The sequence below is a fragment of the Heteronotia binoei genome, chromosome 8 (genome assembly GCF_032191835.1).
Source record: "Heteronotia binoei isolate CCM8104 ecotype False Entrance Well chromosome 8, APGP_CSIRO_Hbin_v1, whole genome shotgun sequence".
NCBI classification, from domain to species: domain Eukaryota; kingdom Metazoa; phylum Chordata; class Lepidosauria; order Squamata; family Gekkonidae; genus Heteronotia; species Heteronotia binoei.
The window spans coordinates 98,557,816-98,618,763 of NC_083230.1; the positions used below are offsets into that span (position 1 = coordinate 98,557,816).

General features: G+C 43.4%; 1 protein-coding gene across 1 annotated transcript; it reads left to right on the forward strand.

Annotated features, from left to right (window-relative positions):
• The first annotated feature begins 26,586 nt into the window (after positions 1-26,586).
• Positions 26,587-50,540, forward strand: FAM180A (family with sequence similarity 180 member A). Its single transcript, XM_060244597.1, has 3 exons — positions 26,587-26,886; positions 45,098-45,198; positions 49,685-50,540. Exons 1-3 carry the CDS (start codon positions 26,811-26,813, stop codon positions 50,036-50,038), a joined length of 531 nt encoding a protein of 176 aa, XP_060100580.1. The 5' UTR covers positions 26,587-26,810; the 3' UTR covers positions 50,039-50,540.
• Positions 50,541-60,948: the final 10,408 nt, after the last annotated feature.

Consider the following 60,948-nt stretch of genomic DNA (forward strand, 5'->3'; position numbering starts at 1 on the left):
CAGGCAATGGCAAACCACTTCTAAACGTCTCTTGCCTTGAAAAGCCCAACAGGGTCGCACCAAGCTGTGACTTGATGGCACTTTCAATCACACTGCAATGGGGTCATTACAGCACTACATTGTAGCTCTCCTAACTCTCAAGATCCCTTGCCATTTTTTAATGCTTTACCATCTTGCATTTCTGTACTTAAGCACCTGCTACACTGTTGGGAAAATGAAAGTACTTAGACCCTCTAACACTGTCCTTCAAGGTCAGCCCTATCTGTTTGAGTGTTTTGCTAACGAATACTGTCACGTGAGAATGTCTGCCTTGTAATAATTTACTGCTTTGAACTTATCTTGCACCAGAAAGTTAGGCGCTCATGTAATGGCTAACTGCATCTCTATATATTCACTCACTTGCATCCCACCTTAATTTTGTCACTGGCCTTGCCAGTGGTACTATCCTGTCTTAAAATAAACACTAATCCTGATGAAATGGGGAGTTGTTATTATTGAAAATGGTCATAGACCTGACACTAACATAATAATGAGGGTTACCAGCTTCATGGTGGGAAATACCTGGAGATTTGGGGGATGGAGCTTAAAGAGGGCAGAGTCTGAGGAGGGGAGGGACCTCAGCATAGTGCCAGAGATTCCTCCTTTCTAAGCAGATATTCCACCCCTGCCCCCCCCCCCAGGGAACTGATCTCTGCCATCTGGAGATAATAATAATAACTTTTTATTTCTATCCCGCCCTCCCCGCCGGGGCAGGCTTAGGGCGGCTCACAACAGATGAAGAGTAAGAGCAGGAGATCTCCAAGCCCCATCTGTAAGTTCTACAGAAAAAAAGGGGACTCCCTGCATTAAAGCAAAGCTATGACAGAAGAAATATCAGGGTTGAACTATTAACACTTACTATTCCAACAAAGCATTTGTTACAAGAAAATTATAGTAAGGTAATGTGAAAAACACTGTATGTTTAATAGTTTCACCCTGACAGTTCTTCTATCATAGCTCTCCCCCCCCCTCCGGGAGTTGGCAACCCTAATTAATTCATAATAGTTCACAACCCTCGTGATCTAAATATTACTATGAAATCCTTTAGTCCTTCATGAGCAATGCACAAATATATTAACAACCTCCCCCCCCCACACACACACACATCATATGCACTTGTAACACACCACAGAAAAAGAATGTAGATGGAACCATGTATGTCAAGATAGGGTTGTTGTTGTTTAAGCAAACAAAAAAATTAAATGAACATGCTTTGTTTTCACTTTGTTAACATATAGGAAAAATACAATCAAATGGTCTTAACTGAAACTGAGCCACCCTGCATGTTCACATCTATGTACCCCATTCAGAAGCTATGGATTGTTCATGCTTTAGTTCCATTTCTGAGACAACAGCAGGCAACCTGGAATTTCAGAATCTGAGGAGAAATTTGGATAGGAAGAATTACAGGAACATCTCTAACAGATAGGCCTCAGGCATCAATCTTTTGAGTGACAATAGGGATGTTAGACATACATGACAATGTCCTACATTGATCTACAAAATGTTGGAGGAAAGGTGAATAGCCTCATCAGCAATCATCTCTTTAAGCATGGACATTAGCTGGCTTATTTGGCCAGTTTATGAAGTGAAGTTCATGGCACTTTCCAATTGTTCATGAACAGATACATTTCCAGACAGTCTCAGCTCAATCTAAATGTTTGCAAAACTTCAAAGAAATGGGGGGGGGCAGTAGTTGGAGGGCATGTAGAGGAGCATCCAGGGGAGGTCCTCTGTGACTTTGATATCTCTAGCTTGCGCAGGATCCCTTCTATACACTCTGGAGCCTGCACCTGTCAAAATGAACTCCTGTCATTGTTTCTGCAGGATTGTTACCTAGTTAAGAAATGTTAGTTTATTAACAATAGTTTTAAAGAAAAATGCATTTTCCCATTGTTTTCATAGGATGTATGCAAACAGTTTTCAGTAGATGTATGTGTCCCAGGAGGATTCACTCTTATGGTCAGAATAAAGAGGTGAAGGTCTCTTGCCCTTGCCCCCATCACCCTCCAAAGCAAGCAAATTAGTTCTACTGGGATTTCTTTTTTTTTTAATTAGCAGATCCTTTTTTTCCAGAAGAGAGGGCAGGCAAAGGGAGTTCCCAAGGCACAAAAGGCAGGAGTTGTACTTCTAAAGCTACCTGCTCTCTAAAGATTTTATAATTCTTACATATATAATTCTAATTATAAAACATATAGATTTTATAATATTACGAAGAAGAAGAAGAAGATATTGGATTTATATCCCGCCCTCCACTCCGAAGAGTCTCAGAGTGGCTCACAATCTCCTGGATTAAAATATGTTGCCTGATGGGGTGTGTTTGTGTGTTACGTGCCATCAAATCGCTTCTGACTTAAATCCAAAGCCAGGAATTAATGACCTCCAAAACGTCCTCTCATTAACAGCCTTGCTCTGGTCTTGCAAACTGATTCAATCCATCTCTTGCTGGGTCTTCCTCTTTTGCTACCTTCAACTTAGCCTAGCTTTGTTGTCTTTTCCTGGGGCTTTTGTCTTCTCATAATGTGACCAATGTACCAGTCTCAGTTTAGTCATTTAGTTTCTAGGGAGAGTTCTTTCTTGATTTGATCTGGAACCCACTGATTTGTCATTTTCATGGTCCATGCCACGGAATCCATGAAACTCTCCTTCAACACGACATTTCAAACAAATCAACTTTCTTCCTGACTTCCTTGATTGTCCAACTTTCAAACCCATACAAACTAATGGGGAATACTGTGGCATGAATTAACTTTACATTGGAAGCCAGCAACATATCCTTAAGGATCTTTCCTAGCTCCTTTATGGCTACCCTTCCCAGTCTCCTTCTGATTTCTTTGTTGGGGATAGGAAGGAACAGAGCAAGAGACCACCCTCCAAACTAACCATTGTCTCCAGGAGAACTGATCTCTATAGTCTGGAGATCAGTTATAATTCCTGGAGATCCTGGAATTATAATTCTAGGAGATCCTGGAGGCTGTACCTTAGGTTTGCCAGGGCACCCAGAAGTGACATCAGAGTTTTTTTGTAGCAGGAACTCCTTTGCATATTAGACCACACCCCCTGATGTAGCCAATCCTCCTGGAGCTTACAGTGGGCCCTGTACTAAGAGCCTTGTAAACTCTTGGAGGATTGGCTACATCAGGGGTGTGTAGCCTGATATGCAAAGGAGTTCCTGCTGCAAAAAAAGCCCTAGATATCATTATGCTGGGCACGTTGTGCAGGGACATGCTGGCAATTTGGGTAAAAAAAAATCTATGGTGACGTAGAGTTTTAACCCAAATTGCTTGAGTGCTCCTGCAGAACATGCCCAACATGATGACATCACTTCTGGGTGATGTCATCACGCCAGGCATGTCGGGCTGATGGAGCTCTTTGTGGGCAGGGGATCCCCCTATTGGCCAGCTCATGCTAGTGGGTTAGGGCCTCAAAACCTGGGGAACCCCTATCCCCAGTGGGAGGCTGGGTACCCTACCATGCCTGGTCACTGGCAGCCATGTTGCATATCCAAGCCATACACAGCATGCACAGCAAACCATCCAAACTGAGAATGAGGGGGTTTTTTTATGTTAAGGAATAACAATAGTTTTGTGGTTTCTGGGAGACTGGCCATTTCCCCATCATACAGGCAAAGAACATTTACTAAAGTCCTGCCTTTATTTCAGGAACATGGCGACAGAAGCCAAATCAGTCCAGACTCTGCTCCTGCTTAGTATGCATGGTAGTGAATATTTTTATAGCTGTTTAAGCAACAACCAGGCAGTGTGGGTGGGGAATATGTTTCATAGCTGTTATATCACAACCACCCAGTTCAGGAGCACCATACAGAGGAGCAAAAAAACCCCCCAAAAACATAAATGAGCCAAGCCTCCCTTAGACTGGCTTCTTAATTAGCTTTTAAGCAAGTACATTGTTTTCCTTCATTATTTCAAAGAACACTGAGGATGTTTAATAATGCCCAGACAACAGACAAATAATTAATTCTCTTCACCATGGGCTTATATGACCTCTTTGCACTTTTAAGGTGACTTCTGGTCTCTCTGTACCGTTTGTCAAAGGGATAAGATACATTTTGCTACAGTAATTTGTTTCTGAGCATCCTGAATGATAAAGGGCAGATAGTGTTTTCAGACTAAAAAAAATGTTGCTGTTCAGGAAATGCTGAGGTGTTTATTATAACTTAGGAGAGGGGAGAGAAAAAAGCAGGTGGAACTGCTTTCTTTCTTTCTTTCTTTCTTTCTTTCTTTCTTTCTTTCTTTCTTTCTTTCTTTCTTTCTTTCTTTCTTTCTTTCTTTCCTTGCCTACTGATGCAGCTATTTATTTCTCCAACATTATTATAAGAACAGGTCCTGAGAATCTGTAAATTATTAATCATGTTCTTTGTGGCCTCAGCAGTAATCTACAGGATTCCTCACCCCAGGAAACTTTCTCAAGATGAGTTCAGGCCACCAGTTTTAAAGAGCATTAGAATTCTGCAGACATTGGGATCATGAATTTGATTGATTGATTGCACTAGTGCATGAGGACAACTGTGCATAACTCTCAGCCATGGTAATGCTTCCATGTCTTTCTTTAAAATTACAATTTTTACTTTTCAGAAGTCATAGGCTGCAGTCCTCCATGGATGACTGGGAGAGGTGGAGAGACTCCATGGAAGACTGGTGATTCAGACTGCCATTTACATGGTTTGTTCCAAAGAGCCCTGGAGCACAGGTAGTCCACCACAGCCACAGAACCTGGATTTCAGCCAGTTTAGTTCCATTTGAGATCTTTTGCTTGAGAGTTTTGACTGTGGCTCAGCCTGAATGTCAGGTTTTCATTCTCAAAGTGGTCCTTGAAACACAGTATGTGTTAATTGTACAACATGAACAATTGTTGTGCGCAACACCTCCCCAGAATATAAGGAAGCAATCTATCAGGGGTAGCCAATTTGCAGCTCAGGAGCCACATTTGGATCTTTCACATATATTGTGTGACTCTCAAAGACCCCCAACCCTGTTGACTGAATTGGAGAATGCATTTAAAGTTAAAGTTTCTTTCTTTCCACCTTTCCCTGCCCTCTCCCCATCTATTTGCCTGCCTGCCTGCCTGCCTTCCTCATACACCTGACATTTATTCTACGTGGCTCTTACATTAAACAAGTTTGGCCACCCCAGCTCTTCTCATGCTGAGCTCCTGCCAGTTCACTCTTGTTGTTGATGATGATATTGGATTTATATTCCACCCTATACTCTGAATCTCAGAGTCTCAGAACAGTCACAAACTCCTTTACCTTCTCCCCCTCACAACAGACACCCTGTGAGGTGGGTGGGGCTGAGAGAGCTCTCACAGAAGCTCCCCTTTCAAGGACAACTCCTACGAGAGCTATGGCTGACCCAAGGCCATTCCAGCAGGTGCAAGTGGAGGAGTGGGGAATCAAACCCAGTTCTTCCAGATAAGAGTCCATACACTTAACCACTACACCAAACTGGCTCTTTGTGCTTGACAAGCTGTAATACTCTCAACTGTTCTTGATAAAACAAGACCCTCCTATACTCAATGTGCATTCATTTATTAGTCCCTAGTATGGTCATAGCCCATCTCCCTTTGGAAGAGCTTGCCTGCTGGAAAACTGGATTGTTGTTTTTAAATGATAACCTCTTTGATTATTTCAGATTTTATATCAGTAGAATCAAACTTGTAAAACTACCTCATTAAAAATAGGGTTGGTTTTGTAAAACAAAAACTATATCATATTCATTATCTCTTTTCAGACATTTTTCTGGCACTACTATCTTTTGTAATCACAGTGTGCTATTCTGGCCCTAGGGTCGCATGTTTTATCACCCCTGCCATGGATCCTTTTCACACACACTTCACGAAAGTCTCCCTAATCCTATAATGTTGCATTTGATTTGTCCTACCTAAATGCAGAATTTTATATCTGACCCCATTAAAATTCATTTTGTTTTAGCCCAGTTTTCCAGCTGTCAAGATCATCCTGTATCCTGACTCTGTCTTCTACTGTATTTGCAACTCCTCTCAATTTAGTATCATCTGCAAATTTAATAACCATTCCATCCATTCCTTCATTCAAATAATTTATTAAGATATTGAACAAAGGCCCCAGGACAGATCCTTGAAGCACTCCACCTGTCACTCCAAGAGGATGAGGAACCATTCACAAGTAGTCTTTGGGTGCAATTTGTCAACCTGTTGTAGATCTATCAAACAGTAATAGGATCCAACCCGTAAAAAATCTACAAAGAAAATGTCATTATGTGATTCGGTGATTGCACAGGGGACTACTTTTACCTATTTAATGGGATCCAAACCACATTTTACCAATTTATCAACAAGAATATTATATGGAACCTTATCAAAAGCCTTACTGAAATCAAGATAAACTATGTCTATAGCATACAATATTCAGTTTTGTATAGTAGATCCTTTCCATCAGGAAGTGCTCTTTGGGAAATATAACCTCGAAGAACAATCTGTTTTCCCCCTTCTAGGATAATAGCAGAACTTCAGAAGTATTATCTTGCCAAAACATGTGTTTGTACCTACTTTATCTCTCATGTTGCATTCTGTTTCTATGAAAACATAGGCATTGATACACTCTCCGTTGTGGCAAAGACAGACAAAAGAATGGATTGTTACAGATGCTGCAATGACTGTTAATGTCCTTCTCTTAGCTTCTCTGCCCTCTGCTTGGAAGAAATGGTGCAGCTCTTGAGTATTTTCTATTGTCAACGTTAAAATAAGGCAAGATAGCAGATGAAACAGAAAGCAAGGGAGCAAAGAAAGGATCATCCATTTTTAATTTGTAATTTCACAAAAGGATTACAGTTAAATTCCTTTTCCATTTTCTTTTGTTAATGTTTACAGTTAATTTTACTTTCAGATTGGCCAACATCTGCTTTGGCATAATATCTCCCTCTCCACCCCCCCCCCCTCCTTTAAAATAAAATACAGACAGACATTCCTGAAAGGTAGAATTCACCCAGTTAATTCTTCCTCCAGGAATGGTGTTAGGCTTGCCAACCTTCAGGTGGTAGAATCACAACCATGAAATAATAACAAAGATGTCAATATACAATAACCATAAATATATTTGTAGAACTTTGATTAATTCATTTAGAAAATTGATTTCATTCAGAATTCAAGATGCTTTCAACAAAGTCCACAAGAGATAATCAGCATCCAAAAATTTCTTAAATTGCAAGTGTCTCGGGGAACAAGAAGGCACTTGCAAGTTGAGAAATTTTTGTACATTGATTCTGTCTTGTGGGCTTCATTGAAAGGATCTTGAATTCTGAATGAAATTGATTTTCTAAACCAATGAATCAAAATTCTACAAGTATATTTATGATTATTGTATATTGGCATCTTTGTTATTCTTTCACAGTTGTGTCCATCTGATTTCCGTGTATCTCTTCTGATTGTAACCTCCAGATGGTGGCTGGAAATCTCCTGGGACTATAATTAATCTCCAGGCAGCAGAGGAAATGGACACTTTGGAAGGTGGACTCTACAGCATTATACCCCATTGAAGTCCTTCCCCTTCCCAAATTCCACCCTCCTCAGGCTCCACCCCCACAAAATTTTCAGATATTTTCCAATCCAGAAATGGCAACCCTTCCTATGAATGACCCCCACCCCACCCCAAAATGTCCTTTTGTTAACAACTTTGTTCAGGTCTTGCAAACTGAGGGCTATGGCTTCCTTGGATGAGTCAATCGATCTTGTGTTGAGTCGTCCTGTTTTTCTGCTGCCTTGAATTTTTCTTAGCATTGTTGTCTTTTCTAGTGACTCTTGTCTTCTCACAGCCTTGCCACTGGCAATTGAATAGTGCTGATATAACTGTATAGCAATGTGTTATCAAAGTCTCTGAACTCCTGGCTTTCATTTTTTAAAAGAATGTTTCTAGCCTTTTTAGTTGTAAAGATACACCTTTTCCTTTGTATTGCCACAAGCAAAGGGGAATGAGACTTACTTTTCAAAAAAATGAAAGCTGCGGATTCAGGGAACCTGATACACAAATTGCTTTGCTATTGTATTGATTGAAGTAGGGGGTTTGCAAAGAGTCACTGTTAGGGTTGCCAAGTCCAATTCAAGAAATATCTGGGGACTTTGGGGGTGGAGCCAGGAGACATTGGGGGTGGAACCAGGAGCAAAGTTGTGACAAGCACAATTGAACTCCAAAGGGACCACACACCCTTTAAATGCCTTCCCTACATTAGAAATAATGGATAGGGTCACCTTCTTTTGGGGCTCATAGAATTGGACCCCCTGGACCAATCATTTTGAAACTTGGAGAGCATTTTGAGGACAGTCATCAGATGCTATGCTGAAAATTCAGTGCCTCTACCTCAAAAATCAGCCCCTCCAGAGCCCCAGATACCCCCAGATCAATTCTCCATTATACCCTATGGGAATCGATCTCCATAGGGAATACTGAAGTGCCCAGCAGACATTTCCCACCCACCCCATCCCTGTTTCTGACAACTCTGAAGTGGGGGAGGGCCTGCTCCCACCTGGGGATTGGCATCTCTGCTCACGAGTTGCTGAACTTCCAACTTCTTCACAGAGCAACCAAAGGTTCAAGTTACCTTTCCTATGCAAACGACCTCTGAAAAGATTGTGCAAGCAACCAATGGAGGGTTTGGGAGCAGCCATGTTGCTCTGCCTGCTCCCCACCCCGCTCTCATTCAGCCTTAAAGACACAGACACACCATCCCAAGAGGAAGCCTTTCCAAGTGGAGTCTGAAGTCCCCGGAGGCGGAAAGGCACTTGGTGGCTGTGGGGGCGGGGCTTCCCCCTGCTGGCCAGCTGATTGGGAGTGAGAAGGAGCCTGGGAAAGTGGGAGAACCCCTGCTGGGTCCTGGGGATTGGCAAACCTGTGGTGGATGCTGAAATTATCCATTATCTTGGAATTAGGACATAGTATTGCTTAGTATTGTTTTTGATGAATTGTTTTAGCGTATTTTAATATTGTACTTTAGCAGACTTATGTAAGCTGCCCTGAGCTCTGTGTGCAAGGAATGGGTGGTCTAGTAAAATAATTAATAATAATAATAATATCCAGACTTTAAACATGTTTCCTGTATCTCCTTCCAGGTTGTGCTTGTTTCCCATGTTATAATTGGAACTAAACATAAAAGATAAATCAACAAACTACTAAAATTCAAGGAAAAAACGCCAAAAACTATATGTAACAATGAATGGATAGCCTTGTGATTATTAGATTTAAATTGGGACTGCAAGGACTTTATTTCTAAGAACATTTGTTTGTGTTATGGCTTCACTGGGAGAATTGCTGGTGGTCAGTGATGTTTTGGGTTTGTATAACTTTATGATATAAATGACTGAAATACGGTAATTACCATAAGAGACAATAGAGTTTCATTAACCTTTATTGGAATTCTACAATATACAGTGCTATTATTTGTATTCCATTGGTTAGACACTGTATTTTCCTGTTTTTGTAAGATAATATGTATGGCAGGAGAAAATTACAAGACCTTGGATTTATTGGCTTCCAAAATTGGAACTATTTACCACTGGGATTAATCCCCACCCCCACTTAACAGTGCCTTTAAAACAGTGATCTATAAACTGCCTCACCCTGCACATCAGAGTAAACTGAGGTCTTGTGGTGAATGATGGTATCTATCTGTTGTTATTGAACTTTACATTCACAGTGGGCACCTCATTTCCCTCCTCCTCCACTGTTTCTTCTTTCCACTTCCTGAAAGCCCCCATAACATCTCTCCTTTTCCTGCTTTCTTCTGTTCTTCCCACTCACCAGCCAACTTACCTTTATCTGTGTCCCTGTCTTCAGCTTTTCCTCCTTTCTGGCAGCCTCTCACCAGAAAACCTCTGGCTGAATTGCAAGACTAAATTGATCTTGTCTGTTCCAGAACCCAGACTCAAGATTTATGTATTTTACCCAGGGCTTTTCTTTTGTAGCAGGAACTCTTTGCATATTAGGCCATACACCCCTGATTCAGCCAATCCTCCTGGAGCTTACAGTAGGCCCTGCACTAAGAGCCTTGTAAGCTCTTGGAGGATTGGCTACATCAGGGGTGTGTGGCCTAATATGCAAAGGAATTCCTGCTACAAAAAAAGCCCTGGTCCCTATTGTGGGAATAATCAGTTAAAAAGATGGTTGGATCCAACATTTTCTGTGGATTCCTCTGGCCTATGTTAACTGTGGGAAAACTATGTTCATCATCAAAGAAGGCCTCATCACGAGAGTCATGCTGCCAGTTCCCTTCATCAGATACAAACAGGAACAGAGATTTCTGAGTCTTTATATCCCAGTCAGAAGGCAGGAGGGATATTGTAAAGATGGAAGTCAGGATGCAAAAGTACAATGCACATTGTTATCAGCTTGATTAGAACAGAGGGGAAATGCCTGGGGGCAGAAACTACTAGAGCACCAAGTTGTATGCCTATATGGTGCAGTCATGAATAATGCTGCCACTAAGCTGTGGAGTCTTGTGAGCAAAAATTCTGCTTTGTGAGCTACTGGCATTAAAGCTGAAAGCTGTTGCATAAATTAGTTGCATAAATTGCTCTGGGGCCATTTTTCCTGCGCTAAGACAAACATGTGTGAGACAGAGGCTAAAAAACTGTGAGCTGGCTCACACTAACTGGGCTTAGAGGGAACACTGGTCATGATGTATATGGATTGCATACAGCTCTGCATATATTCTAGAATGCAGCCTAGAAATGCTTTTATAGAAGTTCTGGTATGAGCTAAAAGTTGAAAGAATTCAAAGAGAAGATGAGAAATTCATAGAAGCAATAGAGAAGATATCCCATCTCATACTTGACATATACAAAGATGCCTTTTACTCTTCCTGAGGGTGTAGCTATTAGCAGTGTTCTATATATATCCAGCTACACACACACACACACATATATATATATATAAAATGAAGGAAAAATAGGTGAGCATTTGCCATGTTTCCATTACATTTGCTCTCAGACTTGAAGGTCAGGCACAAGGAGACTGGGGAAATGAAGACGGCATAGGCATGAAGGAAAATCTCAGCCCACACCCACCCCAGCAATGTGAAAGGATTTTTCAGTGTTCTGCCATAAGTACATAGCAACACCACACTGTCCAACAGAACCACAAACAGACTTTCATTGAAAGCTAGTTAAAATGAGCAGTCCCTGAAAGTACACAGTAGTTACCTTTGAGCATGCACAGTCAGTCACGTAATTCATGCCCTACAAAAAAGGTATTGCTTAGGAGGGCTTCATGCTTGTGTTCAAGTCTGCAAACTTTGTACTTATGCATGCAGAAATAACACTGGAATGCACAAGAGGTGTGAACATTCTGGGACTCTTTTTCACCTTTCCACATTTCTAGTTTCAGCGCTGGTCTGCGATCAATTTCAGTTTCCCCGGAGATTGAAATTGTCATTGTGAATGCACGTCTGTAATCTCATGCTGATTGAAAAAGTAGTACCTAGATGCTGAAGCACTTCTGGGAGAACAAGATAGGTTAACAGTCATTTCCACTTGAGCCACATTTCTCTCTGTGGGCCACACAAACTTACTCATTGAGAGTAAAAACATTAGATATATCAATACTCAGCTGAGTTACTGAGACTGAGTACAACCTTCTGTATTTTAAAAATAATATTCTATAGTGTAGTGAATACTGTCCTGCTTTGATGCTTTTGTATCTTTTCTGCACATTTTTATTTTTGACTAAGAATCTTTTTTGTTAAACTCCTTAATTGTGCATGACTGTTATGATTTGGGTTAAAGGAGCATCATGTACTCAACTGAGAATCGTAATATTAAGTGGAATAAGAAACACTGGGGCATATGGATGTATCTTATGTTACAAAAATAATTTAAACCTGCATCAGAATCATGATTTTTATCATCATTTTTTATTTTTGTTAACAGTTTCAGTACTTCATTTTTCACTGTTTGTTACATTGATTCATTGGCATAATGTGCACGTGTGCAGTTTTAATGAACAATTGATATACTATCTATAGGAACAGTATACGTAATGAAAACAATCATCATGCCCTTTCTGCAATTTTGGTACAGAATTCAAATGACTATTTTTTCAAGTGCATACCCCTAATGTTTAATGCTCATTTAGTGATGCACCAACACTACTGACAAATATATTCAGCCAAAGGGGAAAGTGTGGTGCTAAGAAACAGGAAATGGAGCAAAAATGAAAATGTACAACTTCTGTTCACACAAGAAAGAAGAAAAGTGGAAGGAGGGGGGAGTTGGATCGAAAAGCTGAGATGGAAGTTTTGAAATCATTAGAACATAAGAACATAAGAGAAGCCATGTTGGATCAGGCCAATGGCCCATCCAGTCCAACACTGTGTCACACAGTGGCAAAAAAACCCCACCAGGTGCCATCAGGAGGACACTAGAAGCCCTCCCACTGTTGCCCCCAAGCACCAAGAATACAGAGCATCACTGCCCCAGACAGAGGGTTTCATCAATACCCAACAGTCATTCCAACAGTCACTCCAAAAACAAGCAAAACTCCTTCTCCACTTTCAAAAAAGAACTTATGGCCAGAACAGTGTCTCACAGAGAGGAACAGTAACAGCTGCTCTAGGATTTCCATTTACTCACCCATGGAGAAGAATTAGGAGTCCCCATCTTCAGTTTCTCCAAGGAAAGGTGCAGGAGAAAAAATGGTGGACAGTCTAGGGATTTCCCCTGGTCTTTATGGTAAAGGTCATGGAGATTAGGGAAGGCAGCCTCAAGTATCATCTGGAAGTGACATCACATCCCACCCAAACTCCATCCTTCTCAGGCACCCCCACCAGAATTCCTCCCAGCATCTGCTGAGACAGTGTTGGGAACCCTAAGCTCCATGTGTGGGTGGGTATTTAGGGACTGGCAGGAACCTTTCAGTATGCATTTAATTTCTTAGGACACCCCAGCAATTATCTCACAGCATGCTAACACACCCCAGCAAGCACTTCAGGGAATTGCTGCTCAACCTTGACAGCTTAACTTTTTTAATGCTTTGGCTTGTTGTAGAACATCTGGGTCTCATTTTGACTGTAAAGACCTCAGGGTGGGGATTGTGTTGCTTCTGGTTTCTGTACAGTACCTCGTGTGCTGTTGGCGCTACTTAAATGTTTAACTCATGACTGCAGTAGCAATGCAGTGCAGCCGTGATGCTGTGTCTCCAGTTTTCACATCAGCATCTCCAGCTCTTTCAGCGAACCACGTTGGGCCAGGAAAACTGAGCTCACAGCCCCAGTGGTTACTAATCCAGCTGCAGGCTGTCTGCAGGCAACCTTTTTCTATGCTCCACAAGTGACACAGCTTAGACTGGTCTTGCATTGTCAGACCCCATTTCCCGTCACCTTCTTTTCTTTCAGTCACAAAACTAAAACACCCTGCATGATTGTATTTATTGAAGAGAAACTTGGATGCCATTCTGAAGTATTAACAATCCATCTTCTCTTCTGAGAAAATTTCAGCATGGCCTTCGTTGACTTCGCAGACGGGAAGGGAGGAAATTCTTTGCATTGTTGACCTTCCTTTCTGGTTTTAGCTGCCACTGGAGACCTGGAGCAGCTGTCTGCTTCATTTGGAAACACGTTCCCTCCATAATGACACTAGATAGCAGCATTTTTACTCTTTTTCAGTTGCAGCCTTGATGTTTAGATTGGCTTTCTGCCACTGCATTCTTGCTACAGGGCTCCTGAGGATTTACGCTAACAAATCTGAGCTTCAAACCTCAGGAACTTTCCTTTTCCAGACAAGAGTACTGTAAGTCTCACCCTGACCTGAATAGCCCAGGCAAGCCTGATCTCATCAGATCTAGGGAGCTAAGCAGTGTTGCGTCTGGCAAGTATTTGAATGAGAAACCTCCTTGGCAGGCCTGGCGCTAGAGGTTCCTGTGCTCTAGGCCGGATCCTGCTCATCCACCCCAAGGTGACATCACTGTTATATACCCCCGACTTTGCCAAGGCTGCCAAGCCTCAGCAAAGTCCAGAAGGCACCGGGCATGCGCAGAGCATGCTCGCTGCCATGCCCCCTGACCATGCTGAGGCCGCCCAAGCCTCGGGAGGCCTTGGCAAAGTCCTGAAGGAAGCAGGTACGCTTAGAGCACACTCACTGCCACACACCCTCGACCTTGCTGAGGCCGCTTGATTCTCTGGAAACCTCAGCAAAGTCATGACGGCAGCAGGCCTTGTGGCACCCCTAGGCCAAGTGGTGCCCCAGACAGCCACCTACTTGGCCTACTCTCACGCTGCTTGGAATACCAGGTCAGGAGGTGGGGGCAGGCTTTATTCAGCCACCTCCCTGAATACCCTCCAGGTCCCCAGTAGGGGTCAGTCACCAGACATCGTCATGACTTCCAGGTGCACAGACACATGCACACATAAATACAAAAATAACAAAAAAAATTAAAATTAAGAGTACTGTAAGTTTCCTTGGCTGAAGAAAATGTGTGGCACACCTAGGGATGTAACTGAATTTTCCTGGTTCAGCTCAAGGATCTCCATTTTGATTTCTGTTCTCTCTCGTGCAAAATGAACCCCATCAGATTTCATTTTCTCACCCTTTTCTGTTTCCTCACATCAAATGTCTCTTATGCAAGTTAATGTATTTTTTTCCATTTTTATTTCTGTATGAGCCATATATAAATTGCACATAAATGGAATACAATATTTCCAAAGGTCTTGAAGTACTCTTTAATCTTCCATTACAGTTCAAACTGTAGCAAAGAGCGCCTTTTCCAGTTCCATCTGAGTAAGATTGTCTTCCTTTCTACACTCAGTGTATAGGATCGTACTGATTAATGCAACTGTGACCTTGAGGCTAGATCCCTGCAATACGCTTTACGCTAGCCTGCCCCAAAGACAAGTCAGAGCAGAAACTTCAACTGAAACAAAATACAGAAGAGCATTTACTGATGAGATCTAGCCACTATGTACACATAACTCCTATATTTAAACAATTACGTGATTTGCCTTTTGATTCTGGGCTCAATTCATAGTGTAAATTTCCATTAAAACCTTTCACAACCTAGGACTCATATATCTGCAGGAACACCCCTCCCAGTATGGGAGCTGTGGCTTCATTGTAGAGTAATTGTTTTGTATGTGAGTCAGGGGCATGCACTGGGGAAATTATTACTTTAATTCCAGATCATAATTTAAGAAAGGGAAGATGTATTGGTTTTAAGAATCCTTAGAGATGTTGTTATCTTGTGAAGACTCATCAGATCCCATTCCTGTTTTTATTAAGTCTTTGCTTCAGGAGTCAGGATGGATCAGTGTGGCAGTGGGCTATGAGGTTCTTACCTTTCTGAATGCGAGCCATCTCCTCACTAATGGGAGCTTGACCCAGTTTGTCAATGGCCAAAGAGCACACCCATTTAAAAGGGTCTCTGTGTTGGCCCACCTGAGGGTCTGGAAGGATCTTGACTGTCAGGGTCACAGCAGCACTTCAGGCCTGGTTGAGCTGGGATGTGAAAGACTAGGAACTTGCAAAAAGGTCAAGGGTGGGCCAAGTGACTTCAGAGGTGAGAAGAAACAGTGAAGAAACATCAGAATGCATGGCCAGATGGCAAAAGGGTAACTTTCTTAGAATTTATTCCATTGGGAGCTGAGGGGATAGCCAACCTCAGCCTCAAAACAGAGAGAAAAAGGAGATTACTTCAGAGAGAAGAGGACAGATAAGCCTTAGGAATTCCATTCCCCTGTCAGCAAAGAGAAAGACATGGCATTGAGTTGCTGCTTTCTGACACCCCCTCCTTTGTCCTCCACTCTCAGTGTTTGACAATCCCCTCCAGCTTCTGCTCACAGCCAGTGTTTTCTCAAACTTACTGACAGACAGACTATAGGGACACAGAAGGGTATTTCATGCCCGTAGGCTTCTTCGTGGTTCTGGTGTGTGGTGACTTGAGAGCCTGCCTAAAATACAAACCTTTATTGCAAGCAGCTGTATGCTGGTACAAAAGGCTAAGCAAGAGCTATTCCTGATAATGAGATTCAACAGCCAATAATCTGTTTTTCAAATGTCTATTCCCTGGCTGGCTGTGAGTCATTTTTCTAAAGGGTGAACAGTTGCCTTTTGGTTAAGACCTCTGAGTGAAAGTATCCAAAAACGAGTGAAATTATTTTCCTAATCCCCTGCTCTCTGCTGATGGGACAAAGCTGTTAGTATTGGAAGTGATATGGGAAGTATGGCTGATAGGTTAGGAGTGAGGAGTCAGTTATCCTGAGTTAGGTTTTGTTTTGACTGGCTAAAGAATAAACTCTCAAAATGTGTCAGATTAAATTATACAGAATCATAGAATCATAGTGCTGGAAGGGACCTCCAGGATCATCTAGTCCAATCCCCTGCACAATGCAGGAAATTCACAAATACCTCCCCCTAAATTCACAGGATCTGTCTGATGGCCATCTAGTCTCTGTTTAAAAACCTCCAAAGAAGGAGAGCCCACCACCTCCTGAGGAAGCCTGTTCCACTGAGGAACCACTCTGACTGTCGGGAAGTTCTTCCTAATGTTGAGCCGGAAACTCTTTTGAGTTGATATAAAACATTTCTGTCCTGTCTTATTGCCTCAGATTCCAGGTGGCTGAGGGCTGTCGACTGCCAGGTGGGGCATTGAGATCTTCTGCTATTGCAACTGATCTCCGGACAACAGAGATCAGTTCCCCTAGAGAAAACGGCTGCTTTGGAGGGTGGACTTTATGTCGTCGTACCCTAATGAGGTTCCTTCCCAAACCCTATCTTTCTCATACTCCCCCCCTCAATATCTAGGTATTTCCAAGCTAGAGCTGACAACTTTATCAAGGCTACAAAGTACATCCTCTTCAATGATATCAGCTCATCTGGTACAATCATAGAATCACAGAGTTGGAAGGGGCCATCTAGGCCATCTAATCCAACCCCCTGCTCAGTGCAGGATCAGCCAAGAGCATCCCTGATAAATGTTTGTCCAACCACTGTTTAAAGACTGCCAGTGAGGGGGACCTCACCGCCACCCTAGGTAGCTGATTCCAGTGTTGAGCAAGTCTTACTATAAAAAAGTTTTTCCTAATATCAAGCCAGTACCTTCCCACCCTTAATTGAAACCTATTATTGCAAATCCTATCCTTTGCTGCCAACAAGAACAGCTCCCTGACTTCCTCTAAGTGACAGCCCTTTAACTACTTCAAGAGAGCAATCATGCCCCCCCCCTCAGTCTCCTCTTCTCCAGAATGAACATTCCCAGGTCCCTCAGCCTTTTCTGATAGGGCTTAGTCTCCAAGCCCATGATCACCCTTGTCGCCCTCCTCTGCACTTGCTCTATTCTGTCCTCATCCTTTTTGAAGCGAGGTCTCTAGGACTGCACACAATACTCCAGGTGTGAACTGAACAATGCAGGGTACAATGGGACTAGGACATCTTGCAATTTGGATGTTATGCCTCCGATGATACACTCCAAGATAGCTTTAGCCTTTTTTGTCATTGCATCACACTGGCTGCTCATATTTAACATATGGTCCACCTATACCCCCGAGATCTCATTCACACACACTTCTGCCTGGAAGCGTATTTGCCATCCAGTATGCATGTTCCTCATTTTTGTTACCCAGATATAGAATTTGGCACTTATTCTTGTTAAATTGCATCTTGTTCACATTTGCCCACTTTTCCATTGTGATCAGATCTCAACTTGTTGGATTCTGTCTCTATCTTCTGGTGTGTTTGCTGCTCCTCCCAATTTGGTAAGTAATACTTGTCCCCTATAATGGTTTTCAGGGACCACTGGTTGCATTTCTGCTGCACTGTGCATGCTTGAGGGCCATCTGCTTCGCAAGGGACAGTGTTGTGAAACTCTCAGCTTGCATCTTATTCTGGCAATATTGCATAGGACCACATATAAGCCTAGAAATCTGCAGGGGTGACTTGGCTTTTCCCTCATTCCTGTTTCTCCTCTCATAATGAAAGAAAAGCCACGATGGTCAAGGAAGATAGTTCAGCTAAGGATACTTGCAAAATTATCTTTGGTTAAATTGAGAGTGCTTTCACACAGCAACGGTTGCAAGTGGATTTTGCTTTCCTTTCGCAGTAAAAATGCAGCTGCAAAGAGTATTATTTCGTGTTTGTGAATATTTGCGAGTATTATTTAGTGTTTGTATCTGAAAAGGAAGAGTGCTGCAGGGGTCACTTCATAGAAAAAGAGGTGCTGGAGCTCATTAGCACTACTCATTTGCATATGCCACACACCCCTGATGTCACCAGAAGGTGTACTAAATTATATCAGTTCAGTATCTACCTTAAAATGTTTCTTGAATTATAATTGTCATAAGAAAACCTTACTGCCATCATACTTTTTAAATTACTTTCTCCTATGTGGCCACAGTGGCATGAGGAAGATTTGCAGTCGTCTGCTTTATATGTTTTGGTTATTTTCCCATTTTTTGTGCGGGGGAATATTAGAAAGTCTATTAGATCTTAGAGTTCAGCAAAATTCTCCAAGGAGGTTTGTACAATGGAGCCCAGAAGCAATTTTTTGGGGGGGTGGGGGAGGCTGAGAAAGAAAGAGCACAATAAAATGTAGAGGTTCCAGAGCTCCATTCCTGTGAGTTTCTGCCAAAAAATGAGCCTGTAGGAATCCTCCAGTGTTTCATAGTTGTTGAACAAACATCTGTAAGAAAACCATACTTAAGATTATTTATTTGTGTTTGAGTGGCATCAAGTCACTTCTGATTTATGGCAACCCTATGAATTAATGAGATCTAAAATGTCCACTTTGAGGACCTTCTGGTGAAAAGGTGGTCCAGAAGTACAGTAAAATGAATAATTTGGACTTGACTTAGCTGCAAAGGAGTTGAGATCTTCTAAGACAGAAGAGGACCAATTCTACACTAGCCTGTGATCAATTAGCTTCAGCTGTGGTGTTGTGTCCGTCATTCGACAAGAAACTAGCACATGGTGAGTGGGAAGATGTAACATGGCTGGGTTAACTTGGGAAATCTCTTTCTTTCTTCTTCTTGCTGATCTGTATCCCATTGGTTCCAGTATGGGTGGCTTGTTTTTTTGGGAATTTGATCAAAGCAACTTTCTTTGTAAAGTTTCAGCCCACAATGAGAACAGAAGCAAATATGATACAATATACAAATACATCAAAGTGCATCTGATATGAGAAGAAGATAACCCACGGGGCTGCTTCTAAAATGTTTGTTATTCAAATTCTCCCCCTGGATCTCAGAGTTCCAGATCATCTGGTCTTGTTGTAGAACTGGTGTACTTTGTCCCATTCTTTAAAAGAAAAAAAAAAGTCTGAATTTTATACAGAATGTTGTATGTGGGCATTATGCTGTTGCTTTAAATTCCCCTGAGCCTTCTTCTGCCTCCTCAGGGTCAATGCATATGAGTGCTGATAAAATACTGCAAAACAGCAGTCTCAGTCTGGAACATACTTCTGGATCAAGATAAAATTAGTGTGTGGTGTTTTACCAGAACTGATGCTCATCTGTGCATTGATACATAATTGTCCAAACAGACTCTTGATGCCATCAGATGGGCCAACAGACAAAACTAGCTTGGTGCTGAGGTTAAGAGCAGTGGACTCCAATCTGGAGAACTAGGTTTGATTCCCCTCTCCTCTACATGAAGCCAGCTGAGTGACTTTTAGTCAGTCATAGTTCTTTCAGAACTCTCTCACCCGCAACTTACCTTACGGGGTGTCTGTTGTGAGGAGAGGAGGGAAAGATTATTGTAAGCTGCTCCAAGACTCCTGGTAGTGAAGGCAGGGTATAAAAACAATCTCTTTTCTTTTTTTGGCAGAGATCCGTGGATGTACACAGATGTTCCAGTGAGACAGAAAGAGGGAAGGTGCACATGTACTGAATATTACAGCCAAACCTTGCATGCTCTGATTAAAAAGTTAATTTAAAAAAAAATCTTCCCAATTATTGACCTTTTGGTTTGTTTAAGGCCACTGAAATCTGTTGAAATATCCCTGATAAAGCTTTCCAAACCAATGAATGATGACAGTGCTTTTGTGTCTGTGTGCAGAACAGATCACAGCAGGGGTCTCTGTTCCTAACCATCTGGCAAACAGTTTGTGCGTATGGACAGAGTGCCAAGGTTCTATCTTTGGTAGGTAACATCAAAATACTAAAGAAAGATCTCTTGGGAAAAATCTGAGAAATCTATCACAGGCATCTAAGAAATTATTAGTCTTGATTTATGAAGTATATTCTTCTATACAATTGCCAGAGCTAGTCAGTGTTTTCCAGATATGCCAATGCTCTCCAAATTGCCTATATTTAGCTATACTAAATAGCAACAGAGGAACTGAAGTATTCAGGACTTCTTTCTAAGAATCTACTACTTACTGTTTATGCATTTTTAAGATCACAATGCCCATGGTGCAGTGTGAACATGAATTAAAATATTTGCTTGGGAATGAGAGGTGTCTTTTATGTAGCTTTAAAGTGAATGAACTTCATGATGCGTGATGCACTTAGATCTCCTGGTGGATTTCTGTAAACAAAAAGGAGATCCCAAAATGCAGCCCAAGTCCACACCTCCCCCCATGCTGCTTCTGGGGAACAGGGGAGTCAGAAGCCTACAGCAGGAGGAAAGAACTAGTGAAAATGCCCCCTTCCGCCTGTGAAAATGCTCTGTAGGACCCAAGCCTTTGTGTTTGTGAGTGAAAATGTGCAAAAACATGTACAGATTGAAACTCAATGAAATTTAAAGAAATTAGCAGGACTTGGAAAGAGATGTATTTAATTATTTCTTTGTTAAGGGGTTATGGTGGACGATATAACTACAGAAGTAGTGCCATGGTCGGACCACCTTGCTCTCAGGGCTCGTATGGACATGCCGCCCCAAACCTGCTTAGGCGACAATGAGCGTATTATGGCTCGCCCGCGGAGCCAAATGGACCCGGAACGGTTCCAGATGGCTCTCCGGGATCCCTGGCCCTCTGGCGATTCCCTCGATGGCCTTATTGAGTCTTGGAATAGCCGGCTCTCTAGGGCCATCGAGGAGATCGCACCTTGGCGCCCTCTGCGACCTCGGACTAGGCTGGCTCCGGGGTATAGCCCGGAATTGCGCCAGCTGAAACAGGGCCTCAGACAGCTAGAGGCAATGGCGGCGTACTCGCAACGAAGCGACTAGAGCATCTTATAGAGAATGTATGAGGCCCTATGAGATGGCAGTCAAGGCCGCAAAGAAGACATACTTTGCGGCTAAGATTGCATCTGCAAATCCGCTCCCGGAACAATTATTTAGAACAATTCGGACTTTAACCACACTGCCGCAAGGCAAGCCAAATGATAAGGAATTGGAAATAGGCTGTGAGGCTTTTGAGAAATTTTTTGCAGACAAAGTCCAATCGCTTCGCCGCGACTGCCCCGCCAAGTTGGATACAGTAAGTGGACTCGAGGCTCCGTGCCTGCCTTCTGGTTTGATCCTGGATTGCTTCGACCCCCTCAGCTTGGAGGAAGTTGACAGAATCCTCTCGGCTGCACGCCCAACAACCTGCGATCTGGACCCCTGCCCCTCCTGGTTAATTAAAGCTTGCCAGGAGGAGTTAAGATGTTCTATACGGGACATCATAAATAGATCTCTTTCAGAGGGTTTCTTTCCAACCTCTCTTAAAGAAGCAGTGGTCCGCCCTCTCTTGAAAAAAGTTACATCAGATCCGGCCGAATTGGCACATTATTGGCCGGTCTCAAATTTGCCCTTTTTGGGCAAAGTAATAGAGAGGGCTGTGGCGTTGCAGTTGCAGAGCTTCCTGGATGACGCTTCCACCTTAGATCCTTTTCAGTCCAGCTTCCGCCCAGGCCACGGGACAGAGACAGTGTTGGTCGCCCTCATGGATGATCTCCGGCAACATCTGGATCGAGGCGGTGTGGCGGTATTGCTGTTGCTAGACATATCGGTGGCGTTCAATGTGGTTGATCACCAGCTGCTGACCCGCCGCCTCGCCGACGCAGGGATTCAGGGGTTAGCCTTACAGTGGCTTTCCTCTTTCCTTGCAGGTCGGGGACAAAGGGTGGCGATTGGGGGAGAGCGGTCTCAGAGGTACCCACTTAATTGTGGAGTGCCTCAGGGGGCGGTTCTCTCTCCAATACTATTTAACATCTTTATGCGCCCCCTTGCCCAGATTGCCCAGGGACATGGGCTGGGTTGTCACCAGTATGCTGACGACACCAGCTCTATCTATTGATGGGAGGCCGAGCCGCTGACGCCCCTATAGATCTGGACTGGGCATTGCAAGCCGTTGCTGACTGGATCAAGCTGAGCGGGTTGAAATTGAATCCAGCAAAGACAGAGGTCCTTTGCCTAGGCAGCAGCGCCCCAGAAGGGGGGATTTCCCTCCCAGCTTTTGACGGGACCCCACTGGTACCAGTGCGGAAAGTCAGGAGCTTGGGAGTGCTACTGGAGTCCTCCTTGACAATGGAGGCCCAGATAGCAGCCACTGCCAAATCCGCCTTTTTTCATCTTAGACCGGCAAGGCAGTTGGCCCCCTTCTTGGGGGGGGCGACCTGGCAACAGTGATCCATGCGACGGTCACCTCGAGATTGGACTACTGTAATGCCCTCTACATGGGACTGCCCCTGTACCGAACGCGGAAACTGCAGCTAGTGCAGAACGCAGCAGCCAGGCTACTAGTGGGACTACCTCGGTGGGAACACGTGTGGCCTAGGCTGCGGGAACTGCACTGGCTGCCAATTGTATACCGGGTTCGCTACAAGGTGCTGGTTGTCACCTATAAAGCCCTATATGGCCGAGGACCTGCCTTCCTCAAGGACCGCCTCTCCCCATATGTTCCCCAGAGAGCACTGCGTTCCAGTTCACAAAATCTTTTGGAAATCCCTGGGCCTAAGGAGGCCAAACTTAAAATGACCAGGGAGCTGGCCTTCTCTATAAAAGCCCCCCAATGGTGGAATCAGCTACCAGAGGAGGTGCGGGCCCTGCGGGACTTCAATCAGTTCCGCAGGGCCTCCAAAACTGCTCTCTTCCAAGAAGCATTTAAGATGTAACCAGAATAAATATTATGTTGCCGGATAAATAGCACCTCTGTATTGTTTTAACTTTTTATAATAATTTATATTTGTACTTATACTGTTATTGATTTTATCTGTTATTATGATATCATGATTCCGTATCATGTCCTGTAAGCCGCCCTGAGCCTGCCTCGGCGGGGAGGGTGGGGTATAAATAAAAATTTACTTACTTACTTTACTTACTTTGTTCGACTTATTTCATTAATAGCCAGCCTTTCTTGCTGAGATTTTGAAGCAGATTACAAAAAATGAAAACAATCCAGTGGGACATCATCATATCCAATAAATGCTGCAAGGGGAGGAGGATTAGCAAACAACACAAACAAAAAAACTGCCTGAGGCATGATGCACTGCCAAAGACATAACACAGGTAGAAAATAATGCAATAAAAGCAGGGTGACACCTACAATAAATACTGCAATAGATGACAACACTATTCCTTTCTAAAAATCACTCTCGTGAGCTGTTCCATTATACTATAATTCTGATCCTTTCATGAAAATGCTGTCCTGAACATTTCTGCTCTGCACATTCTGTGTAAAGAAAGAAGAAAGAGAAGGAGGAGGAGGGAAAGAAGAAGAAGATGATGATGATGAAAATGATGATGGTGATGATGATGTTGATATTGGATTTATCTCCCGCCCTTCACTCTGAATCTCTGAATCCCAGAGTCTCAGAGTGGCTAGCTATCTCCTTTACCTTCCTCCCCCACAACAGACACCCTGTGCAGTAGGAGGGGCTGAGAGAGCTCTCACAGAAGGTGGGGTGGGTTGTAATGAATGATGGGATTGCAATTTCCAGTGACAGCTTTAACCTAATGTTTCTTCAAAGGTTTGTCTTATGGGTGTGATGTGGAATAGCCTGAATTAACATTACATGGCTTGTTGGTGATGCTGACGTATCCCCGTCACTGTATTTCCACTAGCAGCACTTAAAGGGAAGTGTTTCCTTCATTATATTTTTAGAAATCATAATTTCATACAGCATTTCCATTCATTGAAATGCGCACACCTGATTCAGGATCCCCCCCCCCCAGTGGAACCACACGCTGCATGACTAAGGGGAGTAGCCAAGCAGCAGCTGAAGTGAGAAACTGAAGGCTCATTCATGGAGGGTGTTTCCAAAGTAGCTCTTGGCCCAGGATCCACCTTGCCTGTTTACATGACATTGCCAAGGCTGATCGAGCGACGTGCACAGCATGTGCTGGCAGGTTCTTGGAAGGCAAGAGTCCAACCTAACCCATGTTTACAGTATTGGCAGTGCAAGCCTAAGCAGAGTCACGCCCTTCTATGTCCACTGAAGTCAATGGGGCTTAATGTAATAATCAGGCGACATCAAGTCAAAGGCAACTCATGGCATCCCCTGGACCATGGGATTTTCAAAGCAAGAGATGAACAGAGGTGGTTTGCCATTGCCTTCCTCTGCACAGCAGAACTAATCTTCCTTGGTTTTCTCCTATCCAAGTACTAACCTGTGTTAGGTTGCAAGTTCTGATGAGAAAGGTTAGTTGGGGCTATTCAGTCTGCTCAGTGGGCCTTAGAAGGGTGTGCATCTGCTTTGGATTGCAGTGTCGCTTCCCGGAGTTCAAGGATCCAAAAACAGTTAAGCAGGAATTTCTTCAATTCTAATCATCATAATTCACACTTTTGTAGTCCATTCTCACTGCGCTTTATACAAATAACATTATGGCTGTGATCATACTAAATAATGCACTTTCAATCTACTTTCAATGCACTTTCCAATTAGATTTTGCCAGTTCACACAATAAAATCCAGTTGGAAAGTACAATGAAAGTGGATTGAAAGTGCATTGTTTAGTGTGTGATCGCAGCCTAGGAATCCTTATAGTGGCCTGCAAGATAGGCCAGTATTCAGGGGTGTTTACTATCTGTATGTTTTTCTCTGTTTGTCAGCAATTCACACCCAAAGCCAGACAAGAAAGGGCTTCTCATTTCAAGCCAGCACTTTGGGGGAAAGGCCCTCTTTGAAAGATGGACTATTCCACGACCTGAGAAAGTACCAGACTGACAGATCAGGTCTGCCTCAGTTCCAATTCCATCTTTGGTTCTGGCCTCAATTCTACTTCCATCAATTCTGACTGCCTCTAAGTACAATCCACCTCACAGTCTCTCTGAAGAAATACTACTTTTGAAAGAACAGATGAAGTTATGTGAGCTTCACTTCGAGGGTACACAAAGCATAAAGGAGCAATCTAGATTTTTTTTTAATTAAAGTCAGTATCCATGCAAAAGTGACTCCATGCAACATATTTCTGTTGAAAATGCACCTGTCCAGTTGCATTCCTTCTAGTAAAGGAAATGTATATATTGGCAACATCATGGTTTTTAGGACAAAGCAGTATAAACGGCTAGATATCTTGCAGGTTTGAAAGAAACTACAGGAGTTAGTTAAATGGGGTTAAATGGGGTTAAATGTTGTGAGAATTAATATGCCACAATAATGAAATATTCTTATGCACGTCCGCAGTAGTGAGGATTGACACAGATTTTATCAAAAATCATTGCAGTTAGATACATCTGTGAATGATTTTCAGTGGAACTCATCATAAACATCAGGATTTAAGAGCATACCTTTCAATGGGGCCAAAATGTGAGACACATTCTCAGAGCATCTGGCCCCAAAATAGACACAATCCAGCCAAAGTTATGCATAGCCAGTGTGGGGTAATGGTTAAACTCAGGTCTGAATCCTCACCCAGCCATAGAAGCTTGCTGAGTGACCCTGGGCCAGTCACACAGTCTCTGCCTAGCCTACCTCACAGGGTTGTTGTGAGGTAAAATGGAGGTGAGAATGACATCAACCAATCTGGGTCCCCATCGGTGAGAAAGCTGGGGCAAAATGAAGTAAATAATTTAAGCCTTACTGAATTTAACGGGAAAGAATTGAGCATCAAACTATTTCTGTCCCGTTGAAATAATTGAAATTAAGATGTGTTTAACTTTGGCTGGCTCATGCTGATTCTTTGGACTGCCTGCTCTGTGAATATAGAAAAATTTCCAAGTGATCTGGGCTGACAGTCTTTTCTGATGTGTCTGCTTTGTTATTAAAACTTTATTTTACAAGAATGTACATCCCAGCAAAGGAGTTCAATCGGCACACCTTCCACCCAGTTGTGACCCGATTGGCAAACGCCTTGTTCAGCGTTCTCTGTAAAACAAATTGCCACCGTAAAGCACAGAACACTCTCTCAACAAGTGTGCCCTGCTCTCTCGTGTACACATCCAAAAAAAATGCTAATATGTCATTCCAAAGCATAGTCTTTACCATGAAGACATGCTCAAATGCGTGCATAATAGAGCACAGCCCAAAAGATCAAGGGCTTAATGATGTTCGTTAACTACAGCTACTTGTGTCTGTTGACATAGGGAAATTCCAACTGGCCCAAATGCAGAATGGAATGGAGCTGCAAAAATGTAATGATATTTATTCCCACAGCTGCCAGCAAACTCACATGCGTCATGAGTCATTCCAGATGTGGGATATAAAGCCGAGCTCGCCTGTGCAAATGAATTCCTGAACCCAAAAGAGAATTGATTTTGAGTGAGGTGCCGCTGCTTTGATAAAAAAAAATTGCCCCCAGGAAAGCCAGCAAGATCTCCTATACCAGTTGGGGGGCGGGGAGAGGATAAAAATTAGTCAGCTGCTCCAGACAATACAAGAAGGTTGGAAAGAAAAGATTTATCCAATAGGAAAGAGCTGTATCTCTTTTGAAAAACCAAGGATGCACTGGAAGACTGTGTTGGTGCTCTTGTTATATTACAATGCTCATGCCACTGTACCGCCCAGGTGGAACCGAGGTAAGAGATACAAATCTGAATTGTTTATGGCAGAGAAAACAGAAGTACAGAAGAGAGATTTGCAGAAGAGAGATCTTTATCAAATAAATGTTTCCATTCACTTCTAAAAGACCTTTGGGGGACGGGGGGATTACAAAAAAAAAATCCTTTCTCATCCATTTACTGTGGGCAAAAGAAAATTAAAACTGATTCTTTCCCAGCTGGAAATTCAAAGTATTGAGGTCTTATCTAGAATGAATCCCATAGATGAGGACTGCTAATTTATCTTGAATGTTTCACATGGACACTCAGGCCATGTTCACAAAAGCAGAAACACTGCCGGCTGAAGATTTTAATTCACTTTTTGCTGTAAGACTAACATACCGTTATATTCTTTGGAGCTGACTGATAGGGAAAGAACATAAACATGTTGTGTAATGTTAGGATCCATGGTTTGCTTAGAAGGCAGTGACTGGGGATATAGGCAATGGGCAGACGTGCATATCATCGCTTTGCATTATGCCGAATGCTAAAGAAAGCTGTACCATTCCCCTGCTTTCCTGGATAATGATTTTTTCTTGCAGGTTTGACACATTTTAACAGCCAATTTCATGCACACTGTGATAGGTTAACACCTACTTAACAATCGTCTCTGAGTCCCTTTAAAAATTCACCTAGTCATACAGGAGCCATATTTGGTAACATTAAATAAACCAACCGTGCTCAGTAACATTAAATAAACCAACCATGCTCGGCAGGGTGCAGATTCCTCAGGAAAGATCCATGCGGTTAACTTTTGCCTACGTGGCTTGAGTTATTTAAATATTATTCTGGCTGTGCTACTCACAGACAAACGGTTCCTGCATGGCCAGGATAATCTTTAAAGCAGGATGGACTGGGGTGAGAGGGATGGGGTTATCTATTTGCAACTAGGTTGGGTTCACTGTCAACTTTGTTAGGATGATGGGACAGGGTTTGTACTGTACCCAGCCCTGAGTATATTTTTAGTACAAACTCATAGAAAATCTTTAAATTGTGATGGAAAGTGCTGTGTCAAGTTGCTTCCAGATTATGGCAACGCTGTAGGAGTTTTCAAGGCAAGAGATGAGAAGACATGGTTTGTCACTGCCTGCCTCTGTGCAGCAACCCTGGACATCCTCGGTGGTCTCCCATCCAGATCTAACCAGGGCTGACCTTGCTTAGCTTTCTGAGATCTAATGAGTTTGGGCTAGCCTGTGCCATCCAGGCTAAATAAATAGGTGGTAACAATTAAATAACAGCTAGTGCTGCCTTGCGGTCTAGGATGAGTGTCTTTGGGGTTACATTCATTGCAGTGATTTTCTGTGTGTGGTTATGAACACTATAGGGACTAAGTATTTATAACTAAAGAGTTCATTAGTTATAAATACTATAAGAACTGTGGTTCTTCTTGGCATAAATTCAGGAATATATTAAAGTGTAGTTTTGATGGCACATAATGTGACATAATGTGACCAAGAGCCCAGTGGCGTGGAGTGGTAAAGCTGTAGTACTGCAGTCCAAACTCTCTGCTCATGACCTGAGTTCAATCCCGGTGGAAGCTGGGTTCAGGTAGCCAGCTCAAGGTTGACTCAGCCTCCCATCCTTCTGACGTCATGATGCAACGTCAACCCAGAGTTGGAAACGACTGGTGCTTGCACAGGGAACTACCTTTACATTTTAAAAAATGTGACAGGTGCTGATCTCCTTGCCACAGAAGCCTACATTTCAAATGAGCCCACTTGTAGGATAGGGCAGGGTATAAATTGAAAAATTAAATTAAATGTATTACTAACCAGTAGCAGTTTGAGCGGGAAAAACAGGTTGGTACTTGTTTAAGAGTTGTGCCAAAGAAGATTTCTCTAGAGTGGCCAAAATACTTCCTGGCTGTTACATGAATCATCTTAAAGTTCTGTTTCAGCCATGCCATGGACCCAGGCATTTTGTATTGTTACTTGTCCATCTGTTGCTGAAAGTCAACTGACAGGTGTTTATATGGAAAGTTGCGCTCATGGTTTCTGAACTAACTGCATGATACTACTACGTCATGCCTGGCTACGGTAGCTGATGACACTACAATGTGATCCCCTGTGGCAGTACCATAGTGGTATTCTGAATTTGTCTCAAACTGGAGTGGATCCTTCCTTTATCCTGCCATTCCACTGAACATCCAGGCTAAGGAGTAGGGATGAGCATAAACTGGAAAAATGAAGTTTGTGTTGGTTTGTGGCTGAACCATGGACCGAACCAGGAGGGACAATAATGTCTCTCTGGCTTGGCCCACACCGCTGGCTCAGGACGGCAGGAGTTCCCCTTGTTTCTAGTGATTTTTAAAATGCCACAATTTAGGGTGGGACAGAGAACTCCTTGGAAGTTCTTTACAATGTGCTATTCAATATGACGATTCATTTTTCCTGGTGGTTTATACTGAAAATTTGTGGGTGTGGGTGTGTTTTCAGTCATGAGGGTTTGGTTACTTTGAGGTTACTTTGGTTAAAACGACAAACCTTTTGGTTAATACTGCCCTGTCTCACTGAATCCCTCCACTGTTACTTGGATTTCACTCAGTGCTTCCTTTAGTGGAACTGACTTGACTGGAAAAGGAAAACACCTCTTGGCTGGTTTTAAAGTCAGAAGCTTTCAAGGGAACATTGGCAAAAAATGAGTACAAGCTATATTTATCAACTTGGGGAGGGAAAAATCATTTGGTTGACTTTGGTATTTCAAAAGCAGTCTATTCTTCTAAAACAAACTTGATTGCTGAAAATCAGCAGTTAAAGCATGTGGAATCTGAGTTTTTGAGGTGCAAACAGGGGGTCAAGTTTCCAAATATTCTTGTTGCCTCTGTAAGTGACCAGGAGCAAAGGATGGCCAGATGTTGGCAGAGACAATTATGTCTCTTTCTGTTGCTCCATTTACTTGTTTAATTCTGTACAATGTGATCCCAGCAAATCAGGGATAATGTAGAAATGTACTGATTGTCACAGCCGATGGAACCAACATTTGCCCTCACTTTGAGTGAGGCCAGAAGTATTAACCCATGACCAAACCAATGGGGTTGACACTTCCAACTTAGAAATACTGCCTTGGAAGAAGAAGAGGAGGAGGAGGAGGAAGTGTTGAGTCCCTGGCCTGGGAAGTACACTGCTTTGTTCCTGCTCACCTCAACCCATTCAAAGTGAGGACAATGAGTGATTTCATTAGACCTAACCAAAGACATCACTCAGGAATATTTGATTGGCTTTATGGCACCATGAATGTCATCATATTTGGGATTTGTGAAGATGGCAAATAGTGGTGCCTGGAACTACAAACAGGAGATGCAATAGGGCTACAAAGGGGAACAAAATTAAACAGTATGCTTGGGGATTTTTTTTAACAAGGTGAGGTTCTTTGGATCCCCCGAAAGCCTGTCTTTCCCCAAATATTTGTTATTTAAAATGTGTTGCAATGCTAATTTAAGTGCTTGTTAGTTGGATGCCTTTGTTCTTCTGTGTGGTTTTGTTTATAAGCAGCAAAAGGGAATAATCATGATCCATTGGCACTTGATCTTAAACTATTGACTTGGGAAAATCAGGGCTGGGTATCTTCGGCACAGCTGCCTGAAAATGCAAAGGACAATCAACCGCAGCAGTTTGTGTGGCATTATGAGCCTGTGGTCTGTGACATTTTAGAAACAGGAATGTGTATGAAATGCTAAAGGCATCTAGTTGCTACAACTCTGGCATCATAATTAATAAAATACTGAAGAAGAAATCAGGAATGTGGTAAATGTTTTTCACATTTTTTACTTGTTTATCCTAACTAAACTTACCAAATCTCATAGTTTTCCCCCAGATGTTTTGGCCTTCTCAGAATCTCTGGGTAGAGAGACTCAGGATAGGGGACCAGATGTATGAAAGGAAGTTTGTTTTCCTTCAGGGCCCTTTCCTCACTAGTGTAAAGACTAAGAGTTGCAGGGTTTTATTTTTTTATTAAAACATTTATATCTAGGGTTGCCAGTCCCCAGCTGGGGGCAGGGGAGGGGAGAGGGAAATGTCTGCTGGGCACTCCATTATTTCCTATGGAGACCGATTCCCATAGGGTATAATGGAGAATTGATCCAAGGGTATATGGGGCTCTGGGGGGCTATTTTTTGTGATAAATGCCCCAAATTTTCAGCATAGCATCCAGTGCCTCTCCTCAAATTACCTTCCAAGTTTCAAAAAGATTGGACTAGTGGATGCTATGAGCCCAAAAAGAAAGTGCCCCTGTCCTTCATTTAGATAGATCCAAGTGGGCAGCCGTGTTGGTCTGAAGTAGTTGAACAAAGCAGGAGTCAAGTTTCACCTTTAAGACCAACCAAGTTTTATTCAGAACGTAAGCTCTGATGTGCTCTCTAAGCAGACTTCATCATTACCTTTTATGGCTATCCAAGCCACACTGGTTTACCATGTGATCAATCTACATACTTAATCAAGAAACTGCTTGTATTTCAGCCCACAATACCTGATCCCTTTGTCTGATGAAGTGTGCTTAGAGAGCACACAAAAGCTTACGTTGGTCTTAAAGGTGGTTGGTCTTAAAGGTGCACTTGACTCCTGCTTTGTCCAATCTTTCATTATTTCTAATGGAGGGAAGGCATTTAAAAGGTGCACAGTCCCTTTAAATGTTATGGCCAGAACTTCATTTGGAGTTCAATTATGTTTGTCACAACCTTGCTCCTGGCTCCACCCCCAAAGTCCCCAGATATTTCTTGAATTGGATCTCGCAACCCTATTTATATCCCACCTTTCCTTGTAATTCAAGGTAGCTTACAGTAATAGTTTAAAACATTTTCAGTTTAGAAACCAAAAGCAGAATAACAAACCCCAGTTCTCTCCTCTTCACCCCTTAAAAGATCCCCACCAATGTATATCCCCTCAAAAGCCATGGCAAACAATCAAACCTTGCAGCACTTTTTGAAGGTCTCCAGGGAGGGTCTCCCTTGGGGAGCCAATTCTACAGAACCAGCACCATGATGGAAAAAGCCTGGGCTTTAGTCAGTGCAAAACTGGCCAACTCAAGCGGTGGGATAGCCAACGGATTGCTGCCTGGTTACTGTAGTTGGCACAAAGGGACATATGAAAAAAGACAGCTGTTCAGATATTTTTATCTCCTTATCAGTTGGATTTGCATTCTGCTTTTACAACAACCAGGGCTTTTTTGAGCAGGAACACAGTTCTGACTGGTTTGGCATCAGGGGTGTGGCCTAATATGCAAATGAGTTCCTGCTGGGCTTTTTCTACAAAAAAAGTCCTGGCAACATCTCTTTCTCTCCAAATGCCTTATATCAATAAGGGGACAGGTCTTGCCCTCAGTCAATTGGGAATTTTTAAAGAAATACTGGCCTTCCATTTCTGACTCTTTTAGCCCTCTTTTTGTTTGCCACCATAACAGATGGTGTATTGAGCGTGGCCCTTGAAGGCTATGCAAATAAATGGAGGGGCAGAACAAAGCAGGAGTCAAGTTGTACCTTTAAGACCAATTTGTATTCAGAACGTAAGCTTTCCATGTGCTGTTTAAGCACACTTCATCAGATGAGAGGATCAGGTATTGTGAGAGTGGGTTAACCTAGGCTTTATCCAAACTTCCCCTCTCCCTCCCCTGCTGCTTCAGGACTTTCCTTTGTGCTAGCCTGTGCACCATTTTTAAATTGTGGTTTGCTTCCTCTGGAGTATTGGGGCCAAAGCTTCCAGCTGGAGATTCAAGTTTTTAATTCCATCTTAGTCACAGATTAATTTAACAGCTTTCTGAATGAAAAATGTATCTCCTCATGTTTTTCTACCCAGTAAAGTTCCACCCGTTCATTTCCCTCCTGCACTAGCTAGTAGAATTTTATTGCTGTCTGCTGAGATGGATTGAGACAACTCGGGAGCAAACTTTGACTGTCGGTAACACCCCACCCCCACCCCCGGCAGTGGTCCACTCAGATCTCTTTGTATGTTAAGCAAAGAGAGCCAGTTTGGTGTAGTGGTTAAGTGTGCAAACTCTTATCTGGGAGAACCGGGTTTGATTCCCCGCTCCTCCACTTGCACCTGCTGGCATGGCCTTGGGTTAGCCATAGCTCTGGCAGAGGTTGTCCTTGAAAGGGCAGCTGCTGTGAGAGCCCTCTCCAGCCCCACCCACCTCACAGGGTGTCTGTTGTGGGGGAGGAAGGTAAAGGAGATTGTGAGCCGCTCTGAGACTCTTCGGAGTGGAGGGCGGGATATAAATCCAATATCTTCTTCTTCTTAAAGGTTCAGTGCACCCCTGGCTGTTTATAATTAGCATCTATTGGTGCTGATTTGAGTGGCTATTTTTGCCATGTTCTGAAGGTTCCATGTGTGATATTACCAGTGAGTAAAAGTTAGAATGTGTGTTCAACCAAGTAAGATGGATAAGTGAATTTCCATGGTTTATATCCCTTTCCTCTTCAGGAATGTCAGACTGCACTATGTGTCACTCCTCCATTCTGATTTAATTAGGAGAATTTATAGTCTTAAAGCATGTACAGTTTGCCACAGTGGTTAGTCCTTTCAGCATATTTTCATCATTTTATTCAGCTTCTTGACTGATGCTCATGTGTGCCTTGATAAAACACTGCAAAAAAGCAACCTTTATACTATCCAATGTATAGAATCATAGAATTGGAAAGGACTGACCCCAAAGTATCAATCAGCATTTCCCTAGGCATATAAGAAAGGACCACAAGAACTAAGCATTGATGAAACCCTTCCTCATGTCCTCCTCATGATCTGCCTAATTCACAGAATCAGATGGCCATCTAGCCTCCACTTAAAATCCTCCGAAGAAGGAAAATCTACCACTTCTGCAGGAAGCCTGTTCCACTGAGGCACCACTCTGTCAGGAAGTTCTTTTTAATGTTTAGGTGAAAACTCTTGATTTAATTTCAACCCATTGGTTCTGGTCCTACATTCTGAGGCCACAGAAAACAACTCTGCACCATCCTCAATATGACAGCCCTATAAGTACTTGAAGATGGTGATCATATCACTTCTCAGTTGTCTCCTCTCCATGCTAAACATACACAGTTCCTTCAACCTTTCCTTATAAGTCCTGGTCTCCAGACCCACCACCACCACCACCATCTTCATTGCCCTACTTTGGACAGATTCCAGCTTGTCTATATCCTTCTTAAATTGTGGTGTCTCAATACTCTATTGTGGTGAATACAATACTCTAGGTCAGAGATGGCCATACTGTGGCTCGGGAGTCACATATGGCTCTTTCACACATATTGTGTGGCTCTCAAAGCCACCGTTAGCCAGCTTGGAGAAGGCATTTGTCAGTGGCTCAAATAATACATTTCAAGTTAAAATTGCTTTCTTTCCACCTTTCCTTCCATCTGTCCTTCCTTCCATCCATCTTGTGGCTCTCAAACACCTTATGTTTATTCTATGAGGCTAATGTGTTAAGCAAGTTTGGCCACTTCTGCTCTAGGTGAAGTGCGGTCTAACCACAGCAGAGTAAAGTGATATCACCACTTTGTGTGATCTGGACACTATACTTCTGTTGATACAGCCCAAAATAGAATTTGCCTTTTTAACCACAGCATCACACTTCTGACTCATCAGTATACAGTCCACTAGGACCCCTAGATGCCAAGACACATCTCTCCCATCCTATAATGATGTATTGGATTTTTCCTACCTAGATACAAAACTTTACATTTATCCCTGTTAAAATTCATTTTATTTGTTTAACCCAGTCTTGCAGCCTGTCAAGATCATCCTGTGTCCTGCCTCTATCTTCTACTATATTTGTGACCCCCCCCCCCCCCAATTTAGTATCATCTGCAAATTTAATAAGCATTCCCTCTATTCCTTCATCCAAATCATTTATAAAGATGTTGAACAAGAGGTCACAGGACAGATCCTTGAGGCAAGAGGATGAGGAACCATTCACAAGCACTCTTTGAGTGTGATCTTTCAGGCAGTCACAGATCCACCTAACAGTAACAGAATCCAAACTACATTTTACCAACTTGTCAGCAAGAATAGTATGTGGAACCTTATCAAAAGCCTTACTGAAATCAAGATAAACTATGTCTACAGCATTCCCCTGATCTAGCAAGGTAGTAACTTTCTTATGTATGATTGTATCAAGTTTTTTTGGGGGGGTGGGGCTATGTTTTAACAATACTTTTGTTTGGTTTTGTTTTTCTATGTTGTCATCTTGAATATTCTCATTCCTCTCATTTGTGCTACTGATGTTCCAGGCAGTGCCGGATTAAACCATGTGGAGCTCCCTAGGCAGTCAAAATCTCAGGGGGCTCCTTGAAAACTATCTCGAAGTTGGAGCACCCACTCTGCCACCTGTGGCCCCCACTGCAGTTTGCAGGCATCTTCTCAAAAGCCCCCTTTGACAAAGCTGTGGGGGAGAGGCAGAGAGAGGAAAACTTGGCAACGACGCCAGCAGCAGCCACACCAGGCAAGTCAGGCAAAGAGCAGCTCAGTTGTTGGCTGAGCATGCAGGCTGGGAGGGCTGCAAGCAAGAGGGGAACTAGGGGGAAAGTTATCCCAAGGTCCCTAAAGATGTGGGAGCCCATAGGCCAGTGCCTAATTTTCATAATTGTTAATCCAGCTCTGGTTCCAGGTTGTCTCTTTCCTGCTGTTTTTACACTATCCATACATTCCTGTGCTATTCCTGTGCTAATAACATACACATGAACTTTAAAATGTGTGAAGCAAATGGGGAAAAAGTAACACAAGGAAATGGAAAACCACACACACATACAATAAAAGCTTTGAAAATTTGATTATTCATGCAAGAGATAGATACAATTGAAATGAGGATTTCTGAGTTGAACTAGCAGGCATAAGAAATTTGAAGTCACTCCTTGAAAAACAATACTATTATTACCACATACATATGAACACACACAGAAGCTCTTTGTCAAGCGGAGCATGCTTTTGGCTTAGTAAATGGAGGACAGTCTTTTCCACAGCTCTGCCTCAAGAGCAAAAAAAACCCCAAACAGATCACACCCAGCTAGACTTGGAACTCAGCAGACTTTCACAAACTAGCTATTATCCTGATACATTAAAAAGTGTGCTGCCTTATGGAGGAGTCCGGTTTTTACAAAAGTCATTGGTATTTATGCTAGGGTTGCCAAGTCCAATTAAAGAAAAATCTGGGGACTTTGGGGGCAGAGCCAGGAGACTTTGGGGGTGGAGCCAGGAACAAGGATGTGACAAGCATAATTGAACTCCAAGGGAGTTCTGGCCATCACATTTAAAGGGACAGCACGCCTTTTTAAATGCCTTTCTTCCATAGGAAAAATTAAGGATAGGGGCACCATCTTTTGGGGCTCATAGAATTGGACCCTTTGGTCCAATATTTTTGAAACTTGGGGGGTATTTTGGGGAGAGGTCCTAGTTGCTATACTAAAAATCTGTTGCCTCTACCTCGAAAAATAGCTCCCCCAGAGCCCCCAATACCCATGGATCAATTCCCTATTATTCTCTATGGGAATCGTTCTCCATAGGGAATAATACAGTGCCTAGTAGACATTTCCCTCCCCCCCACGCTTTCTAAAGGGGGGGAGGGCCTCCATACCAAGGAATCCCCCCTCCCTACCCCCTCCCTCTCTCTCTCACACACACACAAATACTTACCGTACTTGGTCTTCTTCCAGCAGAATTTGCTCACTGTGAAAACGAAAGTAAGGCTGTACAGGAAAAGAAAGGGAGGGGCCGTTCCTGTTTCCTGTGCAGCCTTAAAGGGACACATTTTAAAAACGAATCCCAAACTGTAAAACAACATGATGCCTACAGGTATGTTCTCTCTCCCCCCGCCCCCAGATTTTTTAAGAGCGGGGGAGGAGGCTGAAAATTTGGGGGTCCCCCGCCAGGGTGGGAGGGTTGGGAAGCCTAATTTATGCAGTGCAACACTCGCTCTGCCTTTTAAGACTCCACAACAGGTTTTTCTTTTGTAAAAGTCTGCCTAGAAAACAACCAGCTCATTTCCACAAGTCTAGTGCAGTTCTAGTGAGCCAAATTTTCCATCAGTTTCCACTCTTTCACTGTACAGAATCTGTTATTTCCCCACCCTTTCTTTCCAAGGAAAGAAGATGCTGGGGACAGGAACCAGTCTTGGAGAATCATGTGGTACCACGCCCAATAGGGAGTGGTAGATCCATGAGTGCTTAAGAGTGCCCTGGTTCTCCAAGATAACACTCATTACTTCAGTTGCCCGCCTACCCACCTACCACTCAGCAGGGCAACATGGGATTAGCAGGTCACATAATGACCAAGCAGAAATTTTGCATATGATATTCTGACTGGCTGAAAGAAATACCTTTTTACTTACTTTGCATTGTCTGCTAAGGAGCTGGACGTGGTTATATAGGCTGAGTCATTAGTTTGGCATGGTTGTAATCTGAGTAAGCAGAAAGACCTGGCAAGTTATAATTTATAGAACTTGACAGCTGACATACAATAGTGTCTTATATTTCACATAATTTTGAACTGTACTAATCGCTGGCTCACAAATAACTAAAAGCCAAACTTCTAAAGATTTTTATATCAATTTGTCTGTCCAGCTGGGGTGCCAACAGGCCTGAAGAAAAATATCTCTGTTTAATAGAGGCATAATTGAATATTATTTGCCAGGTGATGTTCAACTGCCCATTTCCACATATTCAGGGTGCGGTCAGACTACAGGTTTGGCTGTGCCTCTAACTATTTGTTCCAGAGAAATGCGATCATACACAGCACCATAATTCTACCTCACTCTGTGGTCAAGTGATCAGACTGCCGCTGTGTAGTCACCAAAGAGAGAGTGGGTAGGAAACTTTGTTTAAAAAAAAAAAGTCTGCTTTGCACATGTGCATAAGCTCTTACTCGCCATTGGGTAAATATGCATTCATGCGCACATCAGTAACAGTGGGAAAAAATGGCAGCCAGGGAGCAGAAGTCTCCAAACTCCTAAATGGCACAAACGCTCTATGGAGAGATCTATTATTGGAAATGCACAGTGAGACTGGCTCAGTCAAAAAACACTGGACTTTATCCGGTGTCAAGAAAGTCAGAGGTGAGGATGGGTGGGCAGTGAGTGGGGAACCGATAACATAAGTGGCTGTCTGGATGAGCACTTTAAATCCATTGGGGAGAAACAACCACAATGGATCAAACTGCTCATCTGACCGCACCCTAAGCTTCTATTAAAGAAGCAGGATTGTTGGTAAACTGAATCTCTAGCCTTCTACCATAGAATGTCTGTATATTTCAGTATATTCTGGGTCATAGTCCATTCGCTCCTCATTAGTACTATTGGACTCAGCCATTGCTCATAATAAATTGAAAGCATATACAAAATACGCCCTACTAAAGCGAGTCACAGTGGCATGAATCTAGGGGTACCAGCTCTGAGAAGATTTTGGGGGTGGAAGGCAGGGCTTGGTGAGGGGGCAGACTTCAGTTGATATAGTCATATATTCCACCTTCCAAAGGGCCATTTTATCCAGATCAAATTATCTCTGTTGCCTAGAAATCAGTTGTAATAGCAGGGAGATCTTCAGTCACCACCTAGAGTTTGGTAACCATACATGAATCCGCATTGGCAGCTCTCAAATAGAACTGCTCATACAACTGGCACTTCCACAGGATTCCTATCAACACATGAGTCTGCCAATATACCCAGAGAGTCCATTAGGTAATAGAGGAGAGATGTGAATATATGAATCAGGACTTACTCATGCTAGTTTGGGGTGGCAGGGTAACTTAATGTGGGATACAAAAATTCCTAGAAAGTTAACAGCAGATCTGTGGCTTACTACAGCAACCCACAAAGGTACATGAAAACATGGCAAGCAGGGAAGGAGTAGGAAAGCAAGTTAAGAACTCCTCTCCCTCATGAGTCCTCACAGGGTCTCTCTCTCTCTCTCTCTTTCTTTCTTTTCCTTCCTTCCTTCCTTCCTGCCTGTATAAGAATCTGCCTATTTTAGAGGCTTTCTTTCATAGCCCATACTGCATTGGTTAAAACTATATTGTATTCAGTCAGTTGCACTCTAATTACCTCAAAGGATGGGATAGATTTATCAAGGAGTAGATTAATTTTCTATTTTCATGACACTCTTTTCCTTTCAAATCTCTGTTTACACTGTTTTCCAAACAGCCAAATCCAAGCACATAGTTTAAGATCTCCAAAGGGTGTGTTTATGTATGATTTTAGTACTGACAGAAGATGAAGATTAAGCTATTGTTGATCTATATAAGTGTTGTGAAGCTCAGCAGAATCTACTCAGGCTAAGAATAAAAACTGATGATGTTGTTAAAAAAACCAAGATTTTGGAGTGGGAAGAGGTGACTTGGGGTTTTATTTTCTGAGAGCCAAAGTTGTTATCAATAGCCATGAGATACTGGAGGAGACAGCCTTGCCATGGATAGCAATTCAAAGTTATCTCCACATGGCAGCTCGGTCCTCTGCAACATCCTTGACTCAAGTGTGTTCCAGAAAGAAAGCCTTTGAAAATTGTTTTCATTCTTGTTTATGCAGATAGCATTAGTCTCTGTCTTCTGGATCTAAACAGCTGGACATTTCCTCTGTCATTTTCTAATATAGTCTTTGATGTCTGGAGATACTTTTCCAGGCCTGCTCTTGCCTTGACACATCTTCAAGTTATTAAAGAAACAAGTGCTAGGTGCCCAGAGGGTTAGTAGATCAACTAACATCTGGCAAGGCAGCTGAACTAGACCAAGAAAAAACTGAAAGCAGGTGTGTGTGTGTGAGAGAGAGAGAGAGAGAAGGCCTAGATTCTGTTCAACTGCTCTAAATCTGAAATCAAGACTTTGAGTGGATTATGTTTTGGATAAGACAGTTGCTATCTGTCACACAATCAGTTATAAATAAAAGGCCAACTGTGGTGGCAATTCTGAGGATTTTCATTCATTTGGATGTAGCTTGCACAGAATTGGCTCACACTGTCTGTGCCATGCCATTGGCTGATTCTGCTCTCCCCCGCCCATAGCCTGCCCCATCAGGCAAGAACCCCAGCAGAAGGCTACTGACCTTTGAGGGAAACAGTTGTCTGCTGACAGGGAGCTTACTGATCAGTACTGCTTCTCCTCAGGGCCTGTTGTAGGAAGTCTGGGTGGGGGGAGTGAATGCCTTCTAGGCTTGCCAATCCCCAGGTCCAAGTGGGGGTTCTTCTGCTTTCCCAGACTCCTTCCCACCCCCAGTCTGCTGGCTGGTGGGGGGAAGCCCCGCTCCCAGAGGACTATGTGCTTTTCTTCCTCCTGAGGCTTCAGGCTCCAATTGGAAAGGATTCCTCTTTGGATGGTGCGTCTGTGTTACTTTGAAGAAGTTGGCAGCTACTCGTGAGTAGAGACGCCAATCCCTTGCTTCAGAGTCGCCAGAAAAAGGGGGGGGAACGTCTGCTGAGCACTTCATTATTCCTTATGTGGAGATCGATTCTCATAGGGTATAATGGGGAATTGATCTGGAGGTTTCGGGGGCTCTGGGGGAGCTGTTTGTTGAGGTAGAGGCACCAAATTTTCAGTATAGTATCTAGTGCCTCTCCCCAAAGTACCCCCCAAGTTTCAAAATGATTGGGCCAGCCAACAAAGAAACCAATATAAAATAAATGTATAAGGTATCCCAGTTACATCAAAGTTCACCCCTCAGTGTTCCTGAGGAAACCGCACACTTTTAATAACTAGGGATAGGGGTGCCAGCCTCCAGGTGGTTTTAGGATTACCCATCGTTATAACTGGTGTCCAGGTGACAGTGATCAGTTCATCTGGGGAAGCTGCCCTGAGCCTGCTTTGGCGGGGAGGGCAGGATATAAATCTAATTAATCAAATCAAATCAAATCAAATGGCTGTTTTGGAGAGTAGGCTGTATGGCATTATACCTCACTGAAGTCCCTCTACTCCCCAAACCTATCCCTCCTCAGGCATCACTCCCAAATTCTCCAAGTATTTCTCAGCCTGGAGCAGATAACCCCAATTTAGGGAGACAAGAGTTCAAATTCCTGGCTCTGCAATGAAATGTACTGTGTGACCTTGAGTCTCTCTCTCTCACTCACTCTCTCTCTCTCAGCCTGACAGGGTTGTTGTGAGGATGAAAGCAGGAAAGAGAGGAAGTGTGTAGCCCTGAGGTCACTGGGAGAAGGACAGAATTATACATCTGAGGGAGGGTGAAGAAAGAGTGGTTTGCCTAGGAGCACAGCTCCATGGATTGGTACTAGATAAATGTGAAATCCAGAGCTCATAATGGATCAGAAACCTCCTGTCTCCAAGCAAGCATGATGACTGTTTGTGGTATGAGTTGGATTCCTCATTAAAATAAATTAATAAGTATAGTTTTATAGAAACTCCTCCAGGGGAGAAAGTGATGGCGAGTCACATTAATGTTCCATGCTATTCTTTGATACTGAACAAGTCCCTCATGTTGCTTCCTCTGAGTCAGTGTAGGAGGAAGCTGAGCTAGCACAAAAGTTCTGACATGCATTTATAATCACTTTGCTGAATTCGGCCTGCACCTCTTTCTGCATCTCATCTTGTGCACTAAATCAGACAAGCTGAGGGATGTCTGTGGTCTGGAAGCAAGCAGATGTGCACAGGGAGTATTCTATGAGGAAGGGGGAGCACATGGCCAGGGATAGAAGTGCAGGCACTCAAAGTTCACAGGGAGGCTTTTGGTCAGTCACTTTTTCACTGCTGAACCTCAGGGCTGATTCAAGGGCTTCAGTGCCCTGGAAAAACTACACATACATGCCATCAGCCCTTGCCACATCTCTGCAACAAAGACCTAGAAAGTCATTCTCCATTTTAGAAAGTCTTTGGCATCCCACATTCAGTTTTAACAAAAAACCCTCTAAAGACAACATTAAAAATACAAAAAATAAATCTGCTTTTGTCTAATTTGGCACCTCTTAAAGCCAGGTGTTTTAGACTATCACCTAGTTCACCTATAGAAGCAGTCTGACCTTGCTTCTCCTACCTTACAGGGTTGTTGTGAGGATAAAATGCAGAGAACCATATAAGCTGCTTTAAGTTCCTTATAGGAAGGGCAGGAGAGAAATGCAAGGCAGGTTTTTAGGCTTTTTAGTGGGTGGTTTGTTTTTTTTTGTGGGTGTAGGTGTTTTTAGTGGGTGCTATCCACAAGCCTTGATGTTTCCTTGTAGACTACAGTCATAAATTAGGTTATACATCTGTAAGTTCTATTGTTATTCGATTTTTTTAAATATTCATATATATATAATTTGTGATGAAAGAATTCACAAAACCGTTTTACAAACAGAAACCAGGAGTAAAGACAGAATATCCACAATGGCTGCCAGTTTGTTTCCAGAGTCAATTCTAGATGTTGCTTTTTCTCTTAGAGGTCTATATGACATGGAACCACATATCTGCTGGACTGCCCAAGACTGCTTCACTTCTCCCAGCAGGAATTGACTATTCCCTCAGTGAGGGAGGTGAGATCTGGGGCACCCTCGGGGGGGGGGGACTTTTTCCCCTCCTCAGGAATGGGCTGCCCAGTGAGGTCAGAGCAGTAATCTTCATGCCATCCTTGAGGGAAAGATATCATGTAAAACTTTTTGAAGTGTCAAATGATTACCATTTTTAGGGAAAAGGCATATAATTTGGCTATTTTGGGGGGGGGGGGGGTTTCACTTTATGAACAATACAGGGACCAGTCTCTGGATAAACCTGGGGTTTGTATCACATGTTGAGAGTTGTATACCTGTTGACTGTGCCATGAGAATTACTCAAGGCATATACAAAGAACAATCAAGTGCATCCTGTACATGGATTCTGTGTGAGTTCACTGTCGCTTACGAACAGGGCTACAGTTTTTACAGGCGGGGTGCCTGGCAATGTCTTTCTGGGGCAAACTCTGGACCCTCTGACTCTTTCTAAACCTAGAGGCACAGAAAATGACTTGCTCCCATTTGCTCCAGTTGCCCCCTTCACAGTAGAAGGGAAAGTATAAAAGTGGGAAGATCTCTCTTCTCCCTACTTTCCAAGTTCTGCTTAATACATGGGACAGTTTTCCATTTTTGAGCTGTAAATTGGGAACCCTGCCAGCAGTTGTTTTAGCAAACAAAAACAGTAATTGTAGGGTGATTGAAGTTTTAATTACTAAGCAATTAGCACTTCAAGATTTTAATGGTGAACATTATCCTTTTTTTTTACAGGAGCAAAAGGTGTCACGGTTAGGCAGGAGAAGCAGAATATACACAGAAAGCAGATTCTGAATTAAGGGGGACAGAGAAAGAGGCAGAGGTTGGAATGCCAGCCTATCTTGCAGGGCTGTTGTGATAAGTAACTCCTTGCAGATGGCCACTATGAGATTTCTGGAAGAAAGGTGGGATGCAAGTGTAATAAATCAATTGAATAAATGACTTTTGTAGTTAAAAGTGATAGCCTAGTGAGTGGAGTCAAAGGGTGAAAATCAATTAGATGAAGACAAGAGCAAATATGTCATAATGGGGATCAGGCTTGGAGGAATTGGACAAGTCAGCACAAACACAAACACAGTTCCAGCTAGGGTTGCCAACTTCCAGGTGAGGCCTGGAGGTCTCATGGGGTGCAGTCACACATCACATTAAAAGCGGGTATGTAGCGCTCAAATTTGAACCACTGAATATTGATTCGATGCAGGGTCGTTCAGACGAACATCCAAGAATGCTACTCATTCTGTTGTTGAGCGTTCAGACATCCAATACTATCACGCTCTTTTCTTGGAGCATGTGTGATCAGATGGTGATTTCTGGGAGGGGGGGGGGTCCATTGAACATGCGCCCAACTGTTTGGAGGTGGGAAATCAAACATTGCTTCAGAGGCAGGGGGGAAGGGGGAAAGTTTCTGGAATTAACGTTGCCGATTCAAACCAAGAAACTGCCAGGAATTACTTTCCTAGAAATTGGCAGTGACAATGATATCTGGAAATCCTCCACATTGAAAAAAAAAGGATTTTTTTTCCTATTCTGAATAGTGGGATAACGTTTCCCCCCCCTCCGATTCTGTGTTGATTGGAGAAGCAGAAGCATCACCTCAGATTCCCGGATGATCTGGCAATGTGGATGCCTGCTGGGGCTTTTTTTAAAAAAAAAAAAAAGGTGGGAGGGGCGGTAAACATTCCAAGGCGCAGTATCGCGCGTGAGCTGTCCAAACAGGAAAAAGCCAATCTTGTGCTGCTTTTTTGAAAAAGGGCCGGACTTTCTGTGCTGTCAAATTAATGCGGCACTGATCTGCAGCAAGTCAGAATGACCCTGGATGACACTCGATTGCCAGATGTGGATGTGTGGACGAACATATTTAATCCGTCAGCGAGACGGAGCTGTGTCGCCGCTAATGGTACGTGTGACCGCACCCATGGAATTACAATTGAACTCCAGACTACAGATATCAATTCCCCTGGAAGAAAGGGCTGCTTTGGAGGGTAAATGCCATTGCATTACATATCTGTGGAGCTCCTTCCCCTCTTTAGACTACCCTTCTCAGGTTTCACACTCAAATCTCCAAGAATCAACTGAGCTGAAATTTCTAGGGATACAGGAAACAGCTTGGGAGATTTCCAGGTCCAAGTTGGACGCTGGTAACCCTAGCTGGAATGGCATCTGCACTGAACCGTGCCTGCACTGACCTGATTTCTCCAAGCTCCACCCCCATTATGACACATCTGGCTCTGTCTTCATCTAACTTACTTTCACTCTTTGGCAACCCTAGTTCCAGCAAGAGTGAATACTGTTACTGTTATCCCACACCACCTTGTGGTTAGACATCATAACATGGAGCTAAAATGACTCCTGCTAATACAGAAGTTCAGGTTGTAAAAGAAAACACGACTTGCCTTCCATGTATTTTACAGGGATAAAAATCAGACATGAGGTGACAGAAAACAGGGCAAATGGGACCAAAGTAATGTTTTGAGTATAATGGAAGTTATGGACTTTTTAGTCTCTAAGGCTTCATTCCAGCTGTAAAATTAAAGAGAAAGGTTGTATGGATATCAGGACACGTTGCTGGGACCAGGGAACAGGTTTGGTAGAAACTGAGGAATGGTTCTGAAAGATTGGCTGGGCTTCACTAGAATAGAGCTCAGACTTAGACCTAATTTCCTACATTAGGTAGAAACTCAACAACAGTAGTTTGAATTTCCAGCTCAATTTCTGCCTGCTGGAAAACTCTGGAGGAAAAAACAAAGATTTTTGACACTGTCTTTCTCCCATGTTTCCACACAGCAATGCTTTTTCCATCTGCTCAACGAGTGAAGAGGTCCTCCGCCACTCTTCTCAACCCCATCCTTCAGAAATCTCAGGAAGACGTGGACCTTCTATTCGAGGTTCAGTATGTGTGAGAGAACTTCTCTGCTCTCTCTTTCTGTCTCTGTAAAAACAATACCAGTGAATCTGGATAAGTGCACAGAAATGTTTTACAAGCATGGAACAAACATTTGATCTGGAAAACACAAAAGACTGAAATAAACAATACACTTGAAAATTGGAGAGTAGCAACCAGGAAGAGCCAGGCAGGCTTTGATCCACAGATTGTATGGAACCTTCCGGAGCTCACTCCACAGTGTGAAAAACATGCCTTTGTTCCTGTTCAGTTATATATCTTTAGCCTAACCCATGTACTTCCTGTTTAATGTCAGTATTTATTTACTTATACCACACTTTTCTCCCCAATGAAGAGACAAAGTAACTTCAAACGTTCACTCTACCTGCATGTTATATGCACAACAACCACTCTGTGAGGTAGGTTAAGAGACAAAGTTGAGAGATAGTGACCAGCCCAAAGTGACTGGCTCAAGGTCACCCAGCGAGCATCCATAACATGACCTGGCTCTCCCAAATACTAGTCCAATGCTATGACCACTATATTCCAAGGATGCCAGCCTCCAGGTGGGACTTGGGGATGCCCTGAAATTACAGCTCATCTCCAGATTACAGAGATCAGTTCCTTTGGAGAAAAAAATGGGTGCTTTGGAGGGTGGGCTCTATGGTATTGTACTCCACTGAGGTTCCTGTCCTCCCCAGACTCCATCTCTAAATCTCCAGGAGTTTCCCAACCTGAATCTGGCAACTCTACCCCCCAACATCCCCAGTGGCCAGGGGAGACCTGGCAACCCGCCCACACCACACTGGCTCAACCCTCCCCCCCAGGTTAAGTAGCTGCGAACTATTTCTTAACAAAAGCATGATTTGGCCACTTCTCAAGCAAAAGAGGTCTGGCTGTCCTCAGTCCTGGCCCCAACCTAGTGGAACTCTCTGCCACCTGACACCAGGGCTTTGCAGAATCTTTTGCAGTTTTGCAGGGCCTATAAGGTGGAGATATTCTACCAGACTTTCAAGTAAGGATAGCAATGGTTGCCAAGCTGGCATCTCATTCTGCCATCCCTTCATGCTACCCCCTCTTCCACTTCCCACCATGATGGAACAATAGAATTGAGAAGAAGCCATTGGGGAGTCCATAAGATATGATATTTTATTTGAAATGTCTTGATGTTTTTAAACCAGTGTATTTTTATTGTTGTACATTGCCTAGAGCAGTGTTTCCCATCTGCAGGGTTGTGACACGGCACCAGGCCACAGAAGTCTCTGTGCCGGGTTGCGGGGGCCTCCCGTCGAGGTCCCTCTGCTGGACAGAGCTCAGTGGGGCCTACCACATCTGTGTGGCAGCCCCAGGGTTCCCTGAGGCCAGGCGGAGCTCAGCGAGGTCCGCCACTTCCATGCAGCAGCCCCATGCCTCTCTGAGGCCGAGCAAAGCTCAGCGGGGCCTGCCGCTTCCACACGGTGGCCCCATGCCTCCCCAACACAGGACAGAGCTCAGCGGGGCCTGCCGCTTCTGCGCGGCAGCCCCAGTGCTCCCCGAGGCCATGCAGAGCTCAGCAGGGTCTGCTGCTTCCACATGGTGGCCCAAGGGCTCCCCGACAGCGGGCAGAGCTCAGCAGGCCAAGCTGTGTGGCGCAGAAAGTCAGCATTTTAAAGGTGTGTTGCTCCCATCCCCTTTCCGTTTTTCTTTTTCTTTCAGTTCTTTTCTCTTTCTTTCTTCCTTTTTCCTTCCTTTCTTTCACTCCTTCCCTCCCTTCCCACTTCCTTCCTTCCTATTTTCTTTCTCTTTCTTTTTTTCTGTTTCCAGCTCTCTCACCCTACCTCCCTCCCTTTCATTCATTCTTTCTGTCTGTCTGTTAGTCTTTCTTTTTCCCAATTTGCTTTATTTTCCACTCACCCTCTCTCTTTCTGACAGTCTTTCTGTCAGTCTCTCTCTCTCTCTCTTTTTCTGTCAGTCTTTTCCCCTCCTTCCTTCCTTCCTTCCTTCCTTCCTTCCTTCCTTCCTTCCTTCCTTCCTTCCTTCCTTCCTTCCTTCCTTCCTTGCCATTGCTAATCTGAGTAGACGGGGGGGGGGGGGGGGAGAAACTTAAAATGCCCTGCCATTTCATGTTTTCCCAGGCTGCCATTACATGTTTTCACTGGCTGAGAGCATTTTATATTTTTAGTTTTCTGCTGTGTGATCCTTGTGCTTTTTCTTGATGTTTTAGTTAACACACAAAGTCAAAACCTTTAATGGCATAAGGATGTTTATTTTTAAAATTGCATTGCAAAATCCCACTATCTCCTACCTTTCCTAAACAAAACATTGCAAGAGTTTTAAGCAATGTACATCATTTCCTGTCTTCCGGCTCCACCCCCAAAGTCTCCTGGCTCCAACCCCAAATTTTAGTGGGCCATGAAGGAGAAGTGTAAAAATAACCAGGCCACGGGGGGGGGGGGGGAGTTTGGGAAACCCTGGCCTAGAGCCCAGCTTTGGCTGGGATGGATTCATTAAATCTAAATAATAACAACAACAACAACCTCTTTTTCCCTTTAAGAAGAATGACCTGGACAGTGGGCACTATATTCTGTAACTGATAGGACCTTCTGTGGGTATCTTCCACAGAATTTCAGAATTATGCACACACAGAGAACAACTTCTGAAAATTGTCGAAAGCAAACTTGCCTTAGAGTCAGTTTGGTGTAGTGGTTAAGTGTGCGGTCTCTTATCTGGGAGAACTGGGTTTGATTCCTCACTCCTCCACTTGCACCTGCTGGAATGGCCTTGGGTCAGCCATAGCTCTGGCAGAGGTTGTCCTTGAAAGGGCAGCTGCTGTGAGAGCCCTCTCAGCCCCACCCACCTCACAGGGTGTCTGTTGTGGGGGAGGAAGGTAAAGGAGATTGTGAGCCGCTCTGAGACTCTTCGGAGTGGAGGGCGGGATACAAATCCAATATCTTCTTCTTTGAAAGAAATCTCACTGTCATCATATGAACTAATCTACTACACAGGGTTCTTGTGAAGCTAAAGTAGCTGAGAAAGCCATGCATATGGGCCCTGAGCACCTTGGAGGAAAAGTGATAGATTCAAAATTCAGTCCCCCACCCCCACCCCCTCACTACTAAGCAATCAGAATGTTATGGTTTTAGCAAGTGGCCATAATAACCACAGCGTATGTACAAAGAAATGGAACTGTGCTTTCTGTTCCCAGCCAAAAACAGCCATTTTGGTGGCAACCAACAACAGGCATGGGGAAATTGCACCACAGAGAAGCTCCCTTTAATGTCAGCATGATGGACCAGCCACTGAATAGCAGCTCTCGGGCAAGAATAGCAAGCGAGCACTGTAAATTGCTGTAGATTGACAAACTCAGTGCAATAACCATTCTCAAATAACCGTAACCACTCTTATCACAGAGTGACCAGAACAACCTAGACTAAACAATGCACTTTCAGTATTGAAAGATCATGGTTTTTTAAGTGAAAGGGGATCAAAGGGTGCCACATGCCCCTCAGGAACAACTCTCAATTTGATTTACTAAAAATAGGCAAAACTGTGCACATTGATGATGATGAGCTAGATTTCAGTTCAGTGGCACTGTAGAGGTTGACAAGATTTTCAGGGGATAAGTTTTAGACAGTCAAAGCCTCCATCATCAGCTGTCCCTTTGTTAGGTATCTGACACAGAGAGCTTTGACGCGCAAAAGCTTATGCCTTGAAAATTTTGCTGGTCTCTGAGGTGCTACTGAACCAAATCTAGTCTTTCTACAGTAGAACAATATCTGAATGTACTATGGGAGGGGGGAAGACTTCCAGCAGCCCATCACTCGACTTTGTTTCACAAAAACATGAGGTGACAAATCTGTGTCTAAACTGTATCACTTCAAGTTACAGGTGTAAACTTACACAGTGGAATATTTCCCCACTGAACACTGAGAAAACTATCATGTTTGGAAGAAGACTAGGCTAGACTCCTAGTCCCCGCTAACTGCCTTTTTCTATTGACAGGAAATTTCTGTAAGGAGAAGTGTTCCATGTACCAGTTTGGTGTAGTGGATAAGAGCAGCAGACTCTAATCTAGAGAACTGGGTTTGATTCCCAAGTCCTTCACATGCAGCCAGTTGAATGACCTCGGGCCAGTCACAGTTTTCTCAGAACTGTTTTCTCAAGAGCAGTTCACCCCACAGGGTGTCTGTTGTGGAGAGAAGAAAAGAAGGTGATTGTAAACCAGTCTGAGACTCCTTCAGTTAGTGAAGGACAGGGAATAAAACCAAGACCATTTCCGCAGTAGCAGTCACTCCACTCTCGCCCTCAGGGTAGCTCACACATTTGGTGGCTCATGTATATGTCTCCTGACAAAAACTACTGCACATATAGAGTAAAGATGGGAAATGATAATCTAGCACTGACAGCTCAGCAGTCTTTTGCACTTAGTACATAGTTAATCTCCATGAAATATTTTTTACTTTTGAATCTAAGTATAAATCCCTCCCACTCTCTCTCTGTTTTTGTGCTAGTTTCTAACAGAGCTGGAAATCAACAAAGATCTGAAGATCTCTGTCAGAGACCAGGAACTGGCTTCCATGAGGGTGGCAGAGGCATTTGACACCCTTTGCAATGATGTTATCCCCAAAAGCATCACGGACATTCGCAGGCTGAATGCCAGGCTTTCAGGCTACCCTGGGATGCTAAAAAAGGAAGATTTTGAAAGGACGATGTTAACTATGGTCTACACAGCATATCGGGCTGCTCAGTCCCAAGGACACCAGAAAGACACCTGGACTGAAACCTTTGTCAATCTCTACAAGGTCCTGAAGCATGACTTGATGTTCCCATCTAGCCAAACACCATCTTCTCAAAGGACTTTATAGATCGGAAATTCATTCTCATAGCAGTGCACATCAGTCTCTTTGCTGTGTAAAAAAGAAAGTGTTTTTAAGGCCCTACAGGCAGGGAGACTTTCTTTATTCTCTAGCTCCTCCTAGAGGATACCTGTAGTAACATCTTTTCTATAAGAAAAACTGGTTGGGTTCATTCCTACTAAAGCTAAAGGCAGACAAGACTTCCCTGGTCAGCATCTAAGTTTTGCCAATGGGCCACTTAGTGAAGAATAATGAAGCAAGGCCACGAATCAAGAAGCCTGAAAACCGGTTCTGTTGCACTTGCTGTCCTTCCTCTTTCTCAACCTCTGTCATGTTTATTGTGCCTGTTAGAGGGGAGCAGTAGCTTTTTCTGCAGGAAATATTCCACTAAGCTGACAACCCTGTATGAACTCATATTTTCTGTCTGTTACCATTCCTGGTCAAATGGGTTTCACTGGTTTTGTATTGTTTCAAAAAGCTGGGGACTCTGATAGACCAGAAATAACTGTGAGCCGAAGAAAAAGACTGTGTTCTTCCTCTGACTTTTGGACGATTAGATAGGTCCAGGGAGGAGAGGGCCATCAGGTAACTAAAGGGAACCTTCGCTTTCAGTGCTAGGAGGGAACACCAGGGGAAAGCCTTGGCTTATATGACCTCCAGTTGGCCTTTCAGAGCAACTAACTAGTTGGCCACCAAATTCTTATACCACCAGCAATGGTGATTCTGTCATGCTACCTGCCGCCTTCATTCTTGGATAGAATGAAGGGCTGTTCCAATAAAAGGAACCAAGGGCTTTTTTTCTGAGGGAATGCTGCAGAATGGAGTTCTGGAACCTCTTTGTGGAAACAAAATTCTCAAAAACAGTTTAAATATTCATGAGGGGCACCTGTGTGTTTCTCCTTCATTTCCTTCTTGAGAGTTTCAGCATCTTTTTCCAGAAAAAGAACCCCTGAGACTAAAGGATCTCGAGCACATGATGAACTGGCAAAGGTGTTTCTATATTCTGTGTGCATCAGACATCACTGTTTTCTGATTAAGCTATTGTTCAGGCATCACTGTTTTCTGATTAAGCTGTTCTTAATGTATTTCTCTGGTTCATAACTCTTTTTTTAAGTCATTTGTATGTACTTTTAAGAGTAAGCTGTTAGATAGTTTCCTCTGGGGAACAAAATAAAGACAATGGTTTGGTGAACCGTCATCCAGCAGTCAGGGCCACCAACAGAGGGGGCTGGGGGGGGCACAAAATGTGTGCGGCCTGAGCCAGCTGCAGGGCCCCGAATATATTCTAATGCAGTTCTGACTGCAACCATTAGGGGTGCAGGGAAGGCAAAGCACAGCAAAGAGCTCAGCCTTTCTGCAAAGGTGATGAGCTAAATTTCTTGATTTTAAACTAATATGTTTCGATCCTGATTGTTATGGTTTTATTGTTTTTATAACACTGTACATCACCTAGAGCCCCACAACTGTGAGGATTAGGTGATTCATAAATGTACCAAATGAATAAATAAAGTTTACCATGAGGCTGAGGGGAACAGTTTGCTGATCAGATTTTGCAAAACCTATCAGTCAAGCCTTCACTGGAGCAAGGGAAGACCAGCCAGGACTGGATGCAGCTTCCTAAAAAGGTCTACAGTCTTTTTTTCCCCTTTAGTTTCACCCGTCTATTGCCCAGCCAAATCTTGCCAAGGGACATCCTTCTTAGTGTGTGGTAGCAAAAAAGAAAAAACAACTTTTCATTGTCTTTTCCTACATTTCTCTAACTCTTTTCCACATCTCCTCCTCCTTTCCTTTCATGACATGCCACTCATCTAACCCCAGTTCCAATTTTAATCCCAATTTTAATTAAAGGTTTTAGTCTTAATGTCTCCTCACCCATCCTGGTTGGCAATTTAGAATGTATTTAATGGTAGTATAGAAACTGGCCTCTGTTAATACTATGGCTAGAAGCAGGGAGCTACTATTTCTCCATAATTTATCAGAGTAGTAAAAGGATGCTTCCCTCCCCCTTAACATGCATGATCATAAATGTTAATCTGCCTCAGTGGTAAGAAATGAGAAACAGATGTTAGAATTTATTTGTTGGATTTATCCCCAAGGGAGACCCAAAGCAACTTTTGTCATTCTCCTCTTCTCTGTTTTATTTTTGCAACAACCCTGTGAGATAGGTTAGGCTGACTGGCCCAAGGTCACCCAGCAAACTTAAATGGCATGAGAGGGGATTTGAACCTGGGTTTCATAGATCCTAGTCCAACACTTCAACCACTACATGACCTTAGTTTTCACTAAGATTTGGGGGTCTGGAGATAACCTGGGCCAGGATATTCCAGTTCCTTTCATTTTGACCCTGGAAGCCCCATGATCATCCTGAAGCTGGTGGCCCAATTTTGACTTCCCAAGTTTTATTTTCTGATGAGTTATGCCTGCCACAAATGGACAGAAAGATGGACATGTAGAATTACTACTACTACTGCATGGTGAGACCCAGACAAGTGACAATCAGGGCTTTTTTTTTTAACAGGAACACACAGGAACGTGGCTTGGTATCAGGGTGTGTGGCCTAATATGCAAATGAGTACTTGCTGGGCTTTTTCAATACTGAAGCCCTGTGTGAAACAATGGTGATGTCAGGGCGTGGCCTAATATGCAAATGAGTTCTGACTGGACTTTTTCTGCAGAAAAAGCCCTGGTTACAATATTTGGTTTGGATCAGGGCTGGGGCTGGGGGCAGATGGAATCTTTGCCTGGGGCCCATGGTGACTCTAGGCAGCCCTGTCAGCAGTAGCTTAGTTCCAGTTTGGCTTGGTTGAATGTCAGCAAAGTTTCTCCAGTACAAGTAAAGCAGTGATTTAAAGGCCTGAGAAAGAATGTGAGCATGTAGACACATCCTGGGGCAGTGGCGTTTCAAGCTGAAATTTGGTCAGTGTTCAAAAAGAAACAAATTCCTGTCTAGTAGAAGTCTTAAAGGGAATGTTTTTACAGCCCAGTTACCTTTGGTACAACTTGTTTCGGAGCTGGTGAAGGTGATAGACTGCAATAAAAGATGTACTGTTACACTCATCCTATGCAAGAGACAAGCACAATAAATTATGAATGAGAGATGAGATTAAAAGAAAAATTTTCACCAGTATGTTGGTAAATTAAAAAGGCATCTTTGCAACAGCAATTTCACGTAAACTCTTTTTTGCACACGTATGATAGAGAGTCAGCGTTTGCCCTTTCAATATTATGCAGAAGGTCTAGTAACACTAATATTTATGTATATTTCCAAAAACAGTGGACTCACAGCCTGTCCAAAAAGGCTCAAGCAGTGTCAATGCCCTTGCATGGCTCTGAGCCTAGAACTGACTCTGTGTGGGCTCAGACATCTGTTCCAGTGTAGTCAGAAACAACAGATCAAAGCCTCTACTAGCTGTGTAATTATACCCCCTGGCTGCTTCCATCTAGTAATGGACTGACACTGCATCATGGGCCAGAATCCAGATGAATCTCCTAGGGAGTGAACAGGTTGATTTAGGTCACATCAGATCAACCAATCAGGGAACCAGCTACAGGCTGCTGACCTTGTTTAACCTGTTAAAAAGAAAAAGAAAGAGAGAGAGAGAGATAAGTGAACTACAATGGCGTAGGGCCAGATTCACTGTGGGTGACACAAAGGGATAATATTTTTGGAGAGATGACTCAGCCATGATCATATCTGCCATCATGTAGTGCAAATCAATGTAGCAAAATGATTGTTCGCATTAAAGGAGTCTTATATTAAAGATGTGGTGCTGTCCAGACCAGTTCCAGAGCTATAGGGAGGGTTGCCAGCTCTGGGTTGGAAAATACCAAAGATTTTTGGGGGTGGAACCCAAGGAGTGTGGGCTTTAAGGTTAAGTGAGGGACTTCAAGGGGGCATAATGCCATAGAGTTCACCTTCCAAAGTGGCTATTTTCTCCAAGTGAACTGATCTCTGTTACGTGGAGATCAGTTGTAATCCCAGGAGATCTCTGGCCATCACCTGGAGGCTGACACCCCTCGCTGTGGGTGGCATTGATGCAGTAGAATGGCAGAGTTTAGAAGGGACAAAAAGGTACCATCAAGTTTGACTGCCTGCCCAGTGCAGATCTAACCACCTTTTTGTTTTTGAATGTTATGGCAGTGGGGTTTTTCATTTTGCCCATTTTCTTCACTGGTCTTCCTGATCCATTTTTTCCCTTTTTATGGCACCTTGGAGCCATTTTTATGTCAGCAATTGATGCAAAGCCTTGTTTAACCACATAAAGAGGAGCTCCGTGGCACAGAGTGGTAAGATGCAGTAATGCAGTCCAAGTTCTGCTCATGACCTCAGTTCAACTGTGGCAGAAGCTGGGTTCATGTAGCCAGCTCAAGATTGACAGCGTCCCATCTTTCCAACATCAGTAAAATGAGTACCCAGCTTGCTGGGGGGAAAGTGTAGATGACTGGGGAAGACAACGGCAAACCACCCCATCATGATGTGACATCAACTCACAAGTCAGTAATGACTTGATGCTTGCACAAGGGACTACCTTTACATTTACCTTTAATGGACATAATTCAGTGTGAGAAAACAGAAAAAAGCATGATCGGTTGAATTTTTGTGGAGGAGACCAGGGGAAAAAATGGGAATTTTCGAGTTGAGATGGAGGAGCTGCAAATTTTGGTAGCATCCCTCATTGTGGTGTGCTGTCCAAGGGATATACTTAAATGCCTTTGCTGATTAGGTTTGCCAGCCTCCAGGTGGTATCTAGGGATCTTCTGGGATTATAACTGATCTCCAGGCAACAAAGATCAGCTCTCCTGGAGAAACTATCCACTTTGGAAAGTAGACTATATGGCAATATACCCTCTTGAAGTCCCTTACATCTCCAAACCTAACCTTCTTCATGTCCACCCCCCCCCCAAAAAAAAAAAAATCTCAAGGTAATTCCCAACTGGGAGCTGGCAAGTATTTCAAGTCCAGCTATGTTAGTCTGTAGCAGTAGAAAAGAGCAAACTCCAGTAGCAACTTAAAGACTAACACAATTTGTGGCAGAATATGAGCTCTTATGAGCCATGGCTAACTTTCAGGAATATGGCACCAGGAACCAAATCAGCCCAGGCTCAGCTCCTGCTTGGCATTTGTGGTATTTCCCAATCCAGAGCTGATAACCCTATTGCTGGTGTCATCTGGAGATGCTGTCTCTGTCTGGGTTGATCAGAATGGTGGTAAAGACTGGCTGATGAGCCTGTCTTGTTTGATGGGATTGAGTTGATGGCCTTCTGTCCACTGGAGTCTTTGACAGACCAGCAGCTTCATGGCAAGCAAGGCCTTAGTTTTGTAGGACACTTTGCTGCACAGTGAGAGACCTCTCTTACAGTCAAGACAGAGTGCTGTTGATTTAACATTGAGCTTTGCTTGCTTTCTAAATAATACATATACAAACAAAGCATAAAACACCCCAAGGCTCCCTGTGGATCAGTGACACTTAGAAATAACTCATTTAGCTCTCCACTTCCAGCTTGTAAAATGAAATCTTCCCAGATTTGTTTTTGCCGCCCACCCTTTCACTGTGGCTAATGTCAGGCTTACAAACTATGGTTGCACTACCTCAAGAGTTCTATTTTATTTACTAAAGAATCATTAATGAAGACATAAAACAGCAGGATTTTAAGCTATGTTTTCATTTGGGGTGCATTTATCAATGATCATAAGTAATGGGACTAACAGAAATTCACATATTTGCAAGGCTTATTTCTTCCACGAGTTCTTATATTTAAATCAAAACAAAACAAAAAAACCCAGCTTCTCCCAAAAAGATGATATTGGATTTATAGCCCACTCTACACTCCGAATCACAGAGTCTCAGAGCGGTTCACAATCTCCTTTACCTCCCCCACCCCCAACAGACACCCTATCAGGTAAGTGGGGCTGAGAGAGCTCTTAAAGCGGCTGCCCTTTCAAGGACAATTCCTATGAGAGCTATGGCGGACCCAAGGCCATTCCAGCAGGTGCAAGTGGAGGAGTGGGAAATCAAACCCGGTTCTCCCAGATAAGAATCCGTGCACTTAGCCATTACACCAAACTGCACAAACAGATAGACTTGCAGTTCCTTTGGAGATTTTTCATGTTCAAGGTATGTGTGTGTGTATATATATATATAGGCATCAAGTTTAAGACATCTATGTTCAATTCAAATGTGTTCTGTTGCATGAAGTATTTCCCTTTCTTTATCTGAAGCTGGCATTATCCTTTAGGTTTTCCTTCCTATGTTTAAAAAAATACACCTTTCATTTTCTGTCGTGGAAGTGCTATCTACCCTTGATTTGCCAACCTCCAGCTGATAGCTGGAGATCTCCTGGGATTTCAACTGATCTCCAGACAAGAGAGATCAGTTCAACTGGAGCAAATGGTTGCTTTGGAAGGTGGACTCTATGGCATTATGCCCCACTGAAATCTCTCCCCTCTCTAAACCCTGCCCTCCTCAGGCTCCACCCCCAAAATCTTCAGGTATGTCCCAATCCAGACTTGACAACTCTCCCAGCACCAGCAGACTTTACTTCTATCATGGAAATGGAGTCTTCCCCACCTACTCAGAATGAGTGAGACTTACTTGTTGACAACATTGTGGGTGAAAATAAAGCAATTTGTTTTGTGTAACCATTCGGTTGGATTCAAATTAAGCTGGCAATTTCTCCACTCCTGCCATACATTCCCTCTTTCCTCAAGGTCCCCTAATCCCCAGGAGTAGCATTTCGTGGAGATCAGAAAGCTGCGGTAGGAGAGGGCAGGCAGGAAAGTTCCATTCTGCTATTTGAAAATTTAGCCTGGATCCAACCCTATGTCTATGTTATGAAAAAAGTTATATATATTAGTATTAAATATATATTAGGATTAAAATGTTATTAAAATTTTAAAGGGAGATTTGGCCTGAGCCAGTAAATTCTATGTTTTGTCAGTGATTAGTGGGAAGGTACAATTCTCCAACAAATCTGCTATGTAGAATGACAGCTCAAACAAAGACAGTAGGGGACCCTTGTTTTCCAAATTTTGTGTTTTGGAACTAGCAAGGATATGTAAGTAAATAAATGTCATCTGTCATTGCCACTACCACTACCACTTCATTTGTAAGAAATACCACATATTCTCCTTTCTGAAATTACATATGTTGCTGTCATTGTAAACATTATAAAAAATGCAATTATTTGATTGGTAAAACCAATGTCTATGTAGCCTTGCCAGGCTATGTAGCCTTGCCTTGCCATGACAGCAACCTCCTGACCCCACTGCCCTGGCTTCCACCCTTATGCACATGAGCAGTGGTAGCAAAATAGAGCGCAGCATCATAGAGCTTCAGGGGATTCCTAGAGTGCCATTCAATGCTAGTGCTCTTCCTCTCCTCCCCACAAAGATCCTTGTCCTCATACTCCGAAATCCCTTTGGCTTTACCATAGAGCATGGGTCCCCAATGTTTTAAAGCCTGGACATGCCTTTGGGTTTCTGACAGAGGGCTGTGGGCCCAATTACAAATTGGCTGCCACAGGAGGTGGAGCCAACCACAAAATGTCAGGGGGGTGAGACTATATATATATAACTCTAATAGTAACTCCTCAATATTGCAAGCAGAAGCTCTGTTTAAAAGAATGCTTTTTAACTGCACAGTCAATCCGAATCCTTGCAGAGAAAACATGCCACTAACCCCTCCTACATTCTAAAAGCATTTGGTGGACACCAGGAAAAGTATTGGCCAATGGAGCCCATAGGCACCACAACAGGGAGAGTTTTAGGGAACTCCTAGAGCCAACTTTGGGATGAAACAGTTCTGAAGAGGAGACTTGGAGATGGTATGGGTAGGACAGAATACGTAGGACTCAAGACAGAGATGGAGTTGAAAGAAAAAAAAACTTTCTGTTTGCTCCTGTGGTCAGTGCTGGCAAAGTCAGCAGGCTGAAGGTCAAATGTGATGGGAGGGCAACAGGGCTGTATGTGGGCCTTCACAACTAATAGGTTGGATCCAACCAGCTTTTTCATTCAGTCTCACCTAGTTCTCAGAACAGACTTCATCCTACATGACCTTTGTCCATGCAGGTCTCATGATCTGGAGCATAGCCTTTTGAGTGGTCAGAAGGACCGGTGTGGTGTCATGGTTAAGAGTGTTAGACTAGAATCTGAAAGACCCAGGTTTGAATCACCACTCATTCTATGGAAGCTTGCTGGGTGACCTTGGATTAGCTACACTCTCTCAGCCTAACCTACCTCATAGCATTGCCGTGAGGATAAAAAGGAGAGGAGAATGATGTAAGCTGTTTTGAGTCACCATTAGGGAGAAAGGTATACCGTTTTTGCAGACAGTTTACCTCGCAGTCACAATCCTGTTCCCTCTGCAGTGTCCACCATCTACGCCGGAGTTACAGGAAGTGCCACAGTTTCTGCATAGCAAATGTAAACTGGGTTTTAGCAGTTTACGTTTACTACAAAAGCCGCGGCACTTCCTGTAACTCCGGCGCAGATGGTGTGAAATTCGACCGGATGCTACGGAGGGAACAGGATTGTGCCTGCGAGGTTAGCTGTGAGCGAAAACAGTAGTAGTTTATAAATGAATTAAATAAATAAATGGCCCCTCTACTCTCTTTTTCACCAGCAGAAAAGCTGATTGGACCAGGTGCACTTTAAAGGACAAAAGTACATGCAGATAGGGAGGGTGAAAATCCTAAACTAAGGATGGAATGTGCCTGGATTGGAGGTCACGGAAACTTTGAACTGGATTCTATGATACCCCTCCACCAAGTCTTCCTCCAACAGAAAAATACTTTTTCCCCAATAAACAAAGACTTTTCTCCACCAGAGGAAGCCTTTCTCTGTTAAAAAAAAGGCTTAGTAGAAATGTGTCACGGGATCCAGTTTGGTGGAAAGGAATCATAGGCTCCAACCCCTTATGTACAAATATCTTGAGTTCCATGATAGAAGAAAGATGAGACATACATATCATATACTCCATGCATAAATTTTGCTCCCCCAAACAGTCTCTCCCCAATTATTTTTCTGCCAATGAGGACCACTTCCAGTATGACTGGCAGAAAATTGACCTCATGGGATGGTTTGCAAGGAGAAAAAGCAGTACATGGTATGAGGATTAAACAGATGCAGGAACCTTTCATTAATATTGAGAAGGAGCTGACTGAGATTCTTTCTCTGGGAATGGAACGACACACTTCTCAAATTGCAGGCTTGGAGGAGATGTGTTTCTCTTTATGAAGACAGATTTGCAGGATCGGAATGACTTTTTGCTTACCTGCTAGGAAGGGGAAAGATAGATAGCTATTTGGATATGGTAAGTGGGGTGATAAAAAGTTGGGAGGCGCACCTTAATTAGATTGCAGAAAGGTTACAAATTGGGATCCAGTTTAATGATAGGTTAACATTTCACCCTCCAAACTGGGATAGGAAAGGTTAAAAGTTCTGAACACCCTGTCAGCTGTGCACAAGGGAAGGGCCAGGAAACAAAGGAAGCAAATGGAGTGTCATCTGTCTTGCCTCTATTTTCAAAGTTCCTACATATTTGCATCCATTCTAAGGAAGGGAATGCCAAGGGTAATACTACTGACTGTACAACTTAGCCTCATATGCTTTATTTCCTTTTATTACTTTGTGGTGTTTTAATATAGTTTCCCAAAGCTTTGTGCTCTAGATATTTCTTTGGTGAAGAAATATCTTTCCCTTTTTAACATCTCAGACTGTGGTCAAATATCTCACCTACGCTTTAAAAAAAATAAACAAACATTTATTGGGCTGCTCTTTTCACACATAGACCAGAAACTCCTGACTGAGCTACACACAGTTAGTTGGCCAGACGGGAGGGGTGTGCAGCGGCGTCACTGGGGCGGGGCCAAGGGGGCCATCGGCCCTCCCCAGAGCATTCTCATTGGCCCCCCTCTCCGCCTTGCACAAGCGTTGACGGCTGCCTCTAGTTGCTGCCCGCCCGGAGCCCGCGCCTGGAGCAGTGAGTCACCCATGGAGTCGGAGGAGAGGGGAATGGCGCTGGGACGCGGCTGAGTCAAGGCCTGACGCATGGTGGTTGGCTGGCGGGCGGCTCCTCCCGGGTGCTGGCGGGTCTGTGAAGGGAAGGGGGCTTCGCGGCATCTACCGACCGGGGCACATCCGCCCGCTCTGCCCCAGGCGCGGGCTCCGGGCGGGCAGCAACTAGAGGCGGCCGTCGACGCTTGCGCAAGGCAGAGAGGGCGCAGCTCCCTCCAGAACACCGGCAGGGAGGGAGAGGGGCTTCCTGCCTTCCCACGCTTTTGCACAGCCAGCAGGGCGCACTTGGCCCCAGGGTGCAACCCACCCTAGTGACACCTCTGGGGGTGTGGGAGGCACAACACCCAAATACATACCACCTCTCTTCATGACCTCCTATTCATGACTCCAGCTGTGGGTAGAAAGAGGAAAGGCATAACTTGAGTGGTATCATGCTACCCCATGCAGCAGGAGAGAGGGGGCAAGCCATCTGAGCCCGCTTCAGCGGGGGAGGGCGGGATATAACAATAAATTTATTATTATTATTATTATTATTATTATTATTATTATTATTATCATCATCATCATCATCATCATCATCTTATATACATGGAGATCTCCCTCCACATCTTGAGCAAAGACAGCAAGATAGAAGGGGAGGAGGGGAACAATTATTTTACAGTTGGAAGGAAGGATTCACTTGCAAGCCCAAGTACAACTTACATTACTCATTATTGGGCTAGACCTATATTGAAAAGCACGGGTTTGCCATTGCCATATATGCTTTGGTCTAGAGATCAAGGGACCCAAAAGAATTAAGAGAGTTTTGCCACTCAACAGCTAATTCCCAAAAATGTGGTTGGTCTCTAAGGTGCTACTTGGCTCAGATCTAGTTGTTCTACTGCAGACCAACATGGTTGCCCTC

What these genes read in the sequence shown, in the direction of transcription:
- FAM180A (XM_060244597.1), top strand. Translation starts at nt 26,811, where the DNA reads ATGCACTGGAAGACTGTGTTGGTGCTCTTGTTATATTACAATGCTCAT. An exon ending in ACCGCCCAGGTGGAACCGAG is followed by an intron (nt 26,887 to 45,097) that starts GTAAGAGATACA and finishes GTTTCCACACAG; the next exon opens with CAATGCTTTTTCCATCTGCT. An exon ending in ACGTGGACCTTCTATTCGAG is followed by an intron (nt 45,199 to 49,684) that starts GTTCAGTATGTG and finishes TTTTTGTGCTAG; the next exon opens with TTTCTAACAGAGCTGGAAAT.